This window comes from Lactuca sativa, chromosome 2 (assembly GCF_002870075.4).
Source record: "Lactuca sativa cultivar Salinas chromosome 2, Lsat_Salinas_v11, whole genome shotgun sequence".
Classification (NCBI taxonomy): domain Eukaryota; kingdom Viridiplantae; phylum Streptophyta; class Magnoliopsida; order Asterales; family Asteraceae; genus Lactuca; species Lactuca sativa.
Window position 1 is genome coordinate 212746824 of NC_056624.2, and position 72089 is coordinate 212818912.

Sequence of the window (72089 nt, forward strand, 5' to 3'; positions counted from 1 at the left end):
TAAATATAAAGTTTGTTTTTTTTTTCATCAAATTCATACAAAAAGTTAAATACCTATTGAAATTTAAAAAAAAAAACGATAACGTATTTTACAAAAGCTTATAAATTTGTTATAAATATAATCTTATTTATTTATTATTATTGTAATGAAAAAAAATATAGATTATATATTTGTTAAAACCAAATTAGTAGAAGATGTGTGTTTGACAATTTATATAAATTGGAAGAATTAAATATAATAAGAATATACTTTTTGGGGTAAAAAATGAAGTAAGATTAGAAATGAAACACTATTTACCCTATTTTTAGGGGAAAAAATGAAAATGAGTTGGAAATGGTCTAAGTTGTTATCGACTAAAGTGGTAGATATCAATTCCTAGACTTTTTAAGAAAATGGTAGATGTTTAGCAAATATGTTGGAAAAAATGTTATAAGTAACTTCATTTCATTTTATTATAAATAAACTTACGAGATCTTTTCATATTCCTTGTATCACCTAGATGAGTTTTGACATCAAACGATTACTTTTCATATTCCTAAAGATCTCATACATACGATCAATAAATTTGGACATCAAACTATTGCTTTTCATATTCCTAATAACTCACCAAACAAGTTTATAAGCAAAGATTTAATCTGTACATGTTCACATAATTAACAAGCAAATCCCCTTGAAAGAAACAAAAATGGCAGACGATTCATCATCATCAAAAGTAAGCTTGAAGCTTCTGATCGACTCCAAAACAAAGAAAGTTTTATTTGCAGAAGCCAACAAAGAATTCGTGGATTTCCTCTTCTACATCCTTTCTCTCCCTGTTGGTATTGTGATCAGGCTTCTCAGCAAGAACTCGATGGTGGGTTCACTTGGAAATCTCTACGACAGCATTGAAAACTTGAGCGATCACTACAAGAAGTTTGGGCAACAGCGGCGACACGTGTCGCCGCTAAAGGTTAGGCGTGTCGCCGCTAATACCTTTAGCGGCGACGGGTCGCTGCAAATGCGTCGCCGGTATTGTGTAGTCGCTAATACTCTTTTTGTCGCCGCTAATATCCACATTCGTCGCTAATACTACGCGTCGTCGCTAATGCCACGTGTCACCGCTAATACATTGTCGCCGCTAATACTCTTTTGATTTTTTTATTTAATTTTTTTAGTTTATTTATTTAACATTAAATTTATAATCAATCCCAATATTAATCCATATAGTATTTGAAAAATCTGATAAGTTTTTATAAATCCATACCATATTAATTCATATTATACAATCAATCCAAAATATTAATCCATACTACATTAAGTATTCTTCCAAATTACAAAACGTTTCATAAAATTCTAAAGTAACTACTCGTCCTGATTATCACCATCTCCTTCATTATTTGGTGGCGGCAATGAGCGAAACCACTCTTCCAATACTGCAGAACAGGCTGGGTCCTGTAGTATTGTTTGCAACATTTGCAACTATAAAGAAAACAAAATATATTAACAACATATCAGAATAACATTATAATTAATTATACCATTGTACAAAATATCAAAATATCAACATATCAAATACACTTAAACATACATCTACTTTCCATTATAACATTTACTAACAATTACCTGTGATTGTGGTTGTTCTTGTGTCATTGGTTGTTCCTGGTCGTACATGGACACAACGGTAGGGGATTTACGCCCAATGCCTCTGATATGTCCGCGTCGAACACCCAATATTCTTTCAAAACAATCTTTTATATTAGTTGGTGCTAGACCGCTTGCCTCAGAACTAGCTTGGGTTCGTTGGTTTATCTCCTCGAGTAAAGCATTCTGTATTTTTTAAAAATAATAAAAATCATAAAAATTAGATTACTAAATACTTTTGACGATATAAACACTTATATGAAAAATACAAATTAAGCACTTAGGTATTGTTGCTCAGCTGCAGGACTATAAAATACCCCTTGGCGATTGGAATTAGCCTTACGAAAAGCTTCGATTCGACTGATATCCTATTTAACCTTAAAATTTAGATTACTTACACTTTAAATAAATATTTAAATATATCATAACTTACTTCTTTGAAACATGCATTTTTGTATGAGCTCGACCCCCCTCTGTTTACAACTACTTGTTTTGCACGACATTCTTTGTTTGACGCCGAACGCCTTATAAATTCTGGCGTTTGAAAATGTTCGACTGCCTTCGCCCAATTTTCATGTGACATACTGTTAGGGGGGTTGTTTAATGTGGCTTGGATATCTGCAGGCCCCCTGATTTCCTTAAAATGAGAATGAGCTTTACTTTTTCGGCCTCTGTAAACTTTTGCAAGACTCGAATCAATGCTCTGCAACAATTGAACACGCTCCGGATCCATGTTAACCTTATCCAAATCAAATTTATTCTGCAAAACACAAAAAATTAGTTAATTAAATAACAATCACAACTAAACTTAAAATTATATCCAAGTTACCTTTAGATGTACAACTGCTGCGTTCCTTAAGGCGGGGGAAACATTTTCCCAACCAGATACGTTGAAAGGGACATTGTTCCCCAAATACCTCCCAATTTCATGTGTGAACCAATTACCACGCTTCCCGACAGGGGAATATGTGATCTCCCTGTCGAAATCCAAATCTACGGGCTTTCCCTTATTTGCCCTTATCAACTTTCCCAACTCAATATTTTTTGACATGCCCCCTTTTTTTTTGAAGCTCGGCTGAAAAAATACAATTAAAAATACTAGTCACGATAACTTATTATAAAATAATAAAAATAGTTAATAAATATATCATAATAAAACTCACCATCCTGTTCGTGTTGACCACGACCAAAGCCTCCTGGAGGTGGTGGATCCCCGACTCCATCACCTCCATGTCCAAGCCCCATAACATCGGCCATGTATACATAAATTAAGCCAAATGTATACATAAATTACAATTAAGCCAATTTCATCCAACTAAAGCCAAACATTAAGTCACAAACAAAATTAAGCACTTTGAAACCATATACAATACATTACTAGAAGTAAGTTGCTATTAATAACTTAATTAAGCCAAATGTATACATCCAATTTGCATATTCCAATTTCATACAATTAAGCCAAATGTATACATCCAATTTCAAACAATTTGCATATTCCAATTTCATCCACTTTACATATTCCAATTTCATACAATTAAGCCAAATGTATACATCCAATTTGCATATTCCAATTTCATCCAATTTCATACAAATTTATACATCTAAATTCCATTGTAAGGCAATGTGGTATAAACATAAATTACAATCCAACAAATGTATATATTGATGCCAAATTTCATTTTTAAACCAATGTAATCTAAACATAAATTACAAAACATACACAAGATACATAATAAAATTCCCACAAATTTGAAAAAACACACAATCCAACAAAATGCATACAATCCAACAAAATGCACAACCACTTCATATCTCAAAATAATAACATCATCACTCAACAAAATTGAAAATTACTCACAATTTATCATCTGAATGAACACAAAAACAGAAAAATCATAGAAAAAGAGGAGGAATTCGACCTTGATTGGGGGCAATTTTGGAATGTAGCTAAATATCGCCGGTTTTTGGGGCTGTGGCGGCCTTGTGGCGGTCTTGGGGGAAGGAGGGACTAGCACCGGTCCAACAAGCAATTCCTAGTCCACCAAGTTGGAAAAAATTCGCGAGATTGAACAAACACAGAGAGAAAAACAAGAGAAAGAAAGTGTAGAAAAAAATGGCAGAAAGGTAATCTGGAAAGGGATATCTGTGTAAAGCATTAGCGGCAACGGGCAATAGCGGCGACGCTAGGGCAATAGCGGCGACAGTAGGGCAATAGCGGCGACAAATGGAGGGAAAAGTCAGCGCGTTTTTTAGCTTTCCTCTACAGCTGTTGGATTGAAAAGGAATCGGACGGTTGGGGTTAAAATGACGCGGATCGCTGTAACAGAGCATAAGCGGCGACGCCTTTAGCGACGACACCAAGCAATAGCGACAACATGTAACGCGTCAATTACATGCCGCCGCTATTGCTAGGTGTCGCCGCTAAAGGCGTCACCAGTAGTGCCAAGGTTTCTTGTAGTGGATATGTATATGCGACCAAACCAAAGTAAAGATTGTGTTTTGAATCCCAATATTGTGAATTATGGGGTCAATGTGGCACTATTGCCACCTAATGATGTCGTTCCTAAGGCTCGGAAGTTTCACAAATGTCCTAGTCATAATACCTATGTAACTGATAATACTATAGTCGTGTATCCTAGCTGCAATAGTAAAATGAGCATTGAGGTGGCCTATGTGAAAGGTAGTGATTCGGTGAAGGAGATTGTGGAGACTAGTGGTTTTGTGAAGGGGGTGGTGACTTACATGGTAATGGATGATCTGGAGGTGAAGCCAATGTCCACCATATCTAGCATTACTATGTTGAACAAGTTTAACGTCAAGGAAGTTGGTGGTCTTGAGGAAAAGGTGGTTTCATTGGAAATGAAAGAGGTATATGCTTTGGCTTGTTTTAATCTGCTACTTTTATAGATGCGACTAGGCGAATGTCCGCGCGTTGCGCAGAAACACCTATATAGTTGAAATCTTTACAAATATATGTTTTTTAAAATATAACAATAACGTTGTTGTTAAATTTGATATAATAATTTGTATACTAAATTGATATAAGATATTGATTATTTTGAATTATATGATAATATACACATCTATTATAACTGTATAATCTCAACCATTTGAATGACTTCTACCTGCGAGTTACTCATGAATAAAATTAAATATAATATATGGCTTAATGTTATTTATAGTTTTGGTTATTGATAATTAATTTTTTAAAATTTATTTTCTTAACGTTTTAATTTCTATCATTATAATTATTTAAAATATCAAACATTGTTTTTTAATTTTAAAGGTAACAATATAATCATTTATATAGAGTTATTTTTAAATATTGTTTTGTAAGTTATTTTAAGCTATTTATTTGAAATTTTTTAACGATTCTACAAATATCTTTAGGAAATATTTTAGTTAAATTGATATTATAATTTAATTTTTGCATTTAGCACTACAATTTATCACTTTTAGCTATTCACAAAATATTCATTGGATTTTTTAAGTGGAACTGAAATTTGTATTCAAGTTGGCACTATAATATTATATTTAAATTAACAGTTTAAGTATTTTGTCCAAACTGTTCCAAAGTTGTAGCTTTAAATTGATAATGGTTTATATACAACAACATATTAAATCTAATAAATTAAGTATAATATGTTAAATGTTAAAGACATAACTTTATAAGTAGAAGTAAATATATTATTTTAATATTGAAATTTAGTTTATTTAAGATTACACTTTAGGTTTGATATTTATTTAATCTTATTAACCAAATTATAATCATTATTAGAAAGATACTATAATTTATCACTTTTAACTATTTACAAAATATTATTTGAGTTGTTTAAGTTAAACTAAAATTTATATTTAAGTTGGTCCCGTAAAGTTATATTTAAGTTTATAATTTAAATATTTTAAACAAATTGTTCTAAAGTTGTAGCTTTAAAATGATAATGGTTTACATTTGACAGTATATTAAAACTAATAAATTAAGTGTAATATGTAAAAGGTTAAAAAACATAACTTTATAAGGAAAAATAAAGATATTCTTTTAAAATTGAAATTTATTTTATATATGATTATACTTTAGGTTTGATATTTATTTAATATTATTAACCAACATATAATCATTATTATAAATAAATTGAAAAGTTATGGAAGTTTCAAATGAATATGGTGAAAGGAAAAATGTATGGGAGTTTCAAATGAATGTGGTGAAAGAAAAAAATGTTTCCTTTATAATATAGTATGATATGATTAGGCGAATGTTTGCGCGTTGTGCAGAAGCATCTATATAGTTGAAATCTTTACAAATATATGTTTTTTTAATCTCAATCTTTTGAATGACATCTATTCGCGGGTTACTCATGAATAGAAGTAAATCTAGTATATGGTTTAATGTTATTTATAGTTGTTGTTATTGTTAATTAATTTTTAAAAATTTATTTGCTTACCTTTTTAATTTCTATGATTGTAATTATTTAAAACATCAAACAATTTTTTTTATTTTAAAGGTAACAATGTAATTATTTATATAGAGTTATTTTTAACTATTTTTATTGTAAGTTGTTTTAACTACTTATTTGAAAACTTTTAATGATTATAAAATATTTTTAGGAAATATTTTAGTTAAATTGATATTACAATTTAGTTTTTGCATTTAGCACTAAAATTTATCACTTTTAACTATTCTGAAAATATTATTTCGGTTTGATATTTATTTAACCTTATTAACCAACTTATAATCATTATTAGATAGACACTACAATTTATCACTTTTAACTATTTACAAAATATTCTTTAGGTTATTTAAGTTTAACTAAAGTTTATATTTAAGTTGATCTAATAATGTTATATTTAAATTAACAATTTAAGTATTTTATACAAATTGTTCAAAAGTTGTAGCTTTAAAATGATAATGGTTTACATACAACAACATATTAGACCTAATAAATTAAGTATAATATGTTAAAAGTTAAAAACATAACTTTATAAGTAGAAGAAAATATATTCTTTTGATATTGAAATTGTGTTTATATATGATTACACTTTAGGATTTATATTTATTATCTTTACAACATATTAAATCTTACAAATTAAGTATAATATGTTAAAAGTTAAAGACATACTTTTATTAGTAGAAGTAAAAATATTATTTTAATATTGAAATGTAGCTTATTTTTTTATTACACTTTAGGTTTGATACTTATTTATCCTTATTAACCAATTTATAATCATTTTTAGAAAGACACTACAATTTATCACTTTTAACTATTTACCAAATAATCTTTGGGTTGTTTAAGTTGAACTAAATTTTATATTTAAGTTGATTTTGTAAGGTTATATTTAAATTAACAATTTAAGTATTATATACAAATTGATCAAAAGTTGTAGCTTTAAACTGATAATGGTTTACATACAACATATTAGACCTAATAAATTAAGTATAATATCTTTAAAGTTAAAAAAACAAATTTTATAAGTAGAAGAAAATATATTTTTTAATACTGAAATTTAATTTATATATGATTACACAACCAACTAATAAAAATTATTAGAAAAAAATTGAAAAGTCATGGGAGTTTCAAATGAATGTGGTGAAAAAAAAATGCATGGGAGTTTAAATGAATGTGATTCAAGAAAATAAATGCAAGATTTATAAGTATATAATAAAATGATACTCAATTTGTTTATTCGCTAATTGTCTGTTAATGCAAAAACTCAGTACATGCGTTCGTGATTAATTTAATATAATCATTTATTCATTTTGGTAAATAAATGCATAAATTTTTTCTCCAATTAATATCAAAATAAAAAAATATGACTTGTATAAATTTATAAGAAATTCATGGTAAAAAAATTGCGTTGAATAAAAAGTCAAACACTCTATGTATAATCGCTAATATGTAATGTTTATACTTTCTAGGGTTTGTTGTTGCTGAAGGCCTCACTGCAGTGCAAGAATGTTCTTACGAGTGTGTTCTTGGCTTAAGAATGGTGGCTCCTGTGTTGCCTAAATAAAAATTAGTAAACTGTTTGAGCATGCATGTTTGCGTTTTAAATCTTTGGAAATATTTTATTTCTTTTTATATAATTAATATATTATGTTCTTGATTCCAACTTATCTAATGTGATGTATCAGCATATGGTTGTTGATTCTCACTAGAATACGGCTAGACTATTTTGTGCTCTTTTGTTTGTTTAATATACTAACCGTAAAAGACCTTAAACAAGCTAGTTTCATTTGGTGTGTTCTCCTCGTTTCCAAATATATCGTGATTTTCGAGAAAAAAAATACAATTTCTGAAATTTGATTTCTGACAATATGATGGTCCTGAAGGCTGTATGGGCGTGTGGGAGTGACAAGGCGTCATATTCCTAATGGTTTTACCTTTTTTGTAAAATGTTTCTGGAATACTCTTCAACCGGACATCCTTGCGTTTGTTTTACAATTCTTTGACTCCAAACATATCCCTTTGCGATGCAATTATTCTTTTGTTACTTTGATTCCTAAAATGAAAAATCCTTTGTTTATTAAGGATTACCGTCATATCACTTTGATCGGAATTCAATACAAGGTAATTGTCAAGTTACTTTCCCTTCGGTTAGCTAAAGTGGTGGATTTGGTGGTGAGTTTAGAATAATTTGCTTTTATTAAAGGCAAACAAATCCTCGATGGTCCATTAATGGTCAATGAGATGGTGGAATGGTGTAAGACGAGAAAAAAGAAACTCATGATTTTTAAAGTTGATTTCGCTTTCTTGGGACTATTAATTTCATATCATGAGTTGCATGGGATTCTCTAAGAACTGGTGTGATATGATTCGAGGTTGTCTTGGAAATGTTCGCTCTTCTATCATGTTGAATGATAGCCACACAGAAGAATTTCATATTAGACGTGGTCTAAGACAAAGGTGACCCATTGTCTCCTTTTTTTATTGGCTATGGAAGGACTTCATGTCGCCGTAGAGGATGCAGTTGATGCGGATCTTTACAAGGGTTCCCTATTAAAGTTGATGTGTGTTAATGATGCTATATTTCTTGGGGATAGGAAGCGGGAGAACATTGTTAATTTAATTGACATTCTACATTACTTTGACATGGTTTTGGACTTCGGGTTATGTTACAAAAGTCTAATTGTAACAGCCCAAAAATTCAGATAAAAATTTTCATTTAATAATTAGAAATTTCAACCATATTTGTTTTTTCAAAATTCCATTACACAAGTTCATTGTCCAAAAGATCAAAGTATCTAAATCGATAAGGGCGAAGATACTGGAGAATGCATGTTGCCCCATCAAGCCGGACCCTTGCCCTTAGAACCAAAAGTATCTGAAACACCCAACAAAATTGTAAGCACTCGCTTAGTGAGTTTACCAAAATACACAAAACATATAACCATATAATGCCATACACACATATACATAGGTTTGCCATGGACTCCCTCTATGGTCTGCATCTAGAATGCCATGGGCTACCCCCATCGTCTTATATCCAAGGGACATGGGTTCCCTCCATGGTCTTATCAAGTGCCATGGGCTCCCCCATGGTCTTCACATAAGTCAACACATACCAAATAACAAAACCATTGCATACTCAACTATTGAAATCTCATATCAAGTAATAGGTCGGCATTGATGCCTTCGACTCATTGGTATAGTGAGAAGACTCACCTCAGTCTGCTAAAAATAATAGTTGCTCGACTACCATTCCAAAATCTCACCCTAAACAGATATACAAATAACCCTAATTAGGATTATAACTCAGCCTAGTCAAAGAGCCCAAAATCCTAAGTCCAAGTCCCTCTATGATGGCCCAAAGGTCTTTCCTTCACTAATAGGCCTATGACCAAACCCTAATACACTTTTGAGAGTTTCAAAGAAAAGGAGACTTGAAGAAGGAGCAAGGAAGTGTTGGAGAAGAGTAGATCCAGAAGTCTAGCTTCATTTCTGGTTCATCAGAGGTATAAAGCTTCTATCTTGTCTATAGTATGCTTATATCTCTTCATCTCCACTTTTATTGTGTTTTTGGTCCAAGTAGCATGGTTCTTGGGAAATGGATGTCCCAAGTGAGTATACTTCCAGATCTAGGATCGTGGAGGGCCTTCATGGCATAAAGGTGCAAACTTTATGTCCATTAACGCCCCTTGCAAACTTTAAGGTGTCATTTTGGCCTTTTAAGCCCCAAAGGGCCATGTATGGAGGGAAAGTCAGAGACTTTATGTGTTCATATGATGTCTAGAGTATAGAAATCACTTTTTATGCTTTAGTTTGAAGTATTATGGATTTTGGATCAAGATCTAGGTTTTAAAGAATTAGGGTTTGAGCTAAACTCATTAAGTAGGGCTATTAACGGGTAAAGTTGGAAACTTTACCCTTAAAAGGACGTTTTCAGTATGTAGATGAAGTATGGGCTTAGATCTGAAGGATAAGAGCTTAATTTATTAAGATGGCTCAACAGACTGAAGAACTCATCGAGTCTATAAAGGAACTCGACGAGTTGGGTCGAAGTGTCCCAAGTCTATAAAGGGAAAAACTCGACGAGTTCAAGGATGACTCAACGAGTTGATTGGAGAAGTGTCGATTCTATGGATATGAGGAACTTGACGAGTTATGAAAGAGCTCGACAAGTTGGATTGCGATTTCAGGGTTCATGATTCATGAAACTCGATAAGTTGATGGACCAACTCGGCGAGTTGAGTCAACATAAGATGGTGACTTTGACCAAAATATTAACTTTGACCAGGGTGTTGACCTTGACTTTGACTTTGACCAAAGTTGACCCCCAACGGAGTTATTAGTATGAAAGGGGTAATTAAAGGAAATCTTGTATGTGTAGGAGTTTGAGTGGAGCTGATTCAGAGTAGAGGACTTACGATCATAAATATCACTATCCCAAGAAAAACATAATACCCAGTAGTGGACTTACGATCATAAATATCACTATCCCAATTTGCATCATTGCAGGTACACAAATCAAGAGAGGATGTAGACGGAAACATAATTGTGCGGAACTGAGTACCATATATATATATATATATATATATATATATATATCTCAAAATACAAAGAACAACTCCCCGATGAACAGTAGTAGGAGTAGTGAAAAACTGGCTAACCATATGAACTGCATGAGCAATATCTGGTCTAGTGACAGTTAGGTAAACCAAACTCCCTACAATGGTACGATAAAGGCTTGTATCTGATAATGGGACACCATCAGTTGGAGAGTACTTTGCATTACTCTCTATAGACGTATTAATTGTCCGATTATCAGTGAGTCGTGCACATTCAAACAAATCTGAAATATACTTTGTTTGAGATAAAAGATAACCCTTTGGAGACTGAGCAACTTCAATCCCCAAGAAATAATGTAGCAAACTCAATTCTTTCATAGGAAAACGGTGAGCAAAATCACGCTTTAAAGACTATATACCATAATGACCATCACCGGTAATAATCATGTCATCAACATATATGGAAAGAATAATCTGACTTGCATTTGTACATCAAATAAATAGAGTCGAGTCATGGTTACTTGGTTAAAAACCAAGCGAAGTAATCACCGTAGAAAATTTCTCAAACCAAGCACGAAGAGCTTGTTTGAGGCCATATAGTGCCTTTTGAAGTCGACAAACTTCACCTGGTTTGTGAGCAATACCAGGGGGAGGAGACATGTATACTTCCTCATGAAGATCACCATTCAAGAAATCATTCTTGACATCCATTTGATAAATCTTTAATTGGCGAATGGAAGAAACTACAATCAATGTGTGAATAATTGTCATTTTTGCAACAGGAGCAAACGTCTCCTCATAATCCATGCCATACTTTTGTGCGTACCCTTTCGCAACAAGTCTGGCTTTATAACGCTCAATGGATCCATCCAACTTTGTTTTGATTTTATATACCCAGCGACAACCGATCGTGTGCTTTCCGGGCGGAAGCGGAACCATATCCCATGTAAGAGTCTGATAAAGAGCTGCAAGTTCCTCAACCATAGCGGTCTGCCAAAGGGGATCAGAAACAACCTCTTTGTAGGATGTTGGCTCAGATAGACGATGTACATTAGCAATAAATGAGGCAAACATCAGTGAGTAAGAGAAATAGACAAATTCAGGAAGCTTTGTTGACTTCTTATTATGACAAGGCCTCGATGGAGGGGGGTCTTAATGATCTGCATCAGCTGGTGGATCAGCGATAGGTGGTGGATCAATGACATGTGGTGGATCATCAATGTCAATGTTAAATGGATCAATAGTATGAAGCTCCTCTCGAGTTGCATCATGTGATTGAACATGAATGCTATAGAATGGAATATGCTCCAAAAAAAGTGACATTGTGAGAGACATACTGTAACACCGTGATTTCCAAAAATAAAATTTTCATTTAATTAATCAATTTAATATTAAAACACTTGCTTAAAATCTTATTCACATTCAAATTACAAAACGTAGTTTCATTTCCGTTATAAAAGAAGACCAGGATCCTCCAAAACACAACTCTTTCTTCGGTGTGTACAATCGAACCGTTGCCATCCCGCGTTACTGTAAGAACCTGAAACAACATAACATAAACAACGTAAGCACGAAGCTTAGTGAGTTCCCCAATATACCTTACACACATACGCCTTCCGGCCCGGACCTTTCGGTCCACATAACTTTGCCTTCCGGCCCGGATCCTTCGATCCACATAACATTGCCTTCCGGCCCGGATCTTTCGATCCACATAACATTGCCTTCCGGCCCGGATCTTTCGATCCACAAGATAATTGCCTTCCGGCCCATACACATATAACACATAATACAAATACTCTAACACATAAAGCACATATATCATATATCATACCTGACCTTCCTGTCACATAACACCTTGCCTTCCGGCCCATATATAAACATGTATATCACGCGTAGCAGCTAACTTTCCATTTATAGCATATAAACATAATACATAACATACTTGACCTTCCGATCACACAATCAAACCCTTCCGGGTGAGGTATAGTGAGAAGACTCACCTCGCGGACACTTAGAAGATAGCAACTCCTAAAATCCCTTGCACTTGATCCTCCGAGCTACAAGCTCCCTGTAACATCATATATCCCTTATTTAATACTTCTATCTTCCACGTTAACTGACCCTAAGAATCACACCAGTCAACTCTGGTCAACAGTCCAATGTCAGCTCGACTGGACTCGGCGAGTTCCCTGGCGACTCGGCGAGTCTGGTCATCCTTCAATCCTCTGAGATTCCCCTCCTACTCGTCGAGTATCCTCTCTGACTCGACGAGTCACCCCTGGAAGAATCGCGGGGCCACCCCGACTCCACTCGCCGAGTCTGAAGAACAACTCGGCGAGTCCCAGTGAATCTTCAAGCTACTCGCCGAGTCTGATCATTCGACTCGGCGAGTCCACGCCATGCAGTCGATCCAACTGCTTCCTGAGATACGTTTTTCCCGAGATACACACTCATGGGACTTCTGGACCTCTAATCATCCTATTACTAGGGTAGAAACCTTTGTATAACAACATAATAATCCATCAAATCTCCAAATGGGTTTCATAAACCCTAAATTCGTGTACACATCAAAATAACAGGAATGATCTGAAACCTTACCTGAAAACATACTCTCTGTGTCCCCAAACCTCAGAACTCGACCTCCTTGCTCTTCCTTTGGCCAAAACCCTTCCTCTTCTTGCACCACAATTCCTTCAAAGTCAATAATGGCTTTCAAGTTTTGCTCCAGATGCCACAGTCGTCTAGGGTTCTCCACAATCGGCCAAAAGACGTGAAATGACGACATACAACCCTTAAATACGACCCAATACGAAACGGCTAGGGTTTCTGCTGAACAGCGTCGACTCGCCGAGTCCATACCTGGACTCGTCGAGTCCAGTCGCGAACCCGCGACCAAATCTGCGACCCTACTCGGCGAGTCTGGCTCCAACTCGCCGAGTCTCCCCTTTAAAACACTCCAAAATGCAATTTAACAACTCATGAGATTTTGGGCTGTTACAATTCTCCCCCACTAGAATTAGACTTCGCCCTCGAAGTCTCGCCCTGAAAATAGCTCTGGCTGCTGCTCCCGCATCTCACGTTTCGGCTTCCCTAGACACTACCGATCTCTTCCGAGGTTGTCACTGAATCAATACCAGAGGTACCTCCTTGTTCTTCAGAACCTTGATCTTCCGATCTCCGACGGCCACTAGCCTCTCGACGTAACACAGGCTCGCATCCACCTAATCGTTCTCTAGCAGAACCACTGCTGACCCATCCGCTATACACCTCTTCAACTGCGACACATACCAGTGTCATGGATCCGTCCCAATTCCGTTGACAGCTCCAAACGATAGGCCACCCTTCCTACCTTCGCACCTTCACGAAAAAACCCAACATACCGGGGCCCCCCATTTACCCCTCTTCCTAAATCGAAGCACCCCATCAGAAATACGAAGTCGCTGACCTGAATCACATGCTCGTAACGGCGTCTGCCTGCATAACTTCCCTGTTAACTCTAGACGATCACTAACTCTCTTTATCATGCTGAGTCTGCTTTGTCAACTAAATACGAGCTCCGAACTGCTCATCACTCTTTGTAATCGGAAATTACCCAAGATGCACTCTGCTCCAAATCTCTACGATCACTCAACCCATAAGGGTTAGGAAACCCTGAACCACCGGATCCCCGATCCAAAGCCCACTTTGCCCATTCCGGACCGACTGAGAGATCCGTTCTCCCTCTCAGATCAACTCTCACAAGTTCCCTCTTGCCATCACATGCACATACTGAACTAGTCCCAACACTCGTAGGTTGGAAGACCCGATACACTGATGATATCCTCGAACATCTCCCAAGATGAACCACTACATCCACCCTACACTCTGATCAGATTCACACTGAAAATTTAAAATTTTCTCTCTCCATGCATCCCTTCTGAGCCTCAACAGACATCCCAACCGGATGGGTTCCTACTCCACTGCCGCGAACACGATGCTCAGAACCATACTCGAAGTACTCTAACCATAACTCTGCTCTGCAGCTTTCACTTTCGTGAACTTGCACCCCCTTCGGAGTTACATACCCTCCTCTTTTCCTTTTCCACGGAACTCTCTTGAACATAATGCCACTCCAACCGGTGCCACGGTGCTCGCCCCAAGCGACACCACCCTTTTTGCGTAACTGCTATTCACATACTCTGGTTCTCATTGCAGGGGCTCTCAATCCCATGCACTCTCTCCACTCATCAAAATCACTGCCTCCGCTAAACAAGATCAACAACCCAGGGCCAGACCTTCCAATGCAATCACACTGCAACATACGTGATCCGCAAATCTCAAACTAATCCAACAATACCAACAGAGTCTCCAGTATGACTGGACCGACTCTCATAACACATACTAGCCACTCGAGGCTATATCTCTGTGGGTCCGTACACCCAACTCTGCGAACCCTCAGGTTCTAACTCTGGGAACCTTCCGGTTCCAGCTCTAGAAACATGCACAACATAATCCCGTGGGATTAATGCAGTACAACCATCACGTACCTCAAACGTACCAATACTCTGATCGCAAAATTCCGATTACTTACTCAAGCTTGGTCCCGACCTCCTCTCAGGCCTACCCCATCAAATGCCCTAGGTCTGTATCTCGCCCCGCATACTCAACACTCGCTCTCGTCGGCCTATACTTTGCGCTGACAAACACTGCTGAATCCCGGCAGCTAAGCACTCTCACATACTCATCGATCTCCCGGAGAATTTTACAATTCTCCCCCACTAAAGCACTGACTAACTGCCACCGATCGTCACCAATGACCTTTCAGAACCATCCTGCACAAGGAGAACATTTACCCACTGACTGCTTCCCACAAACGTAAGCAACCCTCAGCAAAACACATCTCCTCCCTGACCAATCCGCTCCAAAAGAATCCGATCTTTCAATCATCCACTCCCCGACTGTAGATGCTACCCGACAATCAACCCAGTGCCGCGTCTCCCCTAACAACCCCCACGAACGATAACCCAAGGAATCCTCGACAATAACCCATACCCAAACTCACCATCTGCCCAAAGGATGAACACCACATCGAAAACCGCACAAGACTACTGACACCAAAACACCAATTATAACCATACCCAACCATCAGGGGATAACGAATGCCAAAGCGAAAACCTGAAGCACCAATCCATAACCATGCCGATCCCGCGAAACGACGAATACCGCATCGAAATCCACACTACCAGCACAACAATACACCACAATCAACGCAAGCTAATCAAGACCTCAAAACAACATCATACCCGCAGCTGCCTCCGGCACTGCTCCGTCTCCCTCTGCCGCAAGCCGATAAGCACAACCCTGAGCCCTTGGGCTCTACTCCATCCTGTCCTCCTCCTGAACTCCTCAAGGTGGCCGGTGCTAGAGCCTGCACCGATCCTGCAAAAAGCTGTGGACAGTTGACCCTCAAATGTCCAACCTGCCGATAATGATGACAAATCCTCAAATCCCGAATCGGCACTGACTGCCGACAATCCCGCGCACAGTGCCCTCTTTTCCGCACCCGCGGCATGCACCACCGGACCAGCCACTCCGGTGTGACTCCTCCCACACCTTCCCACAAGTGTGGTCGCTCCTATCCCCCATTCCAACGTCTACGGTCCTGAACCGTTTCGGCGCCGACTGCGACTGCATCGGGGCCTGCCTCATCTCACGCAACTGCAACTCAACCTCTAACTCACGCCACATGGCGGCCTCCTGCGATACCAACACGGTCTCGCGCCTCTGCGCAGACACGAACTGTCTGATACCCCCCTTGAGCATACTCGAATATCGGGGCATCTGAGCCTGCTCCGAAGCGAACTCAGGGCAAAACATCGCCCTCTCAATAAACATCCCGGTGCTCTCAGTCACCGACTCCAAATCCTGCTTCAGCTTAAGGAACTTCCGAGCCAATTTCTCCTTTTCATCCCGCGGAACATAGCAAGTACTGAACATCCCTCTGAATTGATCCCGTGAAACCGCAGCCCTCTGCGCATCGGGAAAATGACCTCGTGGTCAATCTCCACCAATCCTTCGCCCCGAGCCTCAATAGGTTCAGAGCACACCCCACCCTCTGATCAGCAGGGCATAAACTCGTGGAGAAACACCCCTCCATGTCTGATAACCATCTCATAGCAACAATCAAGTCCTGAACTCCATCGAATGTGGGAGGCTTCGCATAATAGAAGTCCCGATACTGAAAACCCCGACTAGCCCCTTTCTTTGCCGTTGCTACAGCCGCTGTAACCGCCGCGACAGCCGTCTCTGCGAAAGCCGCATATCGCTCATCAAACTACTTCAATCATAGTGGTCCTGATCGACCCAAACAATTCTGGCGACTCAACCCGCAACAATGCAGCAACCTCATCACGCCGGATCTCGTGAATCCTCGCATCCCGCTCGCTCGTGCTCGTCCGATCGATAACCGGATAACAAGATAGCCACAAGCATCATCCACTACGAACCATGGTACTCATCCCATGACATCCTTCCTCAACATGCTTCGGTGTATGGTACCTGAACCATAGCACCATTCCTCAACCTGCTCCAATGTATAGCACTCGAACCACAACATCTATCTCAATCTGTTCCGATGTATGGTGCCCTGACCATAACATCACTCTGTATCCGCTCCGATGTATGGTATCCGAACCATAACATCACCCCTCAATCTGTTCCTTAGGACCTTCAGAATGCCCCCTGTATCAAGTATGGGTCCTCTGCTTTCAGTAGTACGGGCCCATACTACCTGCCACATCTACCCATACTTTCCACACGGACCATTCCAGAGTTCCTAAGTAGCTGATAAACCTGCTCTTTCACCAATCTCATCGCGCGTGCTCGCTTTCCAGCGAAATCCTCTACTCTACCAGCGCACTCATCTGGCTAGGTTTACTCCCTAGTCCCTTCCGCTGTCCTCCCACTTCTTTGCTATCAGCTGCTGAAGAGTTCCCAATGATGCCAGCCCTCTACCTCCTGAGTATCGTCATACTCACTTGGTAGCTGACTCCCATCATCGATAACTCCCCAAAGCACAAAGCAAGCAGCATTCGAGCATTGAAGCATACATAGGACTCCCCATCTGTGGTAGCTCCACCTTCTCGACTCATCCTCGGAAGTACCTCTGTACTCCGTAGCTTTACCCCTTGTGCGTTCTAACTAGATACTCTCACTCATCACATACACATAAAAGCATAACGCACATATAACAGCAAACCCTAGACTAAGGCATCACAAATCAGGCCACTCTAGTCCTAAGATGTGAAGTACCTAGCCTGTCTCTAGCATGCAATAATGTCTCATAAAGTGCATAATAGATATTTCATAATACAAAAGTAAGGGTATTTTGGGAAATCACCGTTTGGCTCTGGCTGATTGTACACACTGCTCTTTCTTGCTTTCTCTTTGAACTCTTATTCACTTTTAGAAAACCATTTATTTGGAAAACTTTTTCTTACTTCCTCAGTTTGAGTCCAGATTTACCCGTAGGTGCGTCCGGATCCCTCAAACCAAGGCTCTGATACCAATTTGTAACACCGTGATTTCCAAAAATAAAATTTTCATTTAATTAATCAATTTAATATTAAAACACTTGCTTAAAATCTTATTCACATTCAAATTACAAAACGTAGTTTCATTTCCGTTATAAAAGAAGACCAGGATCCTCCAAAACACAACTCTTTCTTCGGTGTGTACAATCGAACCGTTGCCATCCCGCGTTACTGTAAGAACCTGAAACAACATAACATAAACAACGTAAGCACGAAGCTTAGTGAGTTCCCCAATATACCTTACACACATACGCCTTCCGGCCCGGACCTTTCGGTCCACATAACTTTGCCTTCCGGCCCGGATCCTTCGATCCACATAACATTGCCTTCCGGCCCGGATCTTTCGATCCACATAACATTGCCTTCCGGCCCGGATCTTTCGATCCACAAGATAATTGCCTTCCGGCCCATACACATATAACACATAATACAAATACTCTAACACATAAAGCACATATATCATATATCATACCTGACCTTCCTGTCACATAACACCTTGCCTTCCGGCCCATATATAAACATGTATATCACGCGTAGCAGCTAACTTTCCATTTATAGCATATAAACATAATACATAACATACTTGACCTTCCGGTCACACAATCAAACCCTTCCGGGTGAGGTATAGTGAGAAGACTCACCTCGCGGACACTTAGAAGATAGCAACTCCTAAAATCCCTTGCACTTGATCCTCCGAGCTACAAGCTCCCTGTAACATCATATATCCCTTATTTAATACTTCTATCTTCCACGTTAACTGACCCTAAGAATCACACCAGTCAACTCTGGTCAACAGTCCAATGTCAGCTCGACTGGACTCGGCGAGTTCCCTGGCGACTCGGCGAGTCTGGTCGTCCTTCAATCCTCTGAGATTCCCCTCCTACTCGTCGAGTATCCTCTCTGACTCGACGAGTCACCCCTGGAAGAATCGTGGGGCCACCCCGACTCCACTCGCCGAGTCTGAAGAACAACTCGGCGAGTCCCAGTGAATCTTCAAGCTACTCGCCGAGTCTGATCATCCGACTCGGCGAGTCCACGCCATGCAGTCGATCCAACTGCTTCCTGAGATACGTTTTTCCCGAGATACACACTCATGGGACTTCTGGACCTCTAATCATCCTATTACTAGGGTAGAAACCTTTGTATAACAACATAATAATCCATCAAATCTCCAAATGGGTTTCATAAACCCTAAATTCGTGTACACATCAAAATAACAGGAATGATCCGAAACCTTACCTGAAAACATACTCTCTGTGTCCCCAAACCTCAGAACTCGACCTCCTTGCTCTTCCTTTGGCCAAAACCCTTCCTCTTCTTGCACCACAATTCCTTCAAAGTCAATAATGGCTTTCAAGTTTTGCTCCAGATGCCACAGTCGTCTAGGGTTCTCCACAATCGGCCAAAAGACGTGAAATGACGACATACAACCCTTAAATACGACCCAATACGAAACGGCTAGGGTTTCTGCTGAACAGCGTCGACTCGCCGAGTCCATACCTGGACTCGTCGAGTCCAGTCGCGAACCCGCGACCAAATCTGCGACCCTACTCGGCGAGTCTGGCTCCAACTCGCCGAGTCTCCCCTTTAAAACACTCCAAAATGCAATTTAACAACTCATGAGATTTTGGGCTGTTACACATACAATTTCTGATTTGAAGGATCATAGCATCAATAACCCTTCTGACCAATACCATATCCCAGAAAAATACAAAGAGTTGATTTTGAAGACAACTTATCTCTATCTACATGAGGCTTCAAGACAAAACATGTATACCCAAACACTGTTAATGTAACACCCATAATCAGAAAGACCAAGAAATGAAAGGAAAGGCTCTAAGTCAATAGTCAACTCGTCGAGTCTATGGAGGAACTCGATGAGTTGGAGCGGGATCCAGGGCATAAAGTAAGTGACCGACTCGGCGAGTCGGCTAGTGGACTCGTCGAGTCTGGTCTGGATGAGGAAAACCCTAATCCCGGGGGTTGTGCCCTATTTAAAGAACATCACATCCCTTCCCCATCCTATTTGCTACCCTTTTGAGATCCAGAAACCCTAAATCGTGAGTGAGAGTCCTTGGAATCAATTTGGAGCTTAGATAAGTGGTTTTGTGAAGAGATCTTGAAGATCAAGAAGCTTGGATCAAGGGGGTTGTAACCCCCCGTTCCTAAGAGTACCTAATTGTGAGTCCTCGAGATTTAAGAGAAATGATATTTTGGTCATCTTGTGGGAAAAATGGAAAATGAGGGGCAAGTATGAAATTGGGAACTCGCCGAGTACGCCCAGCGTAAGTTGGGATTACGCCCAGCGTAAGGCGTGCATGGACGCGAGTGCAAGGCTGAGTACGCCCGGCATACTAGAGGTACGCCCAGCGTACTCTCAGAGTTCTAAAACCCTAAATTTAGGGTCAGCCACTATATAAGGAACATGTTGGTGCATACCCTAGCCTTCTTAAGCTCACCCTTAACCTCAGAAACCCTAGAAACCCGTATTCCCTCCATTGTTGGGTGTGTTTGGCCTTGGAAAGCTCGTTTTGGCTAAAGAAAAGCTAGAAGAAGAAAGGAGAAGTTGTCAAAGAAGGAAAGGAACGATTGGAGCTTGTAGATCTGAAGAGATATCATCCTTTGGAGCTTATTTGAGGTATAAAGCTTCTTGCTTGCCATTTATTTTGCATGGATCTAAGTATTGTGAAGTTTTAGCATCTTTCTTGTCCCAAAGTTCTCATCTTGATTCATGCTTTGTGTTAGCCGAGATTATATGTCCTTTCAGACCTTTGGAGAGGTCTTGAGTAAGAAAAATGAGGTCCCAAGGGTTGTAGTTGTTCCATGTGTGAGATATATAGGTCTTAATGGATTAAGACCTTAGATTAAGAGCTTTTGGATGCCACAAGTGATAAAGTTTGAGACTTTATGAATCTTAGGCATATTTGGCCTAGGGATCTGAAGTTTGGGCTTAAGAGCTTAAGCCATTAAGAAGTTATAAGGACTTATTGAGTATCGAAGTTACGCCCCGCGTAACATGTGAGTACGCCTCGCGTAGCGAGTCAGTGCCCCGATCCCCTGTTGCGAATCAGTGTGTACGCCCAGCGTACCAAGGAGGGTACGCCCAGCGTACTCCCTCTGTTGGGTTTTCATTTTGGGCCTTAGGGTTTGGGCTGTTATTTGAGTTGCTGGATTTTAGGCCGTGACTGGACATTATGGATAGAGTCTTTTGGGCCCATTGGTTGTTATGGATCATGAGTTTAAGCCCATTTGGTGAGGTGGGCCCAATTTAGTAAATTGGGCCAATAATGGGCTTTGTTTTGGACTTCTGGACTTTGGGCCATTGGTGGGCTTGGGAGCTTACCTAGTGTTGGGTCGGATTAAGTTAGGGGTAAAATGGTCAATTTACCCTTAGAAGAGTATTGTGCTTGGCCTAATGTTTATTTGTGCTATGTTGGCTAGTTCGGGATTTTCGGTGAGTCGGTGATTCGAGAATCTGCTTTCCCAGTTCAGAGTTTCGGTAGTGCGAGGTGAGTTATCCTCACTATATCGACAGGGTCTAAGGCACCAAGGTCGGCCCTTTATCGGATTGAGATCTGGGTATTTGTTGTTATGTTATTGCTTTGATATGTTTGCATCTTGGTAGCTAGGATGGTATATGTTAGAGACCTGGTTAAGGTCGGTTCCCTGATATGTAGGGTGATGCTATGCTAGTGATCGGTTAGGTCGGTACCCTGGTTAGGATGATGATATGTTATGTGATCTGTTTGATCGGCTTGTTGACTATGAATGCTTATATGATTGTATGTTTATGTGCACATGGTTGTTTGGACTGGAGTTGGGTTGAGGCGGGTCCTGCTTTGTGCTGTAGGCCAAGATACCCAGGGCGGACCGGTTGTCCCGAAGGCCCAGCGAGCGGTCCGGATAGGCTGTAGGCCCCAAGAGGGCGGACCAGATGTGCCGAGGCTCGAAGAGTGGACCAGGCCGACTGAAGGCCCGGTGCGGGCGGACCAATCATACTGTAGACTCAGAGAGTGGACCAGGTGGATTGAAGGCCCGGTGCGGGCGGACCAATCACAGTGCAGACTCGATGTATATGGCTAGATTCGGAGGGTGGACCAGGTGGACTGTTGGCCGGTGCGGCGGACCAGTCTCACAGTAGACCCGAAGTGCATGATTGTTCTGTGTTCTGTTATGTTATGTATGCTATGTATGATATGGGCCGGAAGGCACTATGTTATGGGCCAGAAGGCATTGTGATTTGGACCGGAAGGTCGTAGCCTGGAAGGGCGTATGTGTGGTTGGTATTTTGGGGATATCTCACTAAGCTTTCGGGCTTACAACTGTGGTTTAATGTTTTTCAGGTTCTTCAGGAGACCGTGGCAAGGAGGAGGCGTGATCGTACCGCTCCTCATGTTTATGTTGTGATGTGATTCTGGGAATACTCTAAATAAATTGTATTGAAAACCTTTTTGTAATAATTTAATGAAATCGGGTTGTTTTTGAAAATTTTAAATTGGTTGGAATTTTTCGGTCGTTACAAGTTGGTATCAGAGCCTTGGTTTGAGTGAATTGGAGGAACACTCGTGTGACTCCAGTCTCAAATCGAGGAGAGTTTTCAAAAGAGAATTTAAAATGGTTTTCAAAATGAGTAAAGGAGGACGCGGAGGTACGATCAGCCGGAGCCAGTAAGTAACCCCAAAATACCATACATGATATTTGTTTTTGAGCTTTGATAGAACAGCATGCTAGTGCTAGGCTAGGGATCTTCAGGATTTCATGATAATGTTGCCTGATTTTTTATGCCTGTTAGCCTAGGGTTTCCTTGTGGGAGATTTCCAGTGTTCCTCTAGTAGTGAGGGTTGAGCGTTTGTTATGCATGTTTTCACTAGGGTGTTGTGGTAGTACTTCATACAAATATGGCTAGGCGTGGAAGGTAGTATGGGCCCGTACTACTGAAAGCACAGGACCCACACGCGTATCAGGGAAACCATGACCTCTAGGGTTGGGTTGAGAGTTGGTTCCCGGGTTAGTGGGAAGTGTCTGAGATTTTGTGGTGTTTTCAGTATGGAGATTCCGAGGCATGCTGGAAGTGGATCCGGGTCAGGAGAGGGAGTTCCAGGCGGGTCAGTACCGCCCGAGGTTATTGGTCAGATGAGCACATGCGAGTTGGATGCGAGGATTTGTGAGATCCTGCGTGATGAGATTGTTGCGTTGTTCCGGGCTGAGTTGCCGGAACTGTTTGGGTCGATCAAGACCGCCATGGTTGAGTATTTTGATGAGCGCTATGCAGCTCTCACAGAGACGCCTGTCGCGGCGGCTACAGCGGCTGTAGCAGCGGCAGGGGGAGGAGCTGGTCGGGGTTTTCAGTATCGGGACTTTGATAACACGAAGCCTCCCACCTTTAATGGAGTTCAGGACCCGATTTTTGCTATGAGATGGTTATCGGACGTGGAGGGGTGTTTCTTCACGTGTTCATGCCCTGCTGATCAGAGGGTGAGGTGTGCTCTGAACCTGTTGAGGCTCGAGGCGAAGGATTAGTGGAGATTGACCATGGGGTCATATTCGGATGCGTAGAGGGCTGCGATTTCATGGGATCAGTTCAGTAAGATGTTCAGCACTCGTTATGTTCTGCCAGTTGAGAGAGAGAGATTGGATCAGGAGTTCCTTGAGCTGAATCAGGGTTCGGAGTCGGTGACTGAGATCACCAGGATGTTCACTGAGAGGGCGATGTTCTGCCCTGAGTTCGCTTCGGAGCAGGCTCAGATGTCTCGATATCTGAGCATGCTCAAGAGGGATATCAGACAGTTTGTGTCTACACAGAGGTGCGAGACTTTGTTAGAGTTGCAGGAGGCCACCAGGCGGCGTGAGCTGGAGATTGAGTTGCAGTTGCGTGAGCTGAGGCAGGCTCCGGTGCAGTCGCAGCCGGCGCCGAAACGGTCCAAGACCGTTAATTCTAGGGTGGGAGATCAGAGCAGCCATGCTTGTGGGAAGTGTGGGAAGGGTCACACCGGAGTTTGTAAGTCCAGTGGTGCATGCCGCAAGTGCGGAAAGGAGGGGCACTATGCGAGGGATTGTCGGCAGTTAGCGCCGGTTCGGGATTTGAGGATTTGTTATCATTGTCATCAGGTTGGACATTTGAGGGTCAACTGTTCACAGCTTGTTGCAGGACCGATGCAGGCTCCAGCACCGGCCACTTTGAGGATCACGGGTGGAGGGGAGCCCCCAAGGGCTCAAGGTTGTGCTTTTCAGCTTGCAGCAGAGGAGGTCAGAGCAGTGTCGGATGCAGCCGCGGGTATGTTTCTTTCTTGATGTCTTGTTTATCCTGTGATTATTGTGGAGTAGTGTTTATCTGCTAGTCTCATTGTGTGGTTTTCGGTGTGGTATTTTTTGTTCTTCGAGGGTTATGGTTTGGTTATGGATCAGTGTTAGGAATTTCATTGGTTATCTTTCATGAGGGCTATTAGTGGAAATCTGGCGTTGGTCTGAATGGCGGGTAGCATCTGCATTCTGAGGAGTGGTTAGCTGCAGATTGAAGTTCTTTTGAGCTCGGGTCGATCAGCGTTGATACGTGTTTTGTGAAGGTTGTTTGGGCTTGCGGGACGCGGTTTGCGTGTAAGTGATTGTGTTGTGTAAGGTTGTTGAGGTAGGTCGATGTTGGCGACCGGTGATTGTTAGTCAGTGCTACAAGTGGGGGAGGATTGGAAAATTCTCCGGAAGATCGATGAGCATGTGAGGTTGTTTAGCTGTTTGGGATTCAACAGTGTTCTGTCAGCCTAGAGCGTAGGCTGGTAAGAGTAAGTGACAGGCATACGGGGCGGGATACAAACCTAGGGCATTTGATTGTGGAGGGCCTGGGATCAGGCCAAGATTGAGTATGTATGATGGAAATAGAGTTCGGAACCCCTAGAGGGCTAGAATAGTATACATAAGAGGGTTTCCCAGAGAGATAATGCGGAATTATGAATGCTAGTTGAGCGGTCCGGATAGACTGAAGGCCGGTAGGCGTACTAGTCAGGCCGAAGGCTCGGAGAGCGGTCCGGCCAGGCTGAAGGCCCTGGAGGGCGGTCCAGATTGGCTGAAGGTTTTGAGAGTGGTACAGATTGGCTGAAGGTTCTGAGAGTGGTCCAGATTGGCTGAAGGCCTGGTAAGGCGGTCCAGTCATGCTGAAAACTCTGCAGGTATTGTTAGATCGGTTCGAGGAAATGGATTGAGTATGTCGCGATATGTTAGCATTGGAAGGTCTGGCCCCGGGTATTGATCTCGATCAGTGGATATGGTGCATGGACTCGAGAGTCCTTGCAAGCAGATTCAGAGCATGTGTGTTGCATGAATAGCGGTTATGCTATAAGGGAGTGGTGTAGCATCGGGCGAGCACCGTGGCACTTGTCGCAGTGACAAGGCGGCCAAGTGGATTCCCTTGGTAGGGAAAGAGAGAGGAATGTAGTTCTGAGAGGGAGTGTAAGTTCATGGAAGTGAAAGCAACAATGCAAAATTGTGATTGGAGTGATCCAATTAGGGTCTTTGAGCAACATGATTGCGGCAGTGGTATGGAAACACATCCGGATGGGATGTCTGCTGAGGTTGCGAGAGGAATTCCGCGGGAGTAGAGCCGAGAGGCTCGGAGGGGGTGCAGGGATGGGGTCTTAGATTCCCAGTTTGATTCTGATCAAGGAATTGTGTATGTAGTGGCGATTCATCCTGGGGGATGTCTGGAGGTGTCGTCAGTGGGACGGGTTTTCCTAACCCAAGGGTGTTAGAGCTAGTGCAGCATGTGCATGCGATTGCAAGAGGAGAACTCATGGGAGTTGCTCTGAGGCTGAAGAATGTGTTGTTCTGTCAGCATGGGATGGTTAAAGTTGGACCCGGATCGGGAACCCGGTGGTTTAGGGTTATATCTAGCTCATAAGAGCCAAGTGAGTTTCGGGTTTCGATGCTTGCGTCTTGAGGAACTTGGTTGGGTTAATGCCAGGTGGTGCGTGGCGGGAGAAGTTCTAGAGTAGAGGTGCCGAAGGCTTCGAGGGCGAAGCCTAATTTAAGTGGGGGAGAATTGTAACGCCCCGTTCCTAAGAGTACCTAATTGTGAGTCCCCGGGATTTAAGAGAAATGATATTTTGGTCATCTTGTGGGAAAAGTGGAAAATGAGGGGCAAGTATGAAATTGGGAACTCACCGAGTACGCCCAGCGTAAGGCGTGCATGGATGCGGGTGTAAGGCTGAGTACCCCCGGCGTACTAGAGGTACGCCCAGCGTACTCTCAGAGTTCTAAAACCCTAAATTTAGGGTCAACCACTATATAAGGAACATGTTGGTGCATACCCTAGCCTTCTTAAGCTCACCCTTAACCTCAGAAACCCTAGAAACCCGTATTTCCTCCATTGTTGGGTGTGTTTGGCCTTGGAAAGCTCATTTTGGCTAAAGAAAAGCTAGAAGAAGAAAGGAGAAGTTGTCAAATAAGGAAAGGAACGATTGGAGCTTGTAGATCTGAAGAGATATCATCCTTTGGAGCTTATTTGAGGTATAAAGCTTCTTACTTGCCATTTATTTTGCATGGATCTAAGTATTGTGAAGTTTTAGCATCTTTCTTGTCCCAAAGTTCTCATCTTGATTCATGCTTTGTGTTAGCCGAGATTATCTGTCCTTTCAGACCTTTGGAGAGGTCTTGAGTAAGAAAAATGAGGTCCCAAGGGTTGTAGTTGTTCCATGTGTGAGATATATAGGTCTTAATGGATTAAGACCTTAGATTAAGAGCTTTTGGATGCCCCAAGTGATAAAGTTTGAGACTTTATGAATCTTAGGCATATTTGGCCTAGGGATCTGAAGTTTGGGCTTAAGAGCTTAAGCCATTAAGAAGTTATAAGGACTTATTGAGTAACGAAGTTACGCCCCGCGTAGCGAGTCAGTGCCCCGATCCCCTGTTGCAAATCAGCGTGTACGCCCAGCGTACCAAGGAGGGTACGCCCAGCGTACTCCCTCTGTTGGGTTTTCATTTTGGGCCTTAGGGTTTGGGCTGTTATTTGAGTTGCTGGATTTTGGGCCGTGACTGGACATTATGGATAGAGCCTTTTGGGCCCATTGGTTGTTATGGATCATGAGTTTAAGCCCATTTGGTGGGGTGGGCCCAATTTAGTAAATTGGGCCAATAATGGGCTTTGTTTTGGACTTCTGGACTTTGGGCCATTGGTGGGCTTGGGAGCTTACCTAGTGTTGGGTCGGATTAAGTTAGGGGTAAAATGGTCAATTTACCCTTTGAAGAGTATTGTGCTTGGCCTAATGTTTATTTGTGCTATGTTGGCTAGTTCGGGATTTTCGGTGAGTCGGTGATTCAAGAATCTGCTTTCCCAGTTCAGAGTTTCGATAGTGTGAGGTGAGTTATCCTCACTATATCGACAGGGTCTAAGGCACCAAGGCCGACCCTTTATCGGATTGAGATCTGGGTATTTGTTGTTATGTTATTGCTTTGATATGTTTGCATCCTGGTAGCTAGGATGGTATATGTTAGAGACATGGTTAAGGTCGGTTCCCTGATATGTAGGGTGATGCTATGCTAGTGATCGGTTAGGTCGGTACCCTGGTTAGGATGATGATATGTTATGTGATCTGTTTGATCGGCTTGTTGACTATGAATGCTTATATGATTGTATGTTTATGTGCACATGGTTGTTTGGACTGGAGTTGGGTTGAGGCGGGTCCTGCTTTGTGCTGTAGGCCAAGATACCCAGGGTGGACCGGTTGTCACAAAGGCCCAACGAGCGGTCCGGATAGGCTGTAGGCCCCAAGAGGGCGGACCAGACGTGCCGAGGCTCGGAGAGTGGACCAGGCCGACTGAAGGCCCGGTGTGGGCGGACTAGTCATACTATAGACTCAGAGAGTGGACCAGGTGGATTGAAGGCCCGGTGCGGGCGGACCAATCACAGTGCAGACTCGATGTATATGGCTAGATTCGGAGGGTGGACCAGGTGGACTGTTGGCCGGTGCGGCGGACCAGTCTCACAGTAGACCCGAAGTGCATGGTTGTTCTGTGTTCTGTTATGTTATGTATGCTATGTATGATATGGGCCGGAAGGCACTATGTTATGGGCCAGAAGGCATTGTGATTTGGACCGGAAGGTCGTAGCCTGGAAGGGCGTATGTGTGGTTGGTATTTTGGGGATATCTCACTAAGCTTTCGGGCTTACAATTGTGGTTTAATGTTTTTCAGGTTCTTCAGGAGACCGTGGCAAGGAGGAGGCGTGATCGTACCGCTCCTCATGTTTATGTTGTGATGTGATTCTGGGAATACTCTAAATAAATTGTATTGAAAACCTTTTTGTAATAATTTAATGAAATCGGGTTGTTTTTGAAAATTTTAAATTGGTTGGAATTTTTCGGTCGTTACAGGGGTTTACAGAGATTTGGATTATTCTTCAGTGGGAGGTCATCTTGGAGGTAATAAGCTGTTACCTTCACCCTTTTTGCATCTAGATCTATTCTTGAATGAGATTTGGGGCTAATTGTGCAAGATTGAGGTCTTATTCGGGTTTGGGGCTTAGATATGAGGTTGCTACTTCAGATCTAGGGTTGTGATGGTCCATAATGTCTTAAAGCAGCAGTAAGTGAGTCATTGGTGAAGCCCCTTTGTCTTAAACCCTAGCCCTAGAGTGTTTTGGGCCTATATCTCCTTGGTTTCACGTAAAGTTCGCAACTTTCTATGAGGGTTAGACTGTAGAAGAGGGGATCTATGGATTGGAGCCCCTGCATGGCTCGAAAAGCCACTATATGTGTTGAGAATTGGAAAGACTCGGCGTGTCACATGGGTGTACTCGACGAGTTGTATGAATATGTGCATGGACTCGGTGAGTTGGAAGAACAACTCGGCGAGTCTTTTGAAGATTGCCCAGTACTCGGCGAGTCTGTTCTTAGACTCGACGAGTCAGATCGCAGAACCCCAACCTCTTCTGGTTAAGACGCAGATCAGTGAGTTGAGTGGTGACTCAGTGAGTTGGGCAAGATGGGACTCAGAGATCATTGAACTCAACGAGTTGGGTCGTATTTTGAGAGCTTTTGAGTTTAAGGACTCGACGAGTCTATGGGTTGACTCGGCGAGTCGAGTCAACTAGAAGGTTGACTTTGACCAAGACTTTGACTTTGACCAGAGTTGGCTTAGTTTGACTTTTAGAGTTCAGTTTGGAACTAAGTGTTATGTTGATGCTAGTAGCTAGTGGAGCTACTGGAGCAGCGGTTTAGAGAGTTGTCGGTCAGCAGCCAGAGGATTATCAGCAAAGTTCAGTAGTGCGAAGTGAGTCTCCTCACTGTTTGTATGGGTCTACCACCACAATGCCGGCCCATGTAGCTATGTATGATAGGAAGACCCGGGGGTTAGCCCTAGACATTATGAATGAAAGACCAGGAAGTGGCTCCTGGCACACAATATGTTATGTATGATAGGAAGACCCAGAGGTTAGCCCTAAGCATTATGCAAGAAATACCATGAGGCGGCTCCTGGCACACAGTATGTTATAATGTATGATAGGAAGACCTGGGGGTTAGCCCCAGGCAATATGTAAGAAAGACCAAGAGGTGGCTCCTGGCACACTATATGCGGAGTAGCCTAGTAGAGTAGTATGTATAGTTGTCTTTGTGATACTTGCATGAAAGACCAGGGGGTGGCCCTTGGCACTTGTCTGTAAGACCCAAGGAGTGGCCCCAGGCTTGACCAGGAAGACCACATACGGCCCGTGGCATAACCGCAAGACTATGCTTGGCACATAGCACCTTAGCAAGACTATGTTTGACACATAACACTTTAGAAAGACTATGTTTGGTACATAGCACCTTACTTGATTATGGATATGTTGGTTATCTATGGCTCTTGGCTATGTATGGCATGTATGTATCAGTTGGATTGTATGGTATGTGGTATCTGGGGAACTCACTAAGCTTCGTGCTTACGGTTTTCAGTTTTGGTTTCAGGTACTTTGTTTTCAAGGAAAGGAGTCGGCTCGATCGCAGCGCATCACACTATGTTTTCCGCACATCAGATCCGTGGGATTACACTCTGATATGGTTTTATGATCATATGTTTCGATTACTGATACTATGGTTTGACACGAGATATTATTATGAATGTTATTATACTGATGGTTTATGTAATAACTTATTTAAAAATGAAATTTTTGGCCTAGGATTTTGGGATGTTACACTTAATGAAGAATAATCTGGAAGTTGTCCAAACAACATTTCATAAGGAGACTTCCCCGAAGTGTACGCATTAGGAATGCGATTAATAACATAAGTGGCAGTATGAACAACTTCTCCCCAAAACATATTGGGAACTTGAGCAGAAAGTAGTAAGGATCTAATAGTTTCTAGGAAATGTTGATGTTTTCTTTGTGTAACACCATTTTGTTGAGGAGTGTCTGTACAAGATGATTGATGTATAGTGCCATCAGATGCCAATTTTTTTTTAAAATCATTGGAGGTAAATTCTCATCCCAAATCACACTGAAACATTTTATGACAGTAGAGTGTTGAGTCTTACAAGAGCTCTAAAATCACTATATATGGTGAGAAAATCATACTTGTGCTTCATAAAATAAACCCACGTATAACGAGTGTAATCATCAATGAATGAAACATAATAGTTAGCTCCCGATTTAGAGGTGATCGAAGAGGGACCCCACAGATCAGAATGCACAATTTCAAAGGGGGCAACAGAACGAGTGACACTTTTATTAAATGGTAAATCAGAAAATTTTCCCAGTTTTCAACCACAACAATCAGAAATATCATCAGTTTTCAAAGAGCCTAACACACCAGTTGAAACCAAAAAATGTAAAACGAGGCGCTGACACATGTCCCAAATGAGAATGCCATAGATATAAAACAGACAACGAAGGGTTTAAACGAAAAGACAACAAATCGACACTAGATGCAACAACATCAACAACATGTAGCTGCTCCAAAACATAGAGCTCCCCAAGTCTACGACATATCCCAATCACCCCCTGAGACCGAATGTCCTGTACACAACATAGTGAATCAGAAAAGAAGACCCAACAACCAGATTTACACAACTGACTCACCGATGCAAGATTCAAAGCAAGTGTGGGAATGTAATACAAATCTACTAAAGATATATAAAGAGTGACAATAGAACTAACATCATCTACTAACATGGGTGTAGCACTAGCAGACATAACAGAGACAGTTGTATGAGAAGATAATGAAGCAAAAGATGACAAATGTGGTGACATGTGATGAGATGCACTAGAATCCAATATCCACAAGGATGAAGGAATACATGATGTGTTGGATGAAGACAGGCCTGAATGAGACATGGAAGCTGACATGGCAGTTGGATTGGCAACTAAGAATTGTCCGAACTGCTCAACAATCCGTGGATCTAAGGTTGATGGTTGTGTGAAATCTGTTTCATTCTCAACCGAAGGTGCAACAACAACGTACTGTGGTGGCCTAAAATATGGAAACGAGGGACATGACTGTCCCGAAGACTTGTTCTGTTGTGAAGCCTAAGACTGTGATGGTGATCTCGTTTATTGTTGTTGCTGGTTTCCCATAATTAACTAAATGCAAGAATTATGAAGTAGAATGCTATGAAAGGACAAAATTAAACATGCAAAATAGGTGCATAAAATGCACCTATCACCCGCATACGAGCCTAAGTCACTCGATGCATCCGCTCGCGTATGCTAAGCGTACTCATATGTACGCCCAACGTACGAAGGGTTCTCAAAGCCACAAATTACATACTTCAAGGGGTTAAATGGAATACCTGGATTTTTGAATGTTACGCTAATATTTATGGAGTTAATGTTAATCATTTAGAGGTGGAGCAATTTGTGAGTTTAATAGGTTGCAAGGCTGCTAAGCTTCTGTTTTTTTTTTATCTTACCTTCCTGTGGGGGCAATGATGTCTAGATTATCATGATGGAAACCTATTCTTGATAAGTTTCATAAGAAACCTAATTCCTGGAAAGTAAAAATGCTCTCAATTGGTGGCAGATCTTCGCTTTTGAAAGCAATGTTGGCGTCTCTTGGGATCTATTATATGTGTTGTTTCGAACACCAGGTGTGGTGAATAATTATTTGGAGAAATTGAGGGCCCGATATTTTTGGGGCCAAGAGGAAGATATTAGAGAATTACATTGGGTGAAGTGGGATTGTGTCATGGCAAGTAAAGAGAAAGGGGGATTAGACATTGGATCCTTAGATGCTTTTAATAAAGCTTTTTTGTTTAAATGGAAATGGGAGTTCCTTAAAAATAAAGCCTTATGGTGCAAGGTGTTGAAAGGTGTACATGGTAGAGATGGTGATTTAGGGTGGTGTGTTGATTCATGTTAGAAAACAGGTGTATGGTTGCATATTCTTAGTACCATTAATCAGTTACATGACTTTGGTACTATTACCAGGGACACTATTTAGCGAAAGGTGGGGGATGGGGCTTCCACATATTTTTAGAAAGATATTTGGCTTGGGAATTCACCTCTCATGGTGAGATACCCACGTTTATTCATTTTGGAGATTGATAAAGATTGTAGAATTAATCAAATGTGGAACGAGCTTACTTGTACTTGGTCTTGGTGCATGCCGATTCTTGGAGGGACTTTGTTTTCTCAATTACATCAGCTCTCGGACTTGATCCATGAGTTTATCACATCAATATCTAGTGGTCAGTTGGTTTGAAATATTGGTAATGGTGATGAGTTTTGTGTTTCAGATACTAAAAGACTAATTGAAGACAATTCTGCTCCTAATGGTATGATCGAGACTAGGTGGAAAACATATCTTCCTAGAAAGGTGAATATATTTTATTGGCAATGTCGTTTGAATCGTCTTCCTAGAAAGGTGAACATATCATCTATCAATATAAAGCTTAAAAGCCTTCAACACATCAGGTTCTGTAAGAGCCAACTCATCCCACAAATCCGACATAGCTGCATAAAATTCCTGAAAACCGAGATTGTTATGTTGGAGGGCTCGAATACCAAACTCTAACTGATACTGCTTTGCAAAGTTAGACTGAGTATACAGCCTAGCCAAGTGATCCCAAACCTCCTTTGTTGTGTCATATCCAATTGACTACCAATAGACCGGATAACAAAATTATTAATCCAAGTAACGATCTTGGAGTTATCAGTCTCCCATGAATCCAGTAAGGTTGCATAATTATTAGCCTTCTCGTATGTTGGTTTCTTCTTGTCACCTGTAACAATCCCCCATACAGTCTTGCCTCGTAAGAATTTTTTCATAACATAACTCCAATAGGCATAGTTTTTGCCATCGAGTTGAATACTAATGGATTGAAGAGAATCATCTCTTGGGGCCATATTTCAATATCAGTTAAACAATAAATACGAATAGCAACAGAAATAATCAAGATCTTGAAATCAACAAAACCAACAGAAGAAACGAAACCCTCGAAACCAACGAAACAAACAAATCAAATCAAACTGAATACATAAACGAGCAAGAAACCATACCCAAAATTGCAATAAACAGTAACATGAACAATGTGATGAACAATAACGTGAACAATGTGATGAACAGTAACGACGAAAATTGTTGATGAACAATACAATAAACATAATGATGAGCAGTGTCGTAAATAGTACCGTTGAACAGTGTCGTGAATAGTATCGATGCACAATAACTCACCCCCAAAACGAAAGTACAGACGATCAACCGAGCTCTGATACCTTGTAAGCGAAAGTACAAACTAACAAAATATAGAGCGGTTAGGGTTTCATATTATTATCAAATGAGAAGTACAAATACAATGAAAAGGAAAGACAATTGTTTTTTCGAAATTTCTGACTAAGGGATTATCAAAACAAGAGAATCCATCTAGTCAAGAGATTCAAAAAGCAGTTGCAGGCCAATAATATACAACATACAGTCTATAATGTTGAAATCTTGAACTACATAAATTCAATCTAAAAGATTAGGTTGTACGGAATCAAGTTTCATGGCTTGATTCTTACATATGATATGACCACAATTTGGAATATGGCTTAAAAATGAAAAAAAAAACAATTGGTAAAAAGTGGTTGAATCAAGGTGGGTGGTGGAGAAGATAGCAATGTTAACACAAAGTTAGTAATTTGTTTATACTTCTTAGTTTGATGACAACTAGGGTGAAAATGTATCAAAGGCTAATCTTTTACATGTGCCGGCATCGTCTAAGAAGCACCTATATATTCCTAGTGGAGAAGTGCATTATCGTGGAGAAGAGTAGTATGATGGTGAAGGATAGTCTGGTGTGATGGTCATTGTGAAGGTGGTAAGGCTACAAAAGGTGAAAAGTTGTGACGAAAAGAAACTTGATCAACTAAGAGAGCTTTTGGAGGATTTACTTTTTGGTTTATGTATTTTCATAGGTTTATCTTATGTTTTGGTTGTTTTAGTGTTTCTTATGAATGGTAAATAATCATAGTTGTTGTAATGAGTTGTTAATGTTTTCTTGTAAGACATGACAATGTAATTTCAAACAAGGATGTTTATCTTAGGAATGGTAGACCAAGGGTCACCGTTTGGTTGTAATGAATAATATCATCTGTGCTTTGATGATGTTTATGACTTATGAATGTACAACAACTATTTTTGGTAATACATAATAGGAGGTTCAAAAAAATTGTTTTTGTATTGAAGGCTCATTTATAGAAAATTGTGTGTATGATTCACTTATGTTATTTTAAACATGGTTTCGTATAAACAATTTAGCATACAGTACAAAAACAATTTTCTATACGAAACCATGTTTAAAATAACATAAGTGAATCATTATGTGCTTTTTTTTTGTTATAAACAGTTGTATGTATGGTTTGGGTTCATCTTGTTAACCAAGTTTGAATTTGTAGGTTTGGTATCATGAAGTTTCAATTTATTGGTTTTAGTCAAGATTCAAAAACATTGTAATCATGTTTGTCTTCTTTTATAGATTTCAATTGGGATTTATGTTCAAAATGAAGGTTTGTATGTGATTTTGGTTTTGCATGAGTTTTTAGATTTGAACATATGTGGTTGTACGGGACATTCATGTTTTCAATTTTGGAGAGGAAAATGACATGTAAGTGGCAAAAAGGAAACTACCATGATATACATGGCACATGAGGGTTCTTGGTGGTAAGAAATAACCATGTGTTAGTGTGAGGGATAAAGCCTATTATTTATTTAGTTTGAAATAAAAACCATTTCTGTAACAATCTGAAACATTGGACCAAATGTGTTATATTAAAAAAAAGGATAATGACTTAAAAGGGTAACATATTCTTTGATTTGTACATATTAAGTCATTGAGTTTTTTTTGTCCACATTTTCCCATTTAACTTGTTGAACTGTTCAAAAAAATCATTTTGACCTGCTATTGGAGGTTTAGCCGGTTTCCGACGTATTTGACAGCTCCGGTCATTTTCTCCGGCGTTCCTGATTTTTCCGGCGACCTCAAAAACTCCGACATTCATGATTTTCCATCAGATCATTGTTCATCGTCTTCAACCTTCGGCCATAGTGTTCTTAAGCAAACCTGAAACAATTTCTTGAGCCTAGGATCGTGTTCTGATCTAACCCACATATACACACACTCAAATCTGATAAATCATTTATGGAAAATCTGTCAAAAAACGAAATCATACACATATCCAGATCTGGTTCGTGTTATGAACAAACACACACACTCAAATATGAAGAATCTCTCAAGAACACGATGAACACCCCTAATGAACTAGATAAAGATCTGAAACACATATGAACAAATCCATCCAAAAAACTCTAGATTTCGAGTTTATTTTAGAAGAATCCATCTACAATTCGAATTCTTTCCACATTATGCTCACAAACTCAGACTTGGGGTAAGTTATTTTTTCAGAAATTGAACACATATGAAGATGAATACACACACGTGATGAGCACACATACACACACCTTCGATTTGTTTGAAGCTTACAAACTCGAGGATTGGTTTAGTATTCCAGTACATAAAAACCATTTCTGTAACAATCGAAACATTGGACCAAATGTGTTATATTAAAAAAAAGGATAATGACTTAAAAGGGTAACATATTCTTTGATTTGTACATATTAAGTCATTGAGTTTTTTTTTTGTCTACATTATCCCATTTAACTTGTTGAACTCTTCAAAAAACACCCTTTTGACCTGCTATTGGAGGTTTAGCCGGTTTCCGGCGTATTTGACAGCTCCGGTCATTTTCTTCGGCGTTCCTGATTTTTCCGGCGACCTAAAAAACTCCGACATTCATGATTTTCCATCAGATCACTGTTCATCGTCTTCAACCTTCGGCCATAGTGTTCTTAAGCAAACCTGAAACAATTTCTTGAGCCTAGGATCATGTTCTGATCTAACCCACGTATACACACACTCAAATCTGATAAATCATTTATGGAAAATCTGTCAAAAAACGAAATCATACACATATTTAGATCTGGTTCGTGTTATGAACAAACACACACTCAAATATGAAGAATCTCTCAAGAACACGATGAACAACCCTGATGAACTAGATAAAGATATGAAACACATATGAACAAATCCATCCAAAAAACTCTAGATCTCGAGTTTATTTTAGAAGAATCCATCTACAATTCGAATTCTTTCCACATTATGCTCACAAACTCAGACTTGGGGTAAGTTATTTTTTCAGAAATTGAACACATATGAAGATGAATACACACACGTGATGAGCACACATACACACACCTTCGATTTGTTTGAAGCTTACAAACTCGAGGATTGGTTTGGTATTCCAGTACATAAAGACGAAAAATCAAACTCAAGAACAACCCTAAGTCGAGTTAGGGTTTTCAAACCCAAAAATCGATTTCCAAGAACAAAGAAGAAATTGAGTTTGTGTGTTTTAGGTACCTTGAAGATGAACACACTCACATGTGGAGGTTTTCTCAAAATCGAGCTTGAAGATCTGAAGAGTTCTTGAAGGTCAGACGAGCTTAAAGACGAACTCGAGTTAGGGTTTTCAAACCCAAAAATCGAGTTTGAAGATGAACTTGAATCTGGAATATATATGATTTGTGTTAATACCCCATAAGCAATTTCATGTTTGATTTTTGAAGATATTGGTTTGTGTTCTGATCTAACATACACACACATTTCAAAAATCGCTTTTTAAGTGAGAAATTGTGATGTGTGTTCTTGAGTTTGAACACAAGAAGATGAAGATGAAGAATTGATTTATGGGTTTGTGTTCTTCAGTTTCTAAATTGAACACCCACATGAGTTTATGTTCAAAATTTGTTTAGGTCTAACAAAGAGACATAAGGAGAGAACAAACTCGAGTTCGACAGTAAAATCATGTTCACCGGAGAATATGACCGGAGCAGTCAAATATACCGGAAACCGGCTAAACCTACTATTACAGGTTATAAGGATGCTTTTTAAATGGTTTAACAAGTTCAATGAAAAATATAGACAAAAAAATAAGTCAGTGACTAAATATATACAAAACAAATAATAGATTACCTTTTTAAATCATTATCCCTTAAAAAAAAAAAAAAAAAAAAAAACCGTCCGGGACCATCTAATTTAGTATATTGGGCTAAACTGCCAACGGGCTCGCTCGGTGCTTCTTTCTTTTCCCCTTTGGACTTTGGTTACGCCTGCTTTTTATTTCCCTTTACAAAATAATTCTTGAAAACCCCCCTTTCGCTACAAACGCCATAGCTGCCGCTGGTGCCATCTTCTTCCTGCATCATTCCTCTAGTGAAGAACTTAATATCCGCTTGCTAGTGATCGGTAAATCATCATCTATTTTGTCTAATTTGTTCGTATATTCTAGCTAAAATTTCAAAACATTGCATTTATTTCTCGAGGAATAAATTGTTTTATGGTAGTTCAAGCTATTTCGTGCTATAATTCCTTCGTTTTCTTTTAATTCGAATACGGATTTTACTTGAAAATATCAGGAGCATAACGGCGGTTGGGGTTTTGTAGGGGAATTTGCAATGGTGGTGCCTGCTCATCTCACAGCTGAGGCTGTTAATGAGCTTCGAGAAGGTATCGATCTGCTTCTTGGTCGATGGAGTGCACTTCAGATGGCTATTCAGAACGAATGGGGTGGACGTGACACTCGACAGAAAGCCCAACAACTTGCACTTGATATCTATCACTGGCTAATCAGACCTGCTGGTATCTACTACATTTCTGTTTTGCTTCAAAATTTACTTCTGTTCTGATGTATGTAATTGGTATTATTCTGAATTATTCACATTTGGTAATTTCTTGAGGATTAATTGGTTTCTATTTCCTTAATTAAGCTTTATCTAATACAAAGTCAGTGAGGTCACCTGTTTTTTTGTTAGAGGTGATTCAATGTTCATTTAACATACTTTCTTTCGTCTGTTTTCAGAGGCATTATATGTAGATGATTTGGAGAATTTACTTGATGATTTTATGCTCTCTCTTAATACAGAGATCGATGATGGTAGCATTGAGGAGGTAATCCTTTTTTTTTTTTTTTTCCATTTCTTTTTCATTGATGTTATATTTTGATGGTTGAAAAAACTGTAGGCAAGAAAGAACATCCTTTTAACAATCTTTTTCAGGCCTCTTTAACAGTTATTTAGCAATTTTCCTCTTATCATATTTCTATTTTTTTTTCTTGTAATTAGATATCAGAGAATCTAATGATCATACATGAAGAATGTTTGGAAGGTAATTTTGCCTCAATCGAAAGACTAAGGCAATCTGCTTCTCAAACTGCTAATCATCCCATGCAGGTACTCTTTTGTTCGTTTTATCATTACTCTTCCCTTTTTTCAAAATATTTCATAAGTTATCTGATTATTTAAATCTGTTTTTCGTTATGTATCTCATTTGCTCTTGTAATATGTTAGGTTGTGACTGGTGATGATGATGATGATGATGATGATGATGAATCTGATTCAGGCTCAAGTTCAGGGGATGAGCCAATGGATATGGAAGATGGAGTTGACCATTTGACTGTTGGTGAACCAGGGAGGGGACCCACACCAATGGTTGATGCTGATGGCTGGACTGTGGTCTCTTCTAGAAGAAATAGAGGAGGGACGCGCTAAGCTTGTGTTTATTTAATAAATATATATTTACAGAAGTCATTTTTGGAAAAGAGTGGTTCATATACAAAGTCTTGATTTTGTTCTTTGTTAGTGGGGATAGATTTTTTTATTTTTTATTTTTTTTTATTTAGGTATTATAAGAGTTTGTGGTTTAGTTTTACCATGTGTTGGGTTTTGTATGACAGTTATTTGTTATGCAGTTAATATGTGCTGTTTAGTTAATGTCATTTTCTACTCGTTCAATGTTTAGCAAAAAAGTTACCAAGTAAATTTGATGTAATGTTTGTCCTAAGTACATGATTGCTAATGTATAACTTTCATGGGGGAAATTACTAAAATATGACAAATCCGTGTTATAATATCACCAATTGAACATTTTTTTAGCAATTATCATTCAATAATCACCAATTGTGCAAAATGATTTTTGTCAAATACATTTCACTTGGTAGTTGTTTTACACAATAATAAATTTACTTCACTTAAATAGTTGAAAAGTACTTTCTTAAAATTTAAAAATAAAATAAATAAATCATGCAGACCACCTCGCAAAATTTGTGGAAAAATTATCATCCAATACATCTCAGATTTTAATCTTAATGATCCTTTTTTCGCCTCTTTTATATGTTTTGACTATGTTACTGCTTAAAAGCATTTGTGCATTATTTTTTATATTAGAAGTAACTATTATTTATTATATTATAATATATCATCAGATATTTTTAAAAAGGAAAGAAAAAGAACAAGCTAAAAAACCATAAAAAGGAGAAAAAATAGCAAGGGTTTATTGGGCTAGATAGTTGGGCTTAGCGCTATATGAATTATGAAAGAAGACATATGGAAAATGTTTGGCCCATTTATATGACATTCTTTTCGTTTACTATAAATCTCATCTCATCATAAACCAAAACCCTAGTTGCTGCCGCGCGTAACTCTGTTCGTCACCGTTTTGCAGGGTATGCGTTTGCTCCTTCTGTTTCTCGTTTCGATTTGGTTTCTAGGGTTCTAAATTACATCCGGAGTCTCAATGTTAATGACATCCAGATCTGTCTTCTATTTTGTTTGCTTTTCATCATCATATTTTTCTAGGCCTAACCTATCCGTTTCTCTGATTTTCAGTTGATAGCTTATTGGAGTAGCTTCTGTTAGCAATGGCGCCTAAAGGTTCGTGTTAGCTTTTTTTTTTATTCCATTTTATGTTTTTGTCGATAAGTTTAGTTTTTGAGTAATGAAAATCGGAACAAAGGTTTACTGTAGTTAACGCTTATCTGGTATATCAACATCCATAGATTCACCTCTAGCAAACACATTTTCCGTTAAAGCTTTCTTTGCTGTTAATACGGCATTGTTAAGCTACAAGACCTGTAGATTTTTGGAAACAAACTTAGATTTATAGCAATAGTGGTAATGATAATTTCCCCTTGTTTTAGATATAGGTCAAAGCTGGTTACTTCATATTTAAAAATCAGTTACTGTTTTTGTCTGAATTGGAACTTCTCATTACATGAAACTGTAAATTCCATATTGTATACACCGAATGTTACGTTTTCTACACAATAAATTTTAGTTATACAGCAATAAGTTTGCAAATTAGCTGATGTGTGGATATCTTATTCACAGGTGATGCAACAAAGAAAGGTGATGCAAAGTCACAAGCTTTGAAGACAGCCAAGGCTGTAAAGACTGGCTCAACATTCAAAAAGAAAGCCAAGAAGATCAGAACCAAGGTTACCTTTCACCGCCCAAGGACGCTAAAGACAGACAGAAATCCCAAGTACCCACGCATCAGTGCTCCACCAAGAAACAAATTAGACCACTACCAGATCTTGAAATACCCTTTGACCACAGAATCTGCAATGAAGAAAATTGAAGACAATAATACCCTTGTCTTCATTGTTGACATCCGTGCTGACAAGAAGAAAATCAAAGATGCAGTCAAGAAGATGTATGACATCCAGACCAAGAAAGTCAACACCTTGATCAGGTATTTTTTTTTTTTAAATGAAACAAATTTTTAAACGCTTGGTTTTGCATATTTTTAATGTTTGTTTGTTGAAACACAGACCTGATGGAACAAAGAAGGCATATGTTCGGTTAACTCCAGATTATGATGCCTTGGATGTTGCAAACAAGATTGGAATCATCTAAGTAAGTTGTTTTAAAGTCAAAAAGGTGATTGTCGTATCAACTCTATTGTTAGTTTTATTGTCTTGAATAGGTGAACTAAATTTATTTTTGTTTGCTTTTAATTCTGGATTCAATTTTGTTAATGGATCATACTTTTATGGTTGGAGTTATTTTGTTATGTTGATTTCCTTGTTACTTTCTTTCCTTTGATCTTATTAGTTTCATTCAATCTTGAGCTTTTAGTTGAGACTAGTTTTGTGGTTGAAGAAATGTATGTTATTGGAAATCTGTTTTTGGGTTAAAATAAAATTTAGGTGATGTGGATGTGAAAGATACAATTGATGATACAAGTTGAGGGAGGTGAGCTGCATCACCCATATGGTTAGATTTCCAATGAATTTGGGTCCATTGAGCTACTTTAAAACCACCTTTCTATAGATGAAAATTTAATTAAATGGAATAAAGAGAATAAGATACCATACATCTAGTCATTTTCTCGAGTGACAATAACCCGTTTCTAATGCGTGTGTTTCCTTTTTAGTCAATCTGTTACATGACAAAAAACCTTCAGATACAACAAGCTTAATGTAGTTTTTCAAATGCGCAAACAATAATAAGCTTGGTCTATAGTTCTCCTTTGACCTCAAACATCTTCGACATCACCAACTTGTATGCTCCATATTTATGTGTGAGGTGATGAATGAGAGACGAATTTGTATTGGGGCGCTTAATGATGTAGGCTCTATTGCAGGGGTGGCTTTAGGATCTTCTATTGGAGTACGTAGCAAATTTCTCAAACATTAATTAGTTACCTTGCCATTCTATTTAGGGTTATTGTCATTATAGCACAACAATGTTTAGTATATTGGTTTAAAAGGTCTCCCGTGACTTTTTTTTTTACCTTTTAGGGGTACGAACTTGTACTTTACCGTTTTAAAAGGTCATTATAAAAAATGTGAAGGGGTCACCAGGTTAACCCCTTCTTAATCATTAGTTGTAAAATGCCACGTATATTAAAAATAGTCCAAGTCGGTTGCCACATAGGTGTAATTGATTGACCTGAATAATTGGTTAACTTGAAACATGTTAAATATATGGATATCCACCTGGTAAATTGGCTTGACAGATTGAAGAACACCATCTACATCATCATTCATCATATCTCCATTTGGGAGTTCATTTCTTCTTGCAATCCATCGAGCAAACTCCTTCAATCTGTTGTAACTATAACTAACATATCATCATCTTCTGTCACAGACGAATTCAAATCAAAATGATTCTTGAAATTCTTGATTCTTGCATCTGTTTTTCCCCGTCAATATGTTTCTCATCAATCACATCACCCCAATCTACATTAATGTTGATCCCTCTTTTTTAATTGATGCAGAGGTCGAAACATAAGAAGAAGCATCATTTTTACAAAAGTTCCCAAAAACTGAAAACCCTAATGACTTTTTATTATCTTTCTCCTTTGCTACATCACCATTTTTAAAGATACCCTGTTCAGATTTAAGCCATGGAAACACAGTTTGATCGCATTTTCTTGAATCGTCTTCATTATCAGACAAAATCTGAATAGTATTCAAGCCCATACCCTTAGTAGTAGTATTTGTTAAATCCATAAAGTTTGAACCTTTAATTTTCTTTTGGGACCCATCATCAATCTTTTTGCAGTTTCGATAATCAAATACTTCTTTTGACCCAGATGAGGACCTGTGAAGAAACTGGTCCCCGTAACACCCGCTTCCTGTAGTAGATGATAGAAATGAAGGGTATTTTTGTAAATTGCTAGTCAAGCTATGTGAGGTATTGATAAACGGGTATGTATTTGGGTTCCAAGTCTTCGAATCTGGCAACATCTGTAGTTGCAGGAGTGGATACGAGAGCAACTTCAGAGCTCCATATCTTAGATGATATCTCAAAAGTGATATGGGCGCTCTTGAAGACATATTCTTTGTCAGAACTGATGTTACTGAGAACATTTTGGCACTTCTTTTTCAATCTTTGGAGCTTCTCAACTAATTGATTCTTATTGAAGTCCAACTGCAATTTATTCTTGATCTGATCTTAAAAAGCAGTGGTATCATGGTGATGGTGATGAAACAGGTTGTTTAGGGGTGTTGGTGGAAATAAATGACGGTCATTAATACATGATCATTAATCATTGCACATGTGGCATCGAGTCAAATCAGTAGCGAGTCTGTGTTGACTCACCAACTTAGTTGGCAGATGACAAGGTAGGGTTACCTTCTAAAACGGGTAAAGGTACCTTTTAAAACGGTAAAACATAAGTTCGTACCCCTAAAAGGCAAAAAAAAGTCACGAGGGACCTTTTAAACAAATATACTAAACATTGTTGGGCTACAGTGACAATAACCCTTCTATTTATGGGTGATATTGTATTTTAGCTTTGTCCCGATTTTAGCCCATATGCAACATGTGACCAACAAGTTTTACATTATGTTTTGATGTAATAGATTGGGAAAGTTTATGCAATTTATGTATGGTTCTAATATCCTACAATATGTAGGATAAAGTAACACATACAAAACATAACAAAAACTCGAAACTAATCCATCATTAATAAGAATTTCATGCAGATGCATAAGCAAAAACACCAACTTCCTATCTAGAAACAAATGGATTACTACACTTCTCGTCTGTAAACCCCAACAGTCAATTCATCGCAAAAATCGTTCATAAATACAAAATCCATCATTTTCCTAGTTGGGATACATCAGAGACAACAAAAGTTGTTGCTCTCGCTTTCCTTTCCTGATTGTCTGAAACCACCAGCTAGCACCTAATCTGTCTATATCCCAAGAAAGCAAATTATTGATCTCGTCTCAAAGCAACCATACCACAAGGATCCTTTTGTGCATTCCCAACAAAAGTTGTCGCTCCCGACATATAGAATCGAATGCTTACAAAACTACAACTCACACTTAAGTTAAATATTCGGGATTACAATTACCACTTGTACAACTAAAAAAATTAATATTTAATGGTTGCGTGTATTTAATCTAATACGATTTTTATTTAATTGTTTACTTAGCTATAGTATTATTGATTTTGACTACTTTTTAGGTTAATAAAATTACAGAACAACTTGGTAAACATGATAGATGAATCTTAATGATGAAAACAAATCAATAATTTTGGCTAAATTGTTTATTCTAATGTCAATGATTATTAAATGCATGTACATCAAAATGTTAGCTTTTTAGTTAAAAAGCATATCCAGTGTTTATAAATATATAGATACATATATAACATTAATAAGTAAAATATCATTAAAGTTGAATAATTAATTGGGTCCAAGTGGTTGCAATTTTGTGTGGGATTATAAAAATAAATTACAAAAATATTGTAAATAAATTAAGAAGTTGTTTAGAAAATTGAGAACGTGAGAGAATAGAGATATATAGAGATATGCGTGGTATGAATGGCTTCAATATAAAAATTATACATTCCATATTAAAAAATCATTTCTTTTCAAAAATCATTATCCCTTTTGCTTATAAAATAATAAATAAATTATATGTGAAGGTACCTCCCTTTTATCATCTAAGAAATTATAATTTCATAATAAAATGTTTAGCTACATTATGTTCTACGTTTTTAATCAATTGAAAAATCCGGTTACTAAAAAAACACATTCTGAATTTTGTTAATCAATATTTTATTTGATGGTAAATCAATCAAATTTGTTTTTGAACGGGTAATTCTTAATATATTAGTGTATTAAAATCAGAATACTAAATTAAAAAAGCTAGTATTAAAACTTTTGCAAAGATGTGGATGAAAATAAAAGAAAAATAGAAATTATGGGGTTTTTTTTTTTTAATAGGGGATGAATGATATGTCATCAAATAAAAGTTCCATAAAAGAGCAAATGCAACAGATAAAATGGACTGGCAGCCTTCAATCATCATGCCCCCACCTTTTTTAATTATTATTTTTGAACATAATTAAATTTAAAACCAAAAATACGGGAAAACTTCCCTGTTACCTACACCGCTTTTTGCTAATTCCGTCGCCCACTGTTCACCGGACAGCTGTCCTCGAGGACTGGGATCACCAAAACTGCCTTCACGAACCTCTTTTCACTACAAAATAAAAAGTTGCATTATACGCCCTCCACTTTCAATCATTCACCATTCAAACCTTGTATTTATTGGTGCAAATGTGTTTTTTGTTTTTATGAGTTGTTATTCCTAACAAAAATATACATATCTGAAAACAACTTGCAACGAAATAATCTCTGTTTCTACAAGAAACCTAATGTAGGTCAACCCACTCAACCGAGTGATTTATTAGATACCTAATGTTATTATGATGAAGAAGTAGACATTTGATAAAATGAATATTTTTTAATTAATTGGCACTTGTTTTATTTTTTTTTATTTTGCCTAAAAGAACCCTTCTGATTTAATCATTTCTCACATTTTGTTTGTCACAATAGATGAGGTTGGATTCAAAATAATTTACTTGTATTGCATAAGCAATTTTATAAAGGAAACACATACACCACGCCACCACCTTTTGACATCATCAAAGGACCAAGTAAAGTAACTTATATAAACATTTTCATGTAACTTAAATTTTTTAAATTTAGATATATTATATGAATGTGCAAATTGACATAAGATATAAATTTATTCAAACCTCAAAGATTTATTTCCAGTAATACAAACCAAATCATATCATATTGACCGCAAAAAAAAAATATCACGTGGCTGGTAAATATGTATTGAATAGTTTGTAGATTCAGAAATTAATTACTTAGCAAAAAAGACACCATATATGAGTAAAACTACAATTAAATAAAGAAAAATTAAATATTTTCCTATTTTTTTATTCATACCCATCGTCATATCATTTTTAGATGATGATAAAAGTAATAAAAAATTTATTAATTTTATTAAGTACGATAAGTATCAAAATCTTAAATATATATGCACACAATAGAAAGAAAAAATAAAAATATATTTGATTTCTCTTAGATAAAACCTGATGTAGCCAATGATATACTCAAATATAGATATGTTATCTTGTCACATCGAGCCAGCTTAACTATGTCATGGAGTAAGAAGACAAAAAAATTATCATACCTTATGTGGTTTTATAGATGTTAAAAAACTCAAAGCTTAGAGGCCCCAAACTTACAATCAATAAATTGTCATTTCTTGGTGTAATAAAGTGACATTGACCAATATGTAAGAGATCCCAAACTTAGAGGTCATTTTTGGACACATCCAATTTTCATACTAAAACAAACGACGACGTACGAAGGTGTACAACTAACAGAAAAAACCCAAAAGAAACTTCGGTTCCCGAGTCAACTCTCTCTCCTTTCACGCCTTATTTGACCGAGTCACGAAATCGGACGACGCCGATTCTCTCTTTTATGCTTTCTTTCACACACCCCAAATCGTGTGTGCGAGAGAAAGTTGGAGAGAAGGAAAGTGTAAATCTTCATCACAATTTCAGTAGCCGAATAATCTCTTCACAATTCGGCTCATCGATTTCATCTCAATTTTCATTTTGATGGTTATTTTTAGGGTTTTGAGAGAGTTTTAATTTTGGGTTTTGGTTCGAGGGTTTGTGAAAATTCAACAAGATGATGATATCGAGAGGGTTGTTTGGGTGGTCCCCACCACACATACAGCCTTTAACGCCGGTATCGGAGGTCTCAGAGCCGCCAGAGTCACCGTCGCCTTACATGGACATAAGTAACGATGCTTTACCTGTTGAAGCTGAAGAGGAAATGGAGGAGTCAGAGGAGATCGAGCCGCCTCCAGCTGCTGTACCGTTCTCCAAGCTGTTTGTGTGTGCTGATAGGTTAGATTGGGTGCTTATGGTGGTTGGATCGATTGCTGCGGCGGCGCATGGGACAGCACTGGTTGTTTACTTGCATTACTTTGCCAAAATTGTTCAGTTGTTAGGTCACGGCGAGGAGAACCCGGATTTGCTTTTTGATAGGTTCAAAGAGGCAAGTTGATTTTAATTTGAAAGTTATTAACCATTTTACTTGGCTAGTTTTTATACCTGAGTTATAACTTAGAAGTACTGATTCTGCTGTTGCTGCTGTTTTTTAATTTGTAATCCGTTTTATTCTCACAATAGTAAAGAAGTAAAATAACATAGAAGAAGTTCTTCTTCTAAACTTCCTAAAAATCTTGTGACCTCTAATAGTGGTTGTCATGATGGTAAGCTGTCATTAAAAACGGCAAATGATAATGGAAAAAGTAGCACCATGTCATTTTTAGTGCTCATTTTGGTTCAGCATTAAGAAATATATTCTGAAGCAGTAAGTAATTGACTTCTCCAGGGAAAATTGAGTAACTAGTGATGCCAATAATGTTATTTTTTTTAGAATGAGAGAAGTTTAATGTGGCTTTTATGAGGTTTAGTGATCAAATATGCATGGTGAAGGGATCATCAAGCTACTACCTCCTTACAAACTGATATTGTTATAGATAAGAAATCCATACGGAATTACCATAAACTTTAGTTTTATATTCATTGTAGGAATGTAGTATTAGAAGGTAATACTGTCATGATTTGTCTATGATGGTTCTCTTAGGAGATTGATAGTACCACTGGTTATTTTAGTCATGGAAAGCTTTATATTGGGGATTAAAGACAATGTGGACTATAACAAAAAGTAGATTAGATGTTATTTGCTAATAGTATCTTTACATTCTGTAGAATTAGGTAGTTAATGGTGCATTTGAAGTTCAAGATCTAGGTATATTGAAAGCTAGGGAATGGTGTTTAGCAGTGCATCCTAGAGGCTAGCATATGGCAACCTTTGCTTAGTGGTAGAAGAGAATTTAAGCTTTCATATTAGTTATTTTGTGAATGATGAGGAGGGGTTGATAGTAAATGGATACAATTTAGATTTTAGATAGAAGAGAAGAAGAAAAGCATAGTTAAAGAATTAGTTAATTCATATATTTATGACACAATTGGATTCTTTTTTTTTTTTTTTGCCACAAATGACATTCTTTCACAATATTTGCAGCTTGCCCTCACCCTTGTTTATATTGCTGGTGGTGTTTTTGCTGCTGGTTGGATAGGTAAATACTCTAAATTCTAATCAGATAGTTCCATTTCTCTTTCACTTTTACTTAAATGATTCTCATTATCAGCTGTTGTTTCTAATTACTTTTGCATTCAGAGGTTTCATGTTGGATTCTTACGGGAGAAAGGCAGACAGCTGTTATCAGGTCAAGATACGTGCAAGTACTACTTAATCAAGATATGAGTTTCTTTGATACTTATGGAAACAATGGAGACATTGTGAGCCAAGTGTTAAGTGATGTATTACTTATCCAATCTGCCCTTAGTGAAAAAGTAGGTCCACAATTATTTTCTTATTGCGATTAGTCCATAGTCCCTTGATTTATCTGATTAATTTTATTGTTGCAGGTTGGAAATTACATTCATAACATGGCTACATTCTTCAGTGGCCTTGCAATTGGATTCCTCAACTGTTGGCAAATTGCAGGCCTCACTTTATTAACTGGACCCTTTATTGTGGCTGCAGGAGGAATATCAAATATATTTCTCCATAGACTTGCTGAGAATATTCAAGATGCATATGCTGAAGCAGCAAGTGTTGCTGAACAGGTCTCTTCATTTCCCCTTTGGTCAACTAAAATTAACTTAAAAATTGTTAGTTGTAATATTATAACATTTTTTTTGTTGAAATTTGCAGGCTGTTTCATATGTTAGGACATTGTATGCTTTTACAAACGAAACCTTAGCAAAATATTCCTATGCAGCTTCACTACAAGCTACTTTAAGATATGGTATATTGATTAGTCTTGTACAAGGACTTGGACTTGGCTTCACATATGGGCTTGCAATTTGCTCTTGTGCTTTGCAACTTTATGTTGGAAGGTTTTTGGTTACACATAGACATGCTCATGGTGGAGAAATTGTAACTGCTCTCTTTGCTATCATTTTAAGTGGCCTGTAAGTTTCTTGAAAATCTTTTTTTGTTTCCCCCTTTTTTTCTTACTTTCATTCTGACATTTGGTTTCCACAGTGGGCTGAATCAAGCTGCAACCAATTTCTATTCATTTGAGCAAGGAAGAATCGCTGCATATCGGCTTTTTGAAATGATTAGCCGATCATCTTCTTCTGTTGATCATGATGGAAACACTCTTTCTTCTGTTCAAGGGAATATCGAATTCCGGAATGTGTATTTCAGTTACTTGTCGCGTCCCGAAATTCCTATCTTAAGTGGATTTTACCTAACTGTCCCTGCCAAAAAAACAGTGGCACTTGTGGGAAGAAATGGGTCTGGTAAAAGTAGTATTATACCCCTCATGGAACGGTTCTATGATCCTACTTTAGGTATCAAACTTTGCATAATTTCTAAATTATGATATTAATCTTTTTTGCATATATAACAAAACCCCACCCTTGATTTCTTTTATCTACTGTTGTTCAGGTGAAGTTCTTTTGGATGGTGAGAATATCAAGAATCTGAAATTGGAATGGCTAAGAAGTCAAATTGGCTTAGTCACTCAAGAACCTGCTTTGTTAAGCTTGAGTATAAGAGACAATATTGCTTATGGTAGAGATGCCACAACACTTCAAATAGAAGATGCTGCTAAAATCGCGCATGCACATACGTTTATCACCTCACTAGAGAAAGGATACGACACACAGGTAGAATTCTAAAGTCTAAGGACTAAAAACGTAATTCTATCACTTAAAATTCCTTAAAAGAACATTTGTATACTTTCAGGTAGGTAGGGCTGGTTTATCATTAACAGAAGAACAGAAAATAAGACTTTCTGTTGCAAGGGCAGTTCTTTCAAATCCTTCTATTCTTCTTCTTGATGAAGTCACTGGTGGACTTGACTTTGAAGCTGAAAGATCTGTTCAAGAGGCTCTTGATCTTCTTATGTTAGGCCGATCAACCATCATCATTGCTCGTAGACTTTGTCTAATAAGAAACTCTGACTTCATAGCTGTAATGGAAGATGGTCAGTTAATGGAGGTCGGGACCCACGATGAACTAATCGCCTCAGATGGGTTATATGCAGAGCTTCTAAGATGTGAAGAAGCAGCTAAACTCCCAAGAAGGTAGACCCCACTCCCACCCCAAGTCTCCAATAACAAATTAACAATATTCTTCTGTTATTTTGTGATTGATTTTCAATGCTTTGAATATTTGTTTATAGGATGCCAGTGAGAACATACAATGAGACTCAAGCATTCCAAATCGAAAAAGATTCTACAGATAACTATCAAGAATCATCATCTCCAAAATTTGCAAAATCGCCATCACTTCAACGAGCTTCAAACTTACACGGAACAAGACCCGATTCAGCTTACGGGTCACATGAATCACCAAGAAACCCGAGCCCTGCAGAAAAAGAAAACGGATTATCCATGGATGGAACAAACAAAGAACCATCAATCAAAAGACAAGACAGTTTTGAAAAAAGATTACCCGAATTACCAAAAATCGATGTTCACGCTATCCGTAGACAACCATCAAACGGGTCAAACCCGGAATCCCCCATTTCACCATTGTTGACCTCTGACCCGCAAAGTGAACGCTCACATTCACAAACCTTCAGTCGACCTAATAATGCTCTTGAAAAGCCAATTAGAGTACAACAAGCAGTAAAAGAAAAACAAAAAAAGAAAGAACCATCAATTTGGAGACTTGTGGAATTAAGTTTGGCTGAATGGCTTTATGCTGTTTTAGGAAGCACGGGTGCTGCTATATTCGGTTCTTTCAACCCTCTTCTCGCTTATGTCATTGCACTAATTGTTACAGCTTATTATCGTAACGAAAACGACAGAAGACACAAAATACACGATGAAGTTGACAAGTGGTGCTTAATCATTGCCTGCATGGGTGTTGTCACTGTAATCGCAAACTTCTTACAACACTTTTACTTCGGTATCATGGGGGAGAAAATGACTGAACGAGTTAGGAGAATGATGTTTTCTGGTTAGTAACTTTTTTTAGCAAGCAGTTTTTGACTAATGAGTGCGAATTATAAATAATTTGTTTCTTTTATAATTTTCAGCAATGCTTCGAAATGAAGTTGGATGGTTTGATGAAGAAGAGAACAGTGCAGACACGTTGTCCATGCGATTAGCAAACGATGCAACATTTGTGAGAGCAGCTTTTAGCAACCGACTTTCTATACTCATACAAGATAGTGCAGCTGTTATGGTTGCAATATTAATCGGAATGCTTCTCCATTGGCGATTAGCACTTGTAGCATTAGCCACATTGCCTGTTCTTACCCTATCCGCCATTGCTCAGGTTTTTGCTTAATCTTTTCCTTGTCAAATTATCAAAAAATAACACGCGTATATTTATACTTTATATGTTAATTGAATTACAGAAACTATGGTTAGCGGGATTTTCAAAGGGGATACAGGAGATGCACAGGAAAGCGTCATTGGTTCTTGAAGATGCTGTCAGAAATATATACACTGTGGTAGCATTCTGTGCTGGCAACAAAGTTATGGAGCTTTACAGATTACAACTACGCAAGATATTCTATCAGAGCTTCTTTCATGGCATGGCCATCGGTTTTGCTTTTGGGTTTTCTCAGTTTCTTCTTTTCGCATGCAATGCCCTTCTTCTCTGGTACACTGCAATCTGTGTGAAGAACAATTACATGGATCTCCCAACCGCTCTCAAAGAGTACATGGTTTTCTCTTTTGCCACTTTTGCCCTTGTGGAGCCTTTCGGCTTGGCTCCTTACATTCTCAAAAGAAGAAAGTCTTTGATATCCGTATTTGAAATCATCGATAGAGTACCCAAAATTGATCCCGACGATACTTCAGCTTTGAAACCACCAAATGTATACGGATCCATCGAGTTGAAAAGCGTTGACTTTTCCTACCCGACCCGCCCGGAGATTCTCGTACTGAGTAACTTCAGTCTGAAGGTGACCGGCGGGCAGACGGTGGCGGTGGTTGGCGTTTCGGGATCCGGAAAAAGCACGATAATTTCACTGATCGAGAGATTTTACGACCCGGTTGCCGGACAGATTATGCTGGATGGACGCGATTTGAAACAGTTTAATGTAAGATGGTTGAGAAACCACCTTGGTGTAGTCCAACAAGAACCGATCATTTTCTCAACAACAATTCGTGAAAATATAATATACGCGAGACACAACGCGAGTGAAGCCGAAATCAAAGAAGCTGCAAGAATAGCAAACGCGCACCATTTCATCAGCAACCAGCCACACGGGTACGACACACATGTTGGGATGAGGGGCGTGGATCTAACCCCGGGCCAGAAGCAGAGAATCGCGATCGCCCGGGTTATTTTAAAGAATGCACCGATTTTGTTACTGGACGAGGCGAGCTCGTCAATTGAATCGGAATCGAGTCGTGTGGTTCAGGAGGCTCTTGATACTTTAGTCATGGGGAACAAAACCACTATTTTGATAGCTCATAGAGCTGTTATGATGAAACATGTGGACAACATTGTGGTTCTTAATGGTGGTAGGATTGTTGAGGAAGGGTCCCACGACTCTTTAATGGGGAAAAATGGTTTGTATGTTCGGTTAATGCAACCGCATTTTGGAAAGGGGATTCGTCAGCATAGACTTGTGTAGATGTGTGGGCTTCGTGATTGATGAATTCAACAAAATGGATATGGATATATACATGCACATTGTTAAATTTATTATTTGTAATGTCATCCGTCTTCGGTTCTGAAAGAGCTTACAGATGGAACGTGAAGAGTGGTGGCAGGTGGCGGGAGTTGGCGGCGGTGGTGGTGGATATAGCATTTACAGTTGGGGTAGTTTGTTAGGACAGGTCAGATTGCATATTCGTTCGGAGGCAGGTTAGAATCTTGCTGTCTCTCCATGATATATTGATTTGTGTTGATGATAGAATTTAGTGTCGAGGTGTTTGTTTGCTTTTGTTTTTCTTTTCTATTTTTGTCAGTGTGATTCTGTTTCTATGGTCGGACTTTTTTTGTACATTTGTATATTTTTTCGAATTTGATGAGGCTTACAAAGGATTAAGTAAACGTATTTATTGTAATCCTTCTGTATATAAAGAGGTTTAGATTGATTGAATTTTAATTTTAATTTTTTTTTTTCTGTTACTGCTTGTATGCTGCTTTAAGAGTACATTAGGCTTTGTGGATTGTACTTTGGAAAACTAAATATACAGACGATATCACTCAATATCAGATATCGAGCACCTTGAATGAGTCCGCCACCACTTTAAGCTGGTTTCTCACTCTTCTCCATCTTCGCTCATTTGCTCCAACAATTAGCGTGTAGTATCTCCCTGTTTGCACGAATCATTGTTTGTGTGAGTTTAAGTTCAATGCATGTCAAATACAATAATTTACGATCTCTTCAGTTATATCATGTCATGTTGGGTGTTGTCTTACCATTGCCGACTGCTATGGTTGCAAAGGCTGCACGGGAGAAGTTTGGAGATGTTAGCGTGTACTCAAACGTGTAATATCTTTTACCATCTGTGGTCCTCTGCATTTATAGGCGATAGATTAGAATAAGCATATGTACTAATAATGTACATGTGTCATGATTTGAGAAAAAAGATTCAGACCTCTTGCATATCAAATACATCTGGGACTTGAGTTGGTGTGGAGTAAACATGCTTCACCAAATTGGCTACAACCTTCTCGATGGGGCCCATATCCTGGATGTCTGTTTTATCGGTTGGTATGAAACTAAGCCTCACATTTTGTAGTTGCAAATATCGATCTTTGAACGCTGAATCATGTCCTCTAAAATCAAATTCCTGAAAAATTGGATCATAAATATCTCGACTTCTGAAAAAGATAAACATCAAGGTCGCAAGGCTAATAGTATAACTCACCCTCCAATCTGAGGGATAATAATAGGAGTAACCATCTTGTAAGTCAACAAATTCATCATAGTTTGCTGGTTTCTCTGTGAACATCAACAATGCAATAGTTTTGTCTGTGTAAGACTAATAAAAGAATGGAATCACAATAGAATGAATGATACATTATATAAACTTTTCATTTCCATTTCCAAAGTTGCATTGTTTAGCATTTTTATTTTCATACAAAGTTATATGAAATTGATTGGGGTATATATGAAAAATGATAAACCTTGAGCCAATAGAAGTTTTGTAGGCAATAAACTTGAAGCTCCAACTCCTATTAGTAGTGATCTTCTCTTGCAATTTCCTGATGCTGTTTCACAAAATTTTCATGCTTAAACGACTCTAAAATTTTCAGTTCACAAAAGCTCAACTTGTTTAAAAAAAAATGGCAGATGAATACATTATAAAAAGAGAGATAATACGATAAGTGTTGTTTCACAGAGAATAAACATTTCAAAGAACCATAAAAAGCTTACTTTGTTGATCAAGAGATGAATTTTTTGAGGATGCAATGATGGTTGGCCAAGAACATGAAGAACAAGAAGGCTTCAATGGTAGATTCAACTGCAAAACAAAAATAAACTGATTGAAATTATATTCAAAACACTAAAAAGAAAAATAATAAATGGAAACGGACCCTTGTGGATAAGGTAGGCGATGAGAATGGAAGTGATGAAACCGCCATTGTTGTGCTGTTTGGAAGAAGGCGTTTGTTACATCTCCATGGCAGCAGGCAGCAGTTACTTAATTTATTCGAGTTGATGAATGGATATTACATGTGTGGATACTGAGTCCAGTTTGTGTCTGGTTGGGGGTCTTTTGGATTAGACTTGTATTTATTATTTTTTTTTTAATTTTTTATTATTATTTGTATGTGTGTAATGGTTGGTAATTTGTAGGGTAAATTGCGACACCGAGTAACAAATGTGATATGTGGTCCAAGTTTTCATTTTTTCATTTTCTTGTTTTTTCCTAAATTCTCATATATATTTTTTTCTCCTATTAATCACTAAAAAACAATAAAAGAATCATTAAGCTTATATTTTTTTCTCCTATTAATCACTAAAAAACAATAAAAGAATCATTAAGCTTCCGTTTGTTTGTTTGTTTATTTTTTTTTCTTCTTCCGTTGTTCAAATATACATAAGAAAACCATCAAACCTTAATTTATAGTAAATTATATTATTCGTCCATTTGGCATGGAAAATTATGACCATAAAAGAATTATTTACAACGGTTGCAAAATTGTAAACATTTTGTATGATTTTGTGAAATATTGGAAAATATCCAAGTTTTGGGCATTTGCTGACCATCACGGTTGAAATAGCATCTTCACGATTAAAGATATCCACAATACATTGAACTTCATAGAGTTTAATAGATTTGGGTATTATTTTTTTTTACATTCCATACAACGCTATCAATTTTTTTTTTTCTATAATGCATTAAACTCTACAAAATTCAATAGAAAAAAAAACTTATTTATAATATATATTTAAGAATTAAAAACTTTCATTTATTCCATTGAATAGTTCAATGACCATTAACTCCAAATCCATTGAATACCAATATGACATCTCATTATGTTAAAGTTTAATTTATTAAATGATAAATAAACTTGTAATTTCATTCAACTCTTTCATTGAACTCAAGATGCTATAAAGAAACATATTGCAATGGGGCATAAAGTGTTCCAAACTCTTAACTCTTTGGACTATATACTTTTCCAAAAACATGGGCGTGCTTTATCTGAAATGATTCATTTCGAACACATAATTTGGTCTCAAACTTTAGAGTGCACAAATTTGTGCACCTTTTATGTGGGTTGTGGACTTGAGATTTTGACAATCTTATTTTAAGCACTTTTGATGTAGTTTATATGTAGCAAAACAATTTCCATATAAAAAAAGATGGCTTTGATCAATTTGAGTCCTTTCACTATTGGTTGTGTGGCAATATTCATTTTTAATACAACATTAGTTTATAGTTTTAGTTTAATTACTTGTTGTGATTAATAGTCCAATAATCTATAAATTTAGATTTTTTAATTTGTTTGTGGTTATTGATCTTAATAGACACTGCCCCCTTATATGGAATTACTTAGGAACCACATGCTTATAAATTTACATATACGAAATTTACCACGTTGTGCCCTAGCTATCACTCATGCATTTATTTACCACCATGCGAATTCATGTATGGAAGAAAGTGTAAGAAAGTGTAAGGCTCCTTCTTGTTGGCTTCAAGTAGGCCTGACAATCGTGTCGTGTTCGGGTTGACGTGTCGCGGGTTGGCGGGTCAAAATATGCCAACCCAAACACGACCCATTTAAATATACAGGTCACGGGTTGACGGGTCACGTGTTGACGGGTTTGGAACATAAACCCATATATGACCCGCCAACCCATTTATTTATACGGGTTCATAGGTTGGTTGGTTTGTGGGTCAGATTTAGGTTCGTGGGTTCGAATTTTGGACATTTAAGTCTTAAACATCCAAATGAAAATTATAAATATTCATAGAAACATGTTACAGACTTAGCCTTATAGGTTACGACTTACGACCTTAGACCATTCACCACGACTCAAAATGTCAAAACAGTCAAATGGTCTATGAATCAATGATATATATATATATATATATATATATATATATATATATATATATATATATATATATATATATATATATATTATATAATACTTATTAAATATTCATACTTGATACATAAATACATTTAAAAATAAAATAATTTTTTTATTAAGAATATAAACGGGTTGGCGGGTCAACCCGTTTATTTTTTGAGAAACACATATATGACTCGTTTAATAAACAGGTTGGCGGGTTGAAAAACTCAACCCAAACCCATTTATTTCGTGTCGTGTCGCGGGTCGTGTCGCGTGTCGTGTCGAGAATTGTCAACCCTAGCTTCAAGCCGGTGTGAAACATTTTTATGGCCCACAAACCATACAAGAACCATGAAAAAAGTAAAAATGATTTGAAGAAGTTTACAATGATGCTCAAGGTAGGTGTGTTCAAAAATATCCGTATCCGAAATTCCGATCCGAAATTCCGAAATTCCGAATCCGAATTATCCGAAAAATCGGATATCTGAAATTTCGAATATCCGATGTTTTGGAATCGGAATTGGATAGTGCTTTTCAGATTTTTTGGATAATTCGGATATCCGATCTCCGAAAATTTTGATTTTATTTTATACATTATTTGTTATTTTAGTCACATATGCCTTATGATATGAATTTTAGTAACTAAAACATGTTGATAATACCCTTAATTAAATACGTATATTACTTCATATTCCTTTCTAATTTCAAATTATGTATTTTTAACTTAAAAACTTCATATGTTTTTCAAATTTTAACAAAATTTCAAATTTTCGGATATCCGATTTGGTATCCGATTCTGTATCCGAAATTTCGGATACGGAATCGGATACCAAAAATCAACTATCCGAAATTTCGGATATCCCGGTTATGAACACCCCTAACTCAAGGTAGAGAAAAGAGGTATGCATACATAAAACATAGGCCGATAGAGTTCCATGAAGGAATGGAAAGTATTCATAGCAATTTCCACATATGATCCTGTTGAATATTGTTGATATTATTGCCAAACTTGTCATTTAAGATTGTGCAGGGTAAATAATGAAAATTAGTAAAATGCCAGCGGGTCAACACGCGGGTCAACACTCGGATCTTTGAACCGAGATATAAGAGGGAAGATGAGAGGATTCTGGAACATACAGATATTTTCTACGCTTCTATTCTCTTCTATTCTCTCTCAGTTCTCTAAGAAAAGTAATTAGGGTTTGTATATTCTATCAGTTCTTAGTTGTTCATATTCTTTCGTTGTTTGTGGATTAATAAGTAGATTAGGATGAGTGTTATGTAAGAGAGTAGAATAGGAATTGTGTAGTGAGGTTTTGTTGTAAGTATATGAAAACCATCTGTCTATTTGTCCTAAAATGATATAATAGATGATGATGTTGGGAAAATAAGTTTCTTTACATGGTATCAGAGCGTTAGGGCGTTCATCTCTGCTTGAAGATTGTTTTTCACAAAGGTACTCTTTGTCTCGCTTTGTGTTTTTTTTTTTTCGTGATCAGATCCTTGTAGATCGTTATAGTTGGGTTCGTACTGAGATTTTTGTTTTGAAATCTCAGTAATCTAACTCTTCTGTGAACATCTAGGGTTCTTTTGATGTTTTGTATGATTATCAGTTGATCTGAGTCATCTTCTAGTTATTAGTTCTTGAGATTCTGGTACTGCGAGTTTCTCTTTTGTAAATCTTGCAGGGTTATCTTCAAGTGGAGATCCTTGAGTGATTGCAGTCATCATCAAGTGGAGATCCTTGGTTGATAAGTCGGTTCTTCGTTTATCTTGGGTCGATTAATCCTGTTCTCTGAAATAACTCTAAACAACGGATTTCATCACCGTTGTTTCTTAAAGAGAACGGAGTAACAGGAGTCGACCCGTTCATCCAATCTGCTTATAGCTCTGTGAGAAGTTCTCTTGTTCCTTTCTTTATCTTCTTCTTAGCTATAACTGTGGGTTTCCTGGTTATCTTGAGTACACAAAATGTTGTTATTCATTTTCTGTGTTACTTTAGCTCTGTGATTCTTGTCTTGGGCCCCAACATACTATGGTGACCATCTGGACATATAAGAATCATAGGAGTTTTTATTTTCTGTATTACTTTAGCTCTGTGATTCTTGTCTTGGGCCCCAACATACTGTGGTGACCATCTGGACATATAAGGATCATAGGAGTTCTTATTTTGGCTGATTGTATTCTTTTCTTTTGTTTCCTTTTCTTTGATTGCACTAATCTTTCGTCAGTATGGCTGATTCTCCTCCTGAGACTGGTAGTAGTTCAAAGGTTGATTCCGTGAACTACGATGATCCTCTTTATATTCATCCATCTGACAATACTGTAACCATAATTGTGAGTTTTAAGTTGACTGGGACAGATAACTTTCGTGTATGGCGTAGCTCTATGACTAGGAGTCTTAAGGCTAGAAATAAGCTAGGGTTTGTAGAAGGAACTATAAAAAAAGATTCTACTGATGAACTCAAATCCTCAAAATGGGAACGTGCTAATGCTGTAATATGTTCTTGGATCCTTGGGTCTCTGTCTGAATCAATTTATTCTGGTCATGCTTATTCTGAATCTGCTGTAGACATTTGGAATGAACTTTTTGAAACCTACAATAAGGCAGATGGATCTGTTATTTTTAATATACATCAAAGAATTAATGCACTTAAACAAGATGGTTCCTCTCTATCTGAATACTTTAATAAACTAGATACACTTTGGAAAGAGTTTGATGGTCTTACTAATCTTGCTGAGTGTACTTGTGAGGCTGCTGCTAAATATAATGACCATTCCAAGCTTATGAAGCTAATGCAGTTTTTAAGTGGTCTTGATGACTCTTTTAATCAAGTAAAGAGTCATATTCTGTTAATGGAACCCCTTCCAAATGTTAAAACTGCATTTTCAATTGTTTCTAGGGAGGAGTCTCATCAAAAAAATGGAGTTTTGACCTCTGTCTCTAATGTGTCTAAAACTCAGTCTTCAGCGTTTAATAGTAAATTTAATGATAAAAAGAGTTCTAGTTCTAATAGAAGTAGAAATCAAAATCTGCAATGTAAAAACTGTGGTCTAAAAGGTCGTCTTATTGACAGATGTTATAAACTGATAGGTTATCCAAAGGATTTTAAGCCACTTAATGAAAATCAAAGAAATCAGAATAAGACTTTTTCTGTTAATTCTTCTTCTGTTCCTTCTAGTAGTGGTTCTTCTTCTGGTGTTGTTTCTAATGTTCCTGGAAGTGATGGTACATATTGTTTCACAAGTGAACAATATCATAAGTTGTTGAGTCTTATTAATGAAAGGTCCTCAACTTCTGAGGATACTTCAGTCAGTGCTAATATGGCAGGTATTCCTTTCTTTAATGCTTATAATTCTACTATTAATCATCAAAAGTGGATTGTTGACTCGGGTGCAAATCAACATATGACTTCATCTGAGTCTCTATTACAAGACACTGTTGATGTTTCCAAATTAAATCTGCTTGTTAATCATCCTAATGGTTCATCTGCTAAGATTGAAAAAATTGGAAACTTACAGTTTTCTGAAAAATTAACATTGTTTGATGTCTTTGCTGTTTCTGGTTTTAATGTAAATCTTCTTTCTGTTCATAAGATATGCAAAGACACAAATTGTGAAGTTGTTTTTAATGAATCTTCTTGCGAAATTCAGGATTTACAATCCAAGAAGGTTGTGGAGAGTGGTAGAGAGTCTGGGGGATTGTATTATCTAAATGCTTTTCCCTCAGGTAGTAGTTCTTGTAATTCTGTTAAATGCTGTGTTTCTAAACTTACATGGCATAGTAGATTAGGTCATCCTGCAGAACAGTCCTTGAATTCTTTAAAAGATGTTCTTTGTTTTGATAATTCTTTTCTTCCTCCTTGTGATGTTTGTCATAAAGCTAAACAAACTCGTGAGTCCTTTTCTCATAGTGTTCATAGTTCTTCTAAACTTGGAGAACTAGTTCATTTAGATGTATGGGGTCCCTATAGGGTGTCTACTAGGGAAGGCTATAAGTTTTTTTTGACTATTGTGGATGATTTCACAAGGGCTACTTGGGTTTATTTTTTAAAAAGTAAAGATGAAGTTTATGATAGCTTTACTTCTTTTTTTCATGTTTTGTTAAATCAGTTTGATTCTAAAATCAAAATAGTTCGTTCTGATAATGGAACTGAGTTTTTAAACCGTAAAATGGAAACTTTTCTTAATCTTAATGGTATTCTTCATCAGACTACTTGTGTTTATACACCTCAGCAAAATGGGGTTGTTGAAAGGAAACATAGGCATATTCTTAATGTTGCTAGATCCTTGCTTTTCCAATCTGGTCTTCCAATAAAATATTGGGGAGAGGCTGTTCTCACTTCAGTATTTTTGATAAACAGAATGCCAACTTCAGTTTTAAAAGGACAGTCTCCTTATGAATTAGTGTTTAAGAAAATGCCTGTGTTTGATCACATAAGAGTCTTTGGCAGTTTATGTTTTGCTACCAAACTTAATAATTTGGATAAGTTTTCTGAAAGGGCTGAAAAATGTGTTTTGCTAGGATATTCTTCTGAGAAAAAAGGTTATAAGCTTTTGAGTCTTGATACAAATTCTGTTTTTGTTTCCAGGGATGTGAAGTTTTATGAGTCAGTCTTTCCATTTAAACTGAAGTCAACAACTGTTGATAATCAATTTGTTTTTAAAGATTTAGTAGACCCTTTTTCCTATGATGACTATGATAGTTCTGATTATGTGAATGATTTAATAGATCTTAATGACTTGAGTGTTAACCATCAAATGGATGGCTCTAATGCAGCTCAGGATCTTGGTGAAAACTTGAATAATATTACTTCTGATAATAACCAGACTAGCGAGGTATTTGAACCTTCATTTGATAGGACTATGCCAAGTCATTCTGATTCAACTGAGGAAAGTAGTCATTTAACTTCGTTGCCTTCTCTAGGACAGTCAATAGGGGCATCTAGATCTAGAAGAGAGTCTCGAATGCCTGTTAAATTTAATGATTATGTAATTGAAGGAAAGCATAGATATGGAATTGAACATACATTGAATTATTCTGTTCTTAGTGCTGAAAATAAATGTTTTTGTTCAAATTTAAATAAAACTGTTGAACCAAAAACTTTTGAAGAAGCTTGTGTAGATTCAAATTGGGTTGAAGCAATGAATAATGAAATGGAAGCTTTATATCGTAATCATACTTGGGATGTTGTAGAACTTCCTAAAAAACGTAAACCTATAGGCTGTAAGTGGGTTTATAGGATTAAGTACAAACCCAATGGAGAAGTAGAGAGGTATAAAGCTCGTCTTGTAGCTAAGGGTTATAATCAAAGAGAAGGAGTTGATTATCAGGAAACTTTTTCTCCTGTAGCAAAAATTGTTACAGTTCGTATAGTTATTACTTTGTCTGTGAATAATTCTTGGCCTTTATACCCGTTAGATATTAATAATGCTTTTCTTTATGGAGACTTAACTGAGGATGTGTATATGAGCTTGCCTCAAGGGTATCATACTAAAGGTGATACTAGAGTGTGTAAATTGGTTAAATCTTTATATGGGTTAAAGCAAGCTCCTAGAAAATGGAATGAAAAGTTGTGTTTTGAATTGTTTAGTTTTGGCTTTGTTCAAAGTATAAATGATTACTCCTTGTTTATTAAACAAAACAGTAATTCAATTGTTGTATTGTTGGTTTATGTGGATGATATTATTCTAACAGGAAGTGATGAAATTGAGGTTCAAAATGTTAAATCTTTTCTTAACTCAAAGTTTTTGATTAAAGATTTGGGAAAATTGAATTACTTTCTTGGAATTGAAGTAGTAGATACTAATAAAGGAATATGTTTAAATCAAAGAAAATATTGTCTTGAATTGTTACATGAGTTTGGTATGTTAGGCTGTAAGCCTGCTTCAACTCCTTTGGAAGCAAATTTTGTTCCTAAAAGGAGTAGTGTTAGTAGTGATCCTTTACTTGAAAACATTACTGAATTTCAGAAATTAGTTGGAAAACTTATATATTTGACTATTACAAGACCAGATATATCTTATTGTGTTCAAATTCTTAGTCAGTTTATGCATAAACCACATAAGTCACATTTAAACATTGCTTTTAGATTACTTAGATATTTAAAAAATTGTCCTGGTCGTGGTATTTCTATTGTAAAATCTGGGAGTTGTGACTTAGTGGGTTATGTAGATGCTGATTGGTCTAAGTGTCTTAATTCAAGAAAATCAGTCACTGGATATTTGGTTTACTTTGGAAATTCACTGATTTCCTGGAAAAGTAAAAAACAAGCTACTGTATCTAGGTCTTCAACAGAATCAGAATACAGAGCTTTAGGTTCTATTACATGTGAAATTATTTGGGTTTTAAAACTGTTGTTTGATTTAGGAATCAAAAGTTCATTACCTGTTTCAGTTTTTTATGATAGTGAATCTGCTATTAAATTAGCCTTAAATCCTGTGTTTCATGAAAAAACAAAGCATTTTGAAATTGATTTACATTTTGTTAGGGAAAAGATTACAAATGGTGTTTTAAAAGTTGAAAAAATAGTTTCTTCAAAACAAAGAGCTGATATGTTAACTAAGTTCTTAAGTGTATCACAACATAATTTTTTAATTGATGAAATTGGATTAATAAATCCTTTTAATTAATATAAATCTTTAATTTAAAATGTCAAGTTTGAGGAGGGGTGTTGAATATTGTTGATATTATTGCCAAACTTGTCATTTAAGATTGTGCAGGGTAAATAATGAAAATTAGTAAAATGCCAGCGGGTCAACACGCGGGTCAACACTCGGATCTTTGAACCGAGATATAAGAGGGAAGATGAGAGGATTCTGGAACATACAGATATTTTCTACGCTTCTATTCTCTTCTATTCTCTCTCAGTTCTCTAAGAAAAGTAATTAGGGTTTGTATATTCTATCAGTTCTTAGTTGTTCATATTCTTTCGTTGTTTGTGGATTAATAAGTAGATTAGGATGAGTGTTATGTAAGAGAGTAGAATAGGAATTGTGTAGTGAGGTTTTGTTGTAAGTATATGAAAACCATCTGTCTATTTGTCCTAAAATGATATAATAGATGATGATGTTGGGAAAATAAGTTTCTTTACAGATCCCTTAACAAATTACTAGATTTATAAGGAAGAAATGATATCATTGAATGATATAAAAGTTGATGCCCTAAATTGCATGATAGAAGAACCTAAGGCCATATAAGAAACACAAAATAAAAAATTTAGAATCAAATCTTACGCTAGTTTTGGTTTGGTGAAAAGATAGTCACGAACTCCAACCACTCTTAGGAAAAATATAGGGAATGAAAAGGCGTTATCAATATCTTGTCAAGCTAGATGCAACTCCAACGATGAGGCTTAATGATGGTGATTTTTAACATCCTACTTTGTATGTCCTTGAATGTATAATAAGGTATGTTAATATATTAATAAGGTGTATCATGTTAGTGATGTATTTGTTAAGATTGTAACTATGTAGTAAGAACTTTGATGTATGAACCAAGCATAGATGTTTCATGTAAAACACTTTAGTGTACCTATTTCTAAACATTTGGATTTTTACATAGTATTTTGAAATGGTGTTTGCCATTAGGACGACTAAACTTGGTGTTCCAGAGAGAGGTTTTAATTCGGCAATTGGCTTCTATTTATAGTATTCAGAAAACAGGGGCTACTCGCTGAGTCCCCTTTAAGAATATGTATACGGCAAAGACTTTGTATTTTGCTTCACGAACATTCATGGGGACTCGTTGAGTCGTCGATGCAACTCGCCGAGTCCTTCAGGATTTTGACTATTTTCTTCTTCTTTTCTTCTTTTTTTCTTCTTTCTTCAATTCCCGAGTTCCCGATCGCATTTCCCGCTTCCTTTTGCTTCCGAGCTCATTTTTTAGACTAAAAATACAATTTAAACATAATTAAGTACCTTTTGTCCATAAATTGCAATAAATTAGCCAAAAAGTAATAAAATTCTAATCGAAATATATATCTAACTATGCACATATCAGTTGCTCTAACTCCTTTGAGGCCCTTCCATCCTTAACCTCCATCATCCCAAGTGGCCCCCTTTGAAACCTTAATCCCCTTTTGAGAGTTTTGAGCCTTGAGAATGTTTTGTGTTCACTTTTGAAGAAAGAAGAAAATCGCAAAACCACTTAGGACCCAATGTGCATGTTTGCATATGTTTTGTTGTGTTGGGAATTTTGGGGGAACTCACTAAGCTTTGGCTTACAGTTGTTGGTTTCATGGTTTTAGTTACAAATGATCGGGACAAGGCGAATGCATGATCGTACACATCCTCCTGCTGATATATGTTTTGAGAGATTTTGATACTATAATTTTATGGATTTCTCTTGAAAGCGATGGTTTATTATATTATGGTTTGTGGAAATGTTTTTCAAAAGTGAAACAATTTTATCATGATTTTTGGGATGTTATAAGTTGGTATCAGAGCCCTGGTTTGAGAGAATTGGATAAACGCTTGTATGATTCCAGACTCTAACTATGGATCTGCAAAATATTTTTCAAAATTAACTCTAAAATGATCGATAAATAAGATGCGATGTGAACAATCATATGGAGCCAAGGAAAGTATTCCTCAAGATACCCACACTTTGTTTTGTGTACTGATGATATGATAGAAATGCATGCTAGTTTGTAGGCTAGGGATATTCATGAATTGAATGGTTTATGATGCCTAATAGCCTAGGATAATTTCTTGACATGTTATATGGAACTGATATCATTATTGGTTGCTTAGTGTGTGCATCATAGTTGTACATAACTAAGATTTTATAGCCTAAGAGTGCTTAATTTAGCCTTATTTCCTATTCCATATTTGATTGTGGATTTAGGGTAAAATCAATTATTCGATTGTCTGTCGAATCCAATGTTATGTATGATTAGCATACACAAGGCGACTACAGGGTTAGTGGAAGTTTCATGAGTTAGTGTAGTTTGTAGAAGGCCAGCATAAGGAATGATTAGCTACTCTCAAGAGCGTTCGTATAGGATGTATGTGTATCCTAGTTGTTGGGCTTTGTGGCCGGGAGGTCTGTGGAAATCCTCTGAGACAAATACGGGTAGGTGTGGAAGGTAGTGTGGGCCCGTACTATTAGAAGCACATGACACGTACGGGTATCAAGGAAGTCACAAACCCCGAGGGCTTATTGATCCCGTAATGATGTAATAATATAAATTTTGGCTTTTTTTTTTTGATGTATTTCAGTTTGTTTTCAATATGACAATCACTAGAGGTTCGGGATCAGGAGCTGGCGGCCCGAAGAGACCAAGATTTACTGATGATGACATTCATGAGATGATCACCACCCAGGTGACCATGATAGTTAGGGAGGCGATCCCGAAGGTATTTGGGTTTATTAAGACTACTATGATTGAGTTGTTTGACGAGCGCTATGTTTCCGTCACCAAGGCTACAACTGCCACAACCACTGCAGCTGTTGTTGCTGCATGACTCCATGGGAGAGGAATGATTAAGTACTAGGAATTCGGCAACATGAAGCCCCTAGAGTCGACGGGGTCAAGGACCCGATCGCCTCCATGAGGTGGATATCTGATGTGGAGGGTTGTTTCTTCACATGTTCGTGCCCGAAGGACCAGTAAGTTAAGTTTGACTTAAACCTTCTTTGCTTGGGGGCGAAGGACTGGTGGAAGCTGGTGACCAGTGCTTATACTCCTACGGAGAGTGCCGTGTTGCCTTGGGATCAATTCCTTGATATGTTGCGTCTTGAGGATGTTCCTTTGGTTGAGAGGGAGATGTTAGCCAAAGAGTATCTGTGACTGAAGCAGACGACAAAGTCCGTGACAGAGATCACCAAGATGCTTACTGAGAGAGCTATTTTTTGCCCCGAGTATCTTGCCTCAGAGTAGGTTTAAATGTCCAATTACTTGAGAATGCTCAAGACTGATATCATGCATAGGATTTCCAAAGTTGAGGTTGTTGAGTTTGTGTATTCTGAATAAGAGATTTAATAAAATTATCGGTCCCTGATTCTTAAAAATATATATAATACACGACCAATCAAAGAGAAGAGAGAAGCAACGAGAAAGGGGAAGCGCCCCTTGTTAAACCGCACCACAAACAACACCTAGGGTGTGGTGTTCCTGGATGCGGTTCACACAACCAGAGTGTGCAGTACCTTGTACACAGTGGCAGTCCTAGCTAGGTGCCCAGTGTGGCACCGACAACACCTAGCTTCCACGCACGTAGTAGAAAAAAATTCGTTTTTTTTTTTTAATTTTTACCTATTGTGCCACTACGTAAAAAAATCGTGCAACTACTAAAAAAATTGTGCAACTACATAAAAAAAATTGTCACTCTATCGGGAATTACCAAACGAAAAAAATAATAACGAGCCCAATGTTTTAATCAGTTATTGTCTAATAGTCCAATTGCCTAAAGCCCAAAATAAAACTTAATTAGATAAATTAGCAATTGGGCTATTTGCTTGTAAAAAAGATAGCTCAATCCTAATTAATTGAGTGTGTAATTGTTGATTGGTACAAGGAAAAAAAAACACGATTACACAAATATCGACTAGACTACTCACGACTACTCGACTTCCTGGCTCCTACGTCCAAAATTCATTCGATGGGTGATGACTACTGTCGACATTCATTTACTCGTGACCTCACAATCCTTGGACCTTGATCGATTTCATTGTTGGATCGATCACAATCCTTGATCGATTTCAACAATAGTCAATCACTCAATCTCTTGAAGCAAGTATCGATCAACTTCTCTCTTCTTTCAATTTCTACTGTTTTGGTTAACAATTAACAAAATCCACTTCAAAGCCCCACACTACAATGAAGCAAGTAATTTTTACCAACTCATTTAGATATTTGAAATTGATATGTTTTTTTTGAAGTTATTGATTGACTTGGGTGAAATTGATTTGTTTTGTTGAAGTTATATTGTTTGCTTAGGTTATATTGCTATGTTTTTTTTTTGAATTGATTGTTTGATTAGGTGAAATTGATATGTTTTATTGAATTTATTGTTTGATTAGGTGAAAGCAACTTGTTTTATTGAAGTCATTGTTTGATTAGGTGTAATTGTTATGTTTTTATTGAATTTATTTTTTGATTAGGTGAAAGCAACTTGTTTTATTGAAGTTATTGTTTGATTAGGTGTAATTGTTATGTTTTTATAGGTTAAACCAAGTGTTTTTTTTTACCAAAAGACAAAGACCTAATCCTAATGAAAGTGGTGAAGAATGTTCAAAAATACCAATCACCAATCAATCAATCCCTTCCGTTTCTAATCCTAATGCAACTCCACAAACACCAATCACCAATCAATCAATCCCTTCCGTTTCTAATCCTAATGCAACTCCACAAACACCAATCACCAATCAATCAATCCCTTCCGTTTCTAATGTAACTCCACAAACACCATGCTCTAACCAACCTAATGATAATGTTGACTTGAAAGATCTTCCAAAGGACCCGACGGATAGGCCATTGATTACAAGTTACAAATCAAATATAAAGGATGATGTAAGAAGAACATATTTGCTTCAAGGACCGTGTCAAGTAAGGGCATATAAGTTTCCTATAGGTGATAGATTTAGAAGATTCGTTCCTTTATGGTTTGATGACTTTGATTGGTTGGAATATAGTGTGAAAAATAATAGTGCATATTGTTTATATTGTTATTTGTGTGGGGACCTCATGGGACAAAAGGGAGGGAGAGATGCATTTGTTTCCCAGGGTTTTGATACTTGGAATAAAAAAGATGCATTTCAGACTCATGTGAGTGGTGTTGATAGTTTTCACAACAAAGCAAGGGAAAAATGTGAGTTTTTAATGAGGGAAAAACAAGCAATTAATGTAGTCTTGAGGAGGAAAACCGAAGCAGAGGACCATAAATATAAAGCTCGATTACGTGTTTCTTTTATTGTTGTTAGACTTTTATTGAAAACCGGTTTACTGTTTCATGGTCATGACGAGTCGGGTAACTCGGAAAATAAAGGGCTTTACATTGAAGTGTTAAAATCCATTCGAGAGACTAGTGAAGATATTTTCAACAATACTTTTGAAAATGCTCCTAAAAACAATCAACTAATTTCCCCTAAAATTCAAAAAGAACTTGTGCAATGTTTTGCACAAGAAGTACTTTTGAGTATTCATGAAGAGATTGGTCAAGATGTTTTGCTTTACTAGTTGATGAATCTAGTGATGTTTCAAAAAAGAAACAAATGGCTATTGTTTTGCGTTATATCGATAGTCTTGGCTTTGTGAAACAAAGATTCACAGGACTAGTGCACGTGAAGGATACATCTTCTTTGACCCTAAAAAACGCCATAAATGAAGTACTTACAAGTAATAAGTTGAGTTTTAGTCAGGTAATTTATTCTTACTTTTTTGTTATTTCAATTTAATATATATATATATATATATATATATATATATATATATATATATATATATATATATTGTTTTAAATTTTAATAGATAAGAGGACAAGGTTACAATGGGGCTAGTAATATGCGAGGGGAATTCAATGGTTTGAAAGCTTTGATATTACAAGAGAGTGACACGACTTTTTATGTACATTGTTTTGCACATCAACTTCAATTAGTAGTTGTGGCAGTAGCAAAGAAGCATGATGGTGTTAGTGACTTTTTTGAGCATATTTCGTTGGTGGTTAATGTTGTTTGTGCCTCGTGTAAAAGAATAGACTTACTACGAGAGCAAGCAAGAGAAAGGGTGCAAAAAAGCTTGTGTAGTGGTGAACTTGAAACCGGAAGAGGGTTAAATCAAGAGACTACACTTGTTCGAGTGGGAGAAACAAGATAGGGTTCACATTTCAACACACTTACAAGTTTGATGAAGTTGTTTACGGATGTTCTTGTAATTTTAGATTTTGTGAAAGACGAGGGAGGGTCATTGGCAAACTGTCAACAAGCATATGGAATCTTAACATATTTTAAATCATATGAGTTCGTGTTTTACTTACATATGATGTATGACATTTTACACCTCACGGGTACATTGTCAAAGCAACTTCAAAGAAAAGTTCTAGACATTTTGGAAGCGGCTTCGATGGTTAGAGGGACAATGTAGGCATTGCAATCTTTTAGAAACATAGGGTTTGCTAGCTTTTTGCCAAAAGTATCCTCTTTTTTGTCAAACACACGAAATTGATACTTTAGATATGGAAGAGTTGTATATTGGTGCGAGAAACCATAGGACTACAAAGATTAATAGGTTTCATTTTGAGGTTGAGATCTTCAACACGGTGGTAGATATGCAACTTACAGAATATCGGGATCGTTTTAGTGAAACAAGCACCCAATTACTAGAATACATGGGTGCTTTGAGGCCTTGTGATTCATTTGCACAATTTGACAAATTAAAGTTATTGAAGTTGGGTAAGTTATACAAGTATGACTTTGATGATTCAGATATGATAGACCTCGAAGGACAACTTGAGATATTTTATCACTCTTGCATCAAAGATGAGCGCTTCACTAGTTTGAAAGGAATTTCCGACCTTTCTCGTTTGATGGTTAGTACGGGGAAGCATCGGTCTTATCATTTGGTTTATAAGTTTTTAAAGTTGACTTTGATATTACCCGTAGCGACCGCAAGTGTAGAAAAACATTTTTCAAAGATGAAGCTCTTGAAGACCGACTTACGTAACAAAATTGACGATGAATTTTTGAACGACGCATTGCTTTGTATTGTCGAGACGGAAGCACTTGCAAAAGTTGAGAATGAAAAAGTAATGGAGCGGTTTCAAAAGATGTCTACACGAAGAGATAAATTTAAATTATAATAGATTTATGTTATATTATGTTTAAGCAGAAAAAAAAATTGTATTAGATGTTTTATATTATGTTTGACCGGATTTTTTTTTAATGTTCTATATTATGTTTGACCGGAAATTTTTTTTGTGGTAACCCCTACTACTAATTTCTACGTCCGTCCTTGCTTGTATAGTGTACACCATCTGACCTAATAACCTATTAACTAATTTGCATCTTAACTGCTAATTTGGTTCTATCTGAGCGTCGTTGTATATATTTTATATATAAAAATGATATTACTATATAAATAGAAAAATAAACGTTATTATAAAGATAAGTAATTAGCCTTCCATTGTTTAGTTGTTTCATGATTTGTTTAGTTGAGTATTCAAGGTTGTGGTCGACAGAGATATTCCTTAACTGTTTATCACTATTTAAGTAACATTAAATTAATGTTAAGGAAAGGCACATAGATCTAAATATGGCAATTTGCAATACAATTAAGATAATTAAAATTGATAAGCAATATATAATAAATAATTCATAACTTTACAAATAGTATAGTACAAACCCAGCAATTTTTTTCTCCACCTTTCTGTCGGTCGCTTAAAGAATTGTCCAAACAGTGAAGTTGAAGGTAGATTTTCACTGATAAACATGCAAGCAAACTGAAACTGTCATCTTAATAAATGTTCTTTATTTTAGTAATATCCATAAATAATACATAATATTTAAATGGATTAAATAAATATTTATATAATAGCTTTTTAGTTTTTATATTAATTTATAAAGTAAATCATTTTATTATATCATTTATGTAACAACCGCGATTACTATAGCTTAGTGACAATTGTTTGAGAATTAAACATTACCATAGGGGAGTCCTCTCATATTCGAATATCATATTTTCAGTGTTGGATGGTCTTGTTTTAATTTAAAGAATCTTAATAATTTGCTGTTAAGTAAACGGAATATAGATAATTTTGGATCAATGAAAGTTGTGAAACACTTTCAGATTAAAACATTTCGAAGGTACACTCAAAATCTCTAATCGGATGAAACTCACTGTTTTTCTAGAATGGAGAATGAAGAAGATGTTATGAAAAATGTATCCAAAATGAACCCCAAATTGATCATATAATAGAAACTAACTTCCAGTCCTAAAACTGTCATATGGTAGTTACAGGAAAACAACTTCCTGTCCAAAAAACGGTCATATTACCTGTCAAAACTAACATAAAACCAAGTCTATAAATAGACCCCAGTCAGGGGCTCTGGCCCTTGGACCCCGCTCCCAGGGGCGCTGCCCCCGGACCCCCGTTAGTTCAGGGGCTTTGACCCTAAATAGCAGTATACTTTCAACAATGACAAAATCAAACAAATGTGCACTCCGCACCATACTAATTTGTTCGATAATTGTCAAAGTGA

The 72089-nt window shown here is 37.5% G+C and overlaps 5 protein-coding genes across 6 annotated transcripts; 4 read left to right on the forward strand and 1 right to left on the reverse strand.

The window, feature by feature from the left end:
- The first annotated feature begins 37780 nt into the window (after window positions 1-37780).
- LOC111912246 (pre-rRNA-processing protein TSR2) lies at window positions 37781-39461 on the forward strand. 2 transcript variants are annotated; one of them, XM_023907967.3, is made up of 5 exons: window positions 37781-37938; window positions 38137-38331; window positions 38552-38640; window positions 38814-38921; window positions 39039-39461. In XM_023907967.3, exons 2-5 carry the CDS (start codon window positions 38148-38150, stop codon window positions 39237-39239), a joined length of 582 nt encoding a protein of 193 aa, XP_023763735.1. In that variant the 5' UTR covers window positions 37781-37938; window positions 38137-38147; the 3' UTR covers window positions 39240-39461. The 2 variants fall into 2 exon arrangements, with proteins under 2 accessions (XP_023763735.1, XP_023763736.1); XM_023907968.3 differs by having other exon boundaries at window positions 37785-37938; window positions 38109-38331.
- Window positions 39462-40075: 614 nt separating this feature from the next.
- On the forward strand, window positions 40076-41547 carry LOC111912247 (60S ribosomal protein L23A). Its single transcript, XM_023907969.3, has 4 exons — window positions 40076-40192; window positions 40356-40400; window positions 40857-41220; window positions 41300-41547. Exons 2-4 carry the CDS (start codon window positions 40388-40390, stop codon window positions 41382-41384), a joined length of 462 nt encoding a protein of 153 aa, XP_023763737.1. The 5' UTR covers window positions 40076-40192; window positions 40356-40387; the 3' UTR covers window positions 41385-41547.
- A 5135-nt stretch (window positions 41548-46682) lies between these two features.
- Window positions 46683-53455, forward strand: LOC111912248 (ABC transporter B family member 6). Its single transcript, XM_023907970.3, has 11 exons — window positions 46683-47358; window positions 48394-48448; window positions 48550-48725; window positions 48801-49001; window positions 49090-49349; window positions 49423-49733; window positions 49831-50051; window positions 50131-50471; window positions 50570-51351; window positions 51431-51672; window positions 51755-53455. The coding sequence occupies exons 1-11, from the start codon at window positions 46987-46989 to the stop codon at window positions 52982-52984; spliced, it is 4191 nt and encodes a 1396-aa protein (XP_023763738.1). The 5' UTR covers window positions 46683-46986; the 3' UTR covers window positions 52985-53455.
- On the reverse strand, window positions 53451-55076 carry LOC111912249 (photosynthetic NDH subunit of lumenal location 1, chloroplastic). The gene is made up of 7 exons (XM_023907971.3): window positions 54901-55076; window positions 54740-54827; window positions 54490-54573; window positions 54231-54304; window positions 53958-54152; window positions 53779-53875; window positions 53451-53672 (listed from the first exon to the last, which is right to left on the reverse strand). Exons 1-7 carry the CDS (start codon window positions 54946-54948, stop codon window positions 53569-53571), a joined length of 690 nt encoding a protein of 229 aa, XP_023763739.1. The 5' UTR covers window positions 54949-55076; the 3' UTR covers window positions 53451-53568.
- Window positions 55077-70066: 14990 nt separating this feature from the next.
- LOC111912210 (uncharacterized) lies at window positions 70067-70690 on the forward strand. The gene has a single exon (XM_023907932.1). It carries the CDS (start codon window positions 70067-70069, stop codon window positions 70688-70690), a length of 624 nt encoding a protein of 207 aa, XP_023763700.1.
- Window positions 70691-72089: the final 1399 nt, after the last annotated feature.

Coding starts and splice junctions, on each gene's coding strand:
- LOC111912246 (XM_023907967.3), top strand. CDS start 38,148: ATGGTGGTGCCTGCTCATCTCACAGCTGAGGCTGTTAATGAGCTTCGA. Junction 38,332..38,551: donor CTGGCTAATCAGACCTGCTG/GTATCTACTACA, acceptor GTCTGTTTTCAG/AGGCATTATATGTAGATGAT. Junction 38,922..39,038: donor CTGCTAATCATCCCATGCAG/GTACTCTTTTGT, acceptor GTAATATGTTAG/GTTGTGACTGGTGATGATGA.
- LOC111912247 (XM_023907969.3), top strand. Junction 41,221..41,299: donor AAAGTCAACACCTTGATCAG/GTATTTTTTTTT, acceptor GTTGAAACACAG/ACCTGATGGAACAAAGAAGG.
- LOC111912248 (XM_023907970.3), top strand. CDS start 46,987: ATGATGATATCGAGAGGGTTGTTTGGGTGGTCCCCACCACACATACAG. Junction 49,350..49,422: donor GCTATCATTTTAAGTGGCCT/GTAAGTTTCTTG, acceptor TGGTTTCCACAG/TGGGCTGAATCAAGCTGCAA. Junction 50,472..50,569: donor GCAGCTAAACTCCCAAGAAG/GTAGACCCCACT, acceptor ATTTGTTTATAG/GATGCCAGTGAGAACATACA.
- LOC111912249 (XM_023907971.3), bottom strand. CDS start 54,948: ATGGCGGTTTCATCACTTCCATTCTCATCGCCTACCTTATCCACAAGG. Junction 54,574..54,739: donor TTCATCTCTTGATCAACAAA/GTAAGCTTTTTA, acceptor TTTGTGAAACAG/CATCAGGAAATTGCAAGAGA. Junction 53,876..53,957: donor ATGTATTTGATATGCAAGAG/GTCTGAATCTTT, acceptor CTATAAATGCAG/AGGACCACAGATGGTAAAAG.
- LOC111912210 (XM_023907932.1), top strand. CDS start 70,067: ATGGAAGAGTTGTATATTGGTGCGAGAAACCATAGGACTACAAAGATT.